This window comes from Triturus cristatus, chromosome 4_1 (assembly GCF_964204655.1).
Source record: "Triturus cristatus chromosome 4_1, aTriCri1.1, whole genome shotgun sequence".
NCBI classification, from domain to species: domain Eukaryota; kingdom Metazoa; phylum Chordata; class Amphibia; order Caudata; family Salamandridae; genus Triturus; species Triturus cristatus.
Genome location: NC_140585.1, coordinates 185039446 through 185111534, shown reverse-complemented (window position 1 = coordinate 185111534; position 72089 = coordinate 185039446).

The following is a 72089-nucleotide window of genomic DNA, read 5'->3' as shown; positions in this document are numbered from 1 at the left end:
ACTTAGTGCAGAGCACTTTTAAAAATTGAAATTGAGGACGGATGTCCAAATTTTGGACTGATGGATGCACTCTTGAAGTGCTCAGCTGCGATGAGGTGGAAGGCGCAGGAGCAGGAGTGTCTCTCATCCGTCGGCATTCTTCTCATGCAAGATTGTTTGGATGATGGGTCCTTAGGTGCTTCATCATACTAGCCGTGCCGCACGAGTATTTCTTGTTAGGATCCCCTCACTACAGCACTCTTTTGCAAATCTTGCATGTGACCAAGGTGGCATTGGTCTTATTCTGCCCCTCGGGAAAAGTACAAAATTTCCACACCACTGAAGAAAAACGTTCTTTGTGTGGAGCCTCCTCCAAAAATTCATCCTCAGATGTATGAGGAGATGCAGGTGATGCCTGCTGCCCTGAAGCCATTTTTAGTTGAAAAAAGTTAGAGCTAAGTGTAAACTTAGTCTAAAAAAATCTTCTTCTCTGCAAGAGATGCTCCTCCAAAGAAGGTCAAAGAAGAATGATTGAATTGGGTGGGGTCTTTCAATAGTTAGAAGAGGAAGTGTAATGAACCAATCAAATCTCTTTTTTTGCAGGTCACATGGGATCCGCGCACCCTGCGCATAGGCAGCACGCACCCAGCGCGCATCCACAAAATTGAATTAAAAAAAATTATAGGATTAGATGTAAAAATATATTAGTTTTACGACTAGTTTAGAGTTTGTCTTCAATTAATATTCACATGCAATACATATATATATGTTTTTTTAAATGTTAAATATATTGCGGGATCCCCGCACCTACCGCGTCATAGACGCAGATGACGCATCGCAGAAGCATGTAAACGTTGCGTTACGTACATCGAACGTGTCACGTATAGGCATTGCTATCGCGCACTAAACACGTACCCAATGCATATAGTGCGCGGATACTAATGAGTAGGGATCGAGAACAGTGCACATAGGGTGTGCGGATCCAAAAAACATGTTTTGAACATATAGTTAAAGAAATATTTTTAAAAATATGTTTGAAAAACCCAAAAAAACAAATAATATTTTTTAATTTTTAAAAGAATTAATAAAAAAAAATGGTGATAAAAAAGAATTTCAAAAAAACATAATTAATGAAATTGACACACTGAATTTGAAAAATATAGAAATCCAATGAAAATCATTAAACATGATATCTTTAGAGATAAGTTATAGATAGGAATTAGCATTTAAAAAACCTTTGAAATTCACTGAAAAAACCATAGGTTTCATGCACGTTATAGTTAGGAATTGGCATTTAAAAAACCTTTGAAATTCACTGAAAAAACCAAAGGTTTCAGGGGTGTTATATTTAGGAATTGGCATTTAGAAAACCTTAGAAATTCACTAAAAAAACCATAGGTTTCAGGGGTGTTATAGTTAGCTGGACATTTCCCTCGTACAAAACCCTAGAAATTCCCCTGTTAAGTTCAGCTAACTATAACTCGCGTCCCGCAATGCACTGCTGATGACGTCACATATTACATCACTCATGACATGGTCAGTGACATCACTCATGACATCACTCATGACATCTCAAATGACATCACTGATGATGTCATCCATGTGATAAATTAGTGCATCTTCTCACACCCTAATATAACCTTTGATACACCGACTCAAAATTTCAGACGGCCATTTTGAAAACCATAGATACTCCAATACCAATAACTACATACCCACTCATTGACTCTTAGGCCTACATACACCTCCAGTCATTCACCTGTACAGTCACTCATGCTTACAGTCACTCAGTACAGGACAATCATATGCATTTATACACCTATATAGACACTCACACACCGCCAATCATCCATTGAGGTACTGACACACCTAGTCAGTCATGCAAATAATTAATTAGAGTCCAATTTACTCACCTATACAGTTAAATACACTCAAGTTCACTTACTCATAAAAATACTAACAAATTCTGATGCTCTTATACAATTACTGATACAAGCACACACTCATTCATACAGCCACTCCCAAAATCACACACTCTCACATATAAATAGTTATATACTGTTACACACATTTCTCCCAAAGTTCCCCAGATATGAGGCCGCACTCCTTGGCAGGTAGGTGTCACCACTTTTATTGCAAAAACGGATTGCTTCTCACCCCCAATGTTGCCCCCTGGCCTGACGCGTTTCAGGGAATCCTTCCCTTTCCTCAGAGGCCAAACACGGACATCCAGTGTGCTGCTACAAACTCCCCTGCTTGCTTCCTTTTAAATGGCCTCAGGTGTGCCACTTCAGAGATCCGATATTTCAACATTGCCTGCTGGGATTTGTAGTCAATTGCACCAATCACGACCCTCCAGTGGGTTGGGTGCTCGTGTCATTTTTCAAGGGCCAATCATAGCTCTCCATTGAGCCTGGGTGGGACTCAGTCCGTTTTAAATCCCAATACCCGCCACGCCGATCACGGAGACATAATTCCTCCGCGCAGACCCTTCAACCAGTGCATGGGCGGTGCGTCGCCTCCACGGCCTGGAAGCGCCGCGTGTGAATTTCTCCCAAAGTTCCCCAGATATGAGGCCGCACTCCTTGGCAGGTAGGTGTCACCACTTTTATTGCAAAAACGGATTGCTTCTCACCCCCAATGTTGCCCCCTGGCCTGACGCGTTTCAGGGAATCCTTCCCTTTCCTCAGAGGCCAAACACGGACATCCAGTGTGCTGCTACAAACTCCCCTGCTTGCTTCCTTTTAAATGGCCTCAGGTGTGCCACTTCAGAGATCCGATTTTTCAACATTGCCTGCTGGGATTTGTAGTCAATTGCACCAATCACGACCCTCCAGTGGGTTGGGTGCTCGTGTCATTTTTCAAGGGCCAATCATAGCTCTCCATTGAGCCTGGGTGGGACTCAGTCCGTTTTAAATCCCAATACCTGCCACGCCGATCACGGAGACATAATTCCTCCGCGCAGACCCTTCAACCAGTGCATGGGCGGTGCGTCGCCTCCATGGCCTGGAAGCGCCGCGTGTGAATTTCTCCCAAAGTTCCCCAAATATGAGGCTGCACTCCTTGGCAGGTAGGTGTCACCACTTTTATTGCAAAAACGGATTGCTTCTCACCCCCAATGTTGCCCCCTGGCCTGACGCGTTTCAGGGAATCCTTCCCTTTCCTCAGAGGCCAAACACGGACATCCAGTGTGCTGCTACAAACTCCCCTGCTTGCTTCCTTTTAAATGGCCTCAGGTGTGCCACTTCAGAGATCCGATTTTTCAACATTGCCTGCTGGGATTTGTAGTCAATTGCACCAATCACGACCCTCCAGTGGGTTGGGTGCTCGTGTCATTTTTCAAGGGCCAATCATAGCTCTCCATTGAGCCTGGGTGGGACTCAGTCCGTTTTAAATCCCAATACCTGCCACACCGATCACGGAGACATAATTCCTCCACGCAGACCCTTCAACCAGTGCATGGGCGGTGCGTCGCCTCCACGGCCTGGAAGCGCCGCATGTGAATTTCTCCCAAAGTTCCCCAGATATGAGGCCGCACTCCTTGGCAGGTAGGTGTCACCACTTTTATTGCAAAAACGGATTGCTTCTCACCCCCAATGTTGCCCCCTGGCCTGACGCGTTTCAGGGAATCCTTCCCTTTCCTCAGAGGCCAAACACGGACATCCAGTGTGCTGCTACAAACTCCCCTGCTTGCTTCCTTTTAAATGGCCTCAGGTGTGCCACTTCAGAGATCCGATTTTTCAACATTGCTTGCTGGGATTTGTAGTCAATTGCACCAATCACGACCCTCCAGTGGGTTGGGTGCTTGTGTCATTTTTCAAGGGCCAATCATAGCTCTCCCTTGAGCCTGGGTGGGACACACATATACACTGTGTTTCACATATGTAGTTACTGACACATGTACAACTGAGATATACCTTCAATCACTAACACACCCTTACATACAGTCACCCAACCATACAGCCCATCACAGATGCACTCTTAAAACCATGCACCCACTGAATCACCCACTCACACATCTATGCACAGCGTCACACACACCCTATCCACACAAACACTCAGGCACCCATACAGACAATCAGACAACCAATCAATAACCCATATAGACACTCATATAGCTATTCACAAAACCATGCAGCCACTTATACACCAACACACAGACACATACAGACATTCACACAGTTTAGTCACTAGTCTGCAGTAAGATACATGTAATGACTCACTTATAGAGTCAGTTACGCACCTAGAAAATCACCCATTCACACACATAAACCCACTCATTCTTCCATAGGCCTTTCACTAAAAATATATAAAACATATTTAAACTTTTCAGAAAAACACACATTCACTGGATGATGTCATCAGTGATGTCATCAGTGATGTCATTTGAGATGTCATCAGTGATGTCATCAGTGATGTCACTGACCATGTCATGAGTGATGTAATATGTGACGTCATCAGCAGTGCATTGCGGGGGCGCGAGTTAAAGTTAGCTGAACTAACTATAACAATGGAATTTCTAGGGTTTTGTACGAGGGAAATGTCCAGCTAACTATAACACCCCTGAAACCTATGGTTTTTTAGTGAATATATATATTTATATATATATATATATATATATATGTATATATATATATATATATATATATATATATATTCACTGAAAAAACAATAGGTTTCACACACGTTATAGTAACGAATTAGCATTTAAAAAACCTTGCAAATTCACTTAACCCCTTCGACGCGCATGACGGAGCGGTTCCGTCATGCACGTCAGTTGCGCTGTGCGCATGACGGAACCGCTCCGCGTGGTATCGCCTCATTGCATGCTGGTTAGTGCAGTTCAAACAGGTAAGTGCAGTGTTCATCCTTTAGTGGGCTCCATGCCTCAGCGTAAATTAACAGCTTTTAGTATCCTTTGGTAGGTAGGGACTTCTGGCATTGTGCGCTTTCTTTCGCATTAGAACATTGTGCCTCATGGAAGGGAAACATTGTCCTCCACAGCCTTTCACACAATCGTAAAATGGTGCACCTCCTGTTTCCGCGGCCCGGGCAGCCGCGTGTATTATTTTCCAACCAAACGCCCTTGCGCTCAGGAATGCACTCGACAATGCTCTATCAGTGATTGCCTCGATGCAGCACACATTTCCTCCGTCCATCAATTATAACCATGCCCGACGCGTTTCGAGGCCAGCGCCTCTTAATCATGGGCTTCACACAGAGGCATAGAAAATCTCACCTGTTTGTTTAGTCAATTTATTACGCAAATCCGCCTATAGTGGGCGTCATGCACGTCAGTTGCGCTGTGCGCATGACGGAACCGCTCCGCGTGGTATCGCCTCATCGGTTACGCAGCTTCAATGCGCAGAGACGAACACGGACCCAAAGTATATATATACATATATATATATACTTTGCTATTGATCAAGTCCCCAAGGATCAAAGAGGGGGCGACAGAGAAAGTAAATTAAGGAAATTGGAGTCAAAATATATACTCATGTTTAATACGAAAAGTCCTCACGGTATGAATGTTGAAGAAGATCTACATGTACATTTGAAATAGAGGTATCTTTATCAATTAGTGTTGGTTTTAATTATTTTTGTCATTTTAACTTATATCAAGTCACAAATGATTGTTTTTTCTATTTGTTTTTATTTGTAAAAATATTGTCATAAGGAGTGTTCTTTGACATTGATAGAACCGTGATAAAACGTTTTTTAAGGATCTTTTGCAAATACTGTATTGCACTAGCACTTTATTGTGATAAGATTGCGGTTTTTGCACATAATGAGGCTCTTGCACTTTATTATAGCATTGTTCGCATACAGTTATGTACTGCATTACGCACTAGCACTTTATCATCGTAAAATTAGATCCTAGCATTATCTCTGCAAAACTATGTTCTATAAAGACATTATTATATGTCTTTTTATTCTCTCTTTTACCTTTTTCTATCAACAGCGGATTGAAATGAAATAATCGCCCTGGATTGTTTGAAACAAAAAGATTGAAAGATGGATAAGAATTATTTGACAATGATTTTTATAATAACTTGTTGCATGGAATGATAAGGACTACATGTTACCAAACAATGATTTAGAGCTTTCTAATTTTGTATCAAATAATGTCAAAATTTTCTCTGATGATTCGATTAAATTGTAAATATATGAGATAATATGTATCTTTTTAAATCTAATCCATTTTTGACTAGAGTGAATAGACGTTAAGAGATTATGTGGCACTATGTCAAGATAACATATCATTGAGGCGCAAAACGGTTGAAAAAAACATGTATTAGTCTGTTTACCATGTTTAGTGAGGAACTAATCATGTGACTTTCTGTCTTGGTTTTAAAAGAAACTGATTTGTCCCGAAACGCGTTACGCGAAGAATAAATACCTAAGCCGGATGGTTATAAGCATCTCCAGTGTCGGTGTCTGATTTTGATAAGAAGTCGGATTTGGTTGGAATATATATATATATATATATATATATATATGTAATTGCGTTTTTTGCATTTCCCCTTTTTGTATTTCTGCATTTTGTTTGATGCGGTCGATACGGCCGTTTATTTCGAAATGCTTCTATTACAGATTCATGTTCAATAACAAGGCTAAAATGGCCGCTGTGGTAACATTGCCTTTATGCAATTACAACGGAAAGTCCTCTGTCTATTTTGCTAGCCAGCCCTGTAGTCCAATGAGTTAGCTTGTTATTTAAAGGTGTTTAATGAGTAAACAAACTAACACTGACGAAGGCCAGGGTTCTGGAACACGTGTTAGCTTTCACGGAAACTACTCAATAAATGGATTTTTGATTGAGCCAGGAGTGCGCTGCACGTTGTCTTTGCTGTCGTGGTTAGGAGGGGCAAGGAATACTCGAGGGAAACGAGAGAATATATATATATTTATATATATATATATATATATATATATATTCAATGAAAAAACCAAAGGTTTCACACATGTTATAGTTAGCTGGACATTTCACTCGTAAAAAAACAATGAAATTCCCCCGTTATGGTTAGTTCAGCTAACTATAACTCGCGCGCCCGCAATGCACTACTGATGACGTCACATATTACATCACTCATTACATGGTCACTGACATCACTCATGACATTACTGATGACATCTCAAATGACATCACTGATGACATCACTGATGACATCATCCTTGTGATAGAGTGGCAGACCTCCTCTTCCCCTAATATAACCTTTGATACACACATTCAAAAATAGAGACTAAAATTTTCAAAACAATGGACATACCAATACCAGTTACAAGAACCTCTTAAGTAATTCTAAGAACCACATACACATCCACTCATTCACCAACAGTCCTATACAGTCACTCATACATACACTCACTCATCATATGTACTCATACACCTATACATCCTGTTACACAATGCCACTCATCCATAGAGTTACTAACACATACTCACTCATGCTAATAAAGAAACAAACATACATTTATTAGCTTATACAGTTATACACACACCACCACACTTACTTCTACGGAAACTTACACATACTTAGTCTTATAAACAATCACTTATAAAAACACATACTTATTCATACAGGAACTCTTTCAATCTCTCACTCTCACATATACTCACTTATATACACCAATAGTCACATATACTAGTTTAATAGATATGTAGTTACTCATAAAGACACTATTGAGACAGTCATTCACTCACTAACACACCCATACACACACTCATCCACCCATACAGTCCTGCACACATGCTGTCTTCAACACATACAAAGAGTGAATCACTCATTCATGCACCTATGCACTACATAATACCCCCCACCGAACCATACAGACACTCAGACTGATACTCAAAAAACCAACTAATAACCTATATAGACACCCATGAAGCTACTCACCAACCCATGCAGCCACTTATACACAAATTGAGAGACTGATACAGATATTTTCATATTTAAACATTACTCAGTAAGCCATGTATTCACTATGATACACCTAATCAGTCAGTTACACAATAAATTTTTCAAAAACAAAGCATCCATTTAGACACTTATATACCCATTTATTCTTCCATTGACCTTGAGATATCCATATATAAAACATATTTAATTTTCAGAAAAACACACATTCACTGGATGATGTCATCAGTGATGTCATCAGTGATGTCATTTGAGATGTCATCAGTGATGTCATGAGTGATGTCAGTGACCATGTCATGAGTGATGTAATATGTGACGTCATCAGTAGTGCATTGCGGGCGCGCGAGTTATAGTTAGCTGAACTAACTATAACGGGGGAATTTCATTGGTTTTTTACGAGTGAAATGTCCAGCTAACTATAACATGTGTGAAACCTTTGGTTTTTTCATTGAATTTTTAAGGTTTTTTAAATGCTAATTCCTAACTATAACGTGTGTGAAACCCATGGTTTTTTCAGTGAATTTGCAAGGTTTTTTAAATGCTAATTCCTAACTATAACGTGTGTGAAACCCATGGTTTTTTCAGTGAATTTGCAAGGTTTTTTAATTGCTAATTCTTTTTTTTTTTAAATTTTTTTAACATATTTTTATTTTAATTTCATATCCTTTTTTAAAGACTATAGTTAAATTTTAAAAATTCTACAATATATTTTTTTTTTTACCATTTTTTTAAACTAAACAGGTAAGATTTATTAGTATAACATAGTGGGTTTTTTTTCCCCCTTTTTTTTTTTTTTTAATATTTTTTTAACGTGCGCGTACGGTAAGCGCACGTCTTGCTTTCATAACGTTAGATTTCTACGCTGTTTGCGTTCATTTACGCAATTTGCATAGACGTACGTCACGCGCGCTCAGCGCGTAACGCGTACGCTGCACGCGCATGCTACGCGGAAGTGAAGGGGCGTGCCTGTTTTGCGCATGCGCGCGTGCGCGTGTCTTTTATACGCGCATGCGTACTTTTAAAGTAAGCGCTCCGTAAGCGTAACGTACGCGCACGGTGGGTCATGTGATCATGAAACACAACTTTTGATTGGTTGAAACTACTTTCAGTTCTAGAACTCTCCTACACCACACCCATTCCCCTCATTTCTGCTTGTGATCCCTTAGGAGAAGGAGCTGAGTTGTCTTTGTGATACGATGGCAGAACAGCAGAACTCTTCTGAGAGTGAGGCTAGCAGCACTACCTTGAGGCAGAGAAGGAGGAAACAAAAGAGCTCTTTCATATGGGAGTATTTTTCTTTTCCAGAGAGCAAGAAAAAGGTAAATGCACCCTTAGTGACTTGTAAGCTTTGTGGCCGTGTACTTTCAAGAGGGAATACCAACAAGAAGTATTTCTTCGGGAATCACACCATGTTGAGACACCTTCAAGATGTACACGGTAGGACATTTGCTCGACATACTGAAGGTAACCCTTCAGTAAGTCAACTAAGCACATCCACAGCAGCTCAGCCTGGTCCATCATCTGCAGGGCCGAGTCCATCTTCGGCAGGTCAGCTGAGCCCTTCATCTGTGGGGGGAGCATCTCCTTTTTCTCGTCCTCTGGAAATCAACCATCGGTTTGCGAGGGTTTTAGTTCGGTGCGCCACTTGTCATGATCTAATTGCTCATAGGGAGACCAGTGTTGCCCTAGTGAACAATTTAATAGATCAGCACATTTGTCGTAACGACTAATATTCCCATTCTTTCTTTCCTCTGTCCCTGCATGAACACAACGGCTCTTTTAAGAGCCAACCTTACCTTTCAACTTTTTTATATATATTTTTTTAAACTTTTTTTTATTTTTTTTACCGTACGCGTACGGTACGCGTAATTTTTTTTTTTTTTTTTTTAAAACACTAAAAATCAATTATCACATTACAAGGTCCTTAAGAGACTACAATGAACAACTGAAAATGTGATTGTGGAGAAGTGGAAAAAAGGGACCATGAAATTTTTGACTTACCATACCCACTCAAAAAAATATTTATTAATTTAAATTTAATTTTAATTGCTTTAAAAATGGTTCAAGATTTCGAAAATGTTCTATCTCAATCTGAAAAAAAAGAAAAAAGTATTAATATTTAATAAAACATTTTATAATACAGTACACATATTTACATATTTTCCCAAAAAATGTTTTGCCTTTTTTTTGCTGTTTTCAGAATATATTGCATTTCACTATAAATTGTGAAAGCAATTGCATTCATCATTTAACAGCGGGCAAAAAAAAAATAACAATCACAAAGATTGTTTTAAAAAAGCCCAGAATCTCTTTTTACTTAAACATAACATTATAGAAATGCATAATATTCTTAAAAAATATCATCTAATATCAATACTTATTTCTTTAAAATACCGTCTGACATTTTTGTTTCAGAAGTATAATCACAAAAATATATCTCAAATAACTCCACAATTCATCTGGTTCCTTTTCCTTTAGGCCAAATAGTAATTTTAAAATTCTTTTTTGATTAAATTTCCAATGTTAATCTAATAAAATTCTAAACTTTAAATTGTACAGATCTCACCGATTCTCTGTAACATTTTGGTTTCCGAAAGATTTATTAATAATTAAATAAGTCCACAATACAATTGTTTACCTTTCCTCATGGCCAAATAGTAATTTTAAAAATCTTTTTTGAATAAATTTCCGATGGCAATCCAATAACATTCCAAAATTTAAATTGTGCAGATGTTACCGATTTTGTCAAAATTTTTGGTTTTCCAAAGTTTCATTAAAAATTTAAAAAGTCCACATTACAATTGGTTACCTTTCCATTAGGCCAAATGATAATTTGTAAAATCATTTTTTTTGAAAATTCCAATAGTAATCCAATAAAATGGTAAAATTGTTTTGTACAGATCTTGCCAAGTCTCTCTAAAATTTTGGTTTCAGGAAGATTAGATAGGAATTTGCTAAATCAAAAGGCAAACGTTGCTTGAAAATCAATTGGGAATCATTACACAGTGTCCAGCCTTTTTCACATTTAAGATAAACTGTGTAATGTCCAGAAGTAACAGTAGGTCCTTCATGGAAAATTATTGCAACTGTTACAAAAGTTTTTCCTGAAATTGATAATTGCTGTCCTGTAAACTTCTTTATTAAAGTATCCAATTTTGAACCATCAGCTTTACATCGTTGCATCATTAAAATTACATACTGTCCGTATTCCTTTAAAATTAACGTTGAAAACATGTCAGATTTACACTCACCGCATTCCATGCTATGATTAGCATCTTTAACTAATTTAGCAAAAGTGACTGTTTTACTTTCTGGCAATGTTAAATAAATAAACCTTTCAGAATCAACATTAGAGCCACATGTATTGTAACAGTTTTCACAACTATGTTCCCATTTATAAGAGACACCAAACATATTTTGAATGGGAACCCCTTCTTCTTCCAGTACCTGAAGAAAAAACATCAAGAATTCTTGTGTGCAGCGTAGACTCCCGGCTCCGTGAACCTCCGCATCCCGCACGGATATCCTGCATGAGATCCTCAGCCTGCGCTACGCGCTCGTATTTGTGAATGAGAGTGGCAACCGACCGTGTGACTCCGAAGTTTCTGGCGGCGGTACCGCCGGAGAAATGTGCCTTTGAGATTTGCGGCCCGTGCAGCCCTGGAGCCAGGACCTCGAGTGGACGCCTTGGCCGGGTGGCAGTTCAACAACAGCGGCCTGTGGTGACTGGGTGGAGTCGGACCACCGGAGCGGTGCACACCTCGGCCTACCTGTCGCCGTGGTCGTTCCTACCGCTAAGCGTAGCGGACCGAGTGCATGCCCGGGGTGGCAATTCTGAGATTCTCCGGTGATTGCCCCTGCCTTTGACGGTGAGCTGCCCGGACGCCGCCCATAACTCGCCCTGACTCTTGCGGGCTGCTCCCGGATTTTCGCGGGCGCTGGTCCGTGGTGGGGACGACTGTTGCCCGTGACCACACAACGGATAAATAAATTTTTGCCTGCCCCCGGAACCCTGTTTCCAGCGACGTGGACCTTGAGGCGCTCGTCCCTGGGTCCCGGTCCCAATACGGGTCGGGCCTACCCGGCGGCCATCTTGTTATGATGAAGCCTACCATCCTGTCCACCGGGTCACAGCAGGATTGGGAGTGTGTGACTTTTGGGAGTGTGGCGGAGCGATCGCAGAGAGCTGTGCTGGGGTACGGCGACCTCCTCGAGGCTCTCGGTGCCCTTCATTCCACCTTGGTTCATGGCATCGGGGCCTTGGGGAGTAAGCTCGATGGTGTGGCATCAGCGTCGGGACGGTTGCGGCCTGCCTGTCCTCAGGTACACAGGGACTTCCCACACTGCACACAGGAGGACAATGTCGCGGCCACCCCTGAGATTAGTGAACAGCTGGAAACTCCGGACAGTATGCTTCCGTGTGATCGGCTGGCTGTGGGTCTGATCTGTTCCGGAGGTATTGGACCTGAGTGGGAGGTGGTGGCCTCGTCCCGTGCACGGCCTCCGGCGACCCAGGGAAAATTCAAGCAACGGTTGTCCACTTTGGCTGATTCCGCCTTCCTGTACCTTGTGTGCAGTGCAGATCCTGGGGCAACACTGGGAAAGACATCCCTCCATGATGCGGACTGTGTTGGTACTCAGAGACTTCCACCCCACCTGTGTGCGTCGCTTCCCGGTCGTCTTTGGACACTCCTTTACATTGTAACATTGGACATGGCGCTGAGTCGAGGGGTATGCATGGGCAGATTTGCAAAGAGTGGTCAAGGATAAGGCTGATCCTTCAGGGGAGGTCATCTAGTACACGGGTGGGCTCAGGGGTTGCGTGCTCTCATGGCATAGCTATTAGTATAATTGGTGCATAATGCTCCCCATCTTTCTTTGACATGGTCGATTTTGTGCTGCTTCCTGTTTGCTTTGGGGAAAACTTACCGTGCGGGAGGGAGAAGCCGGGGGCATGTTTTGAAGGCCCTCCTCCAGTTTATTAATACTCTCTCTACCCCCCCATCTGGTGGGGTTCTTTTCTTACTCCCTTTTCTCTGTTCTTCTATATTTCGGGTCTAGTTCCAGGGCGACAGGCACACTGCTGGGGGGGGGGGCCGTACTCATCTGCAGAGGTGCAGGGTGGGGGGTTGGGGAAGGGGATTCTTTAGTCTTTACCCTTTTTTTCCATGGCCTCCTTTTTCTTCTCTGATTCTTCTTTGTTTTTCTTTTCTGGGATCAGCGTGGTACAACTCCTTGGTTGTGAATCACTGCTTTTTCATGTGTGCCACAATTTCCGGGGTGTTTTCTGGGTTTTAGGGCATGGGACTGCAGGCGCAACTGGTCATGATACTTCTCTACATCCTGCACTTCCTGTTTTAGCGCCATTGACTCGATAGATTGCCGTTTATTGTTTACGTTTGTTATTCTGCCTGCCATTTTTCGCTGCTGGGAAATTGTTTGGCACCTGATCCTTTCGTCTTTCCCTATTATAAAATAAAAGCCTTCTTAATCCTGGTGTCCTACTTGCGCCGTTCACTGGCCGAGAATATATGAGCATGGAGATTCTGCTCCCCGAGGTTCTGCCTGTGTTAACATTGGATCTTTGTTGCTTTGACTGCTTAGCGGCCGGCCCCGGGGGGTTGTAGGCCCATACTTGTTATTGGTTGAAATGCTAATAAAGGTTTTTCAAAAAAAAAAAAAAAAAGAATTCTTGTGCGTCTTGCTGTACATTTTGAGAAAACTGTGTTCGTCCTGAACATACATCTAAAAGTTTTCTAATTTCAGTAGCACTTTCTATTTGAGTTTTATCATTACTCAGCTTTTGAAAAAGGAGACTCAACTCAGAACAGAATCTTTTTCTCTGATTTACTATTATCTGCTCTTGCACACTTTCCAGATAAAATGCAACATTCAGCACTACATTAGCGTAGCAGTTGACACCAGAGCTATTTTCAAAATGACATCCTACAACCTCTTCTTCATTTTCCTTTTTCTTTTTGCTTGCAATTACATCACTCCTCTTTTTTTTCCTCCTCTCTACATCTTCATTACAGATATTCTCATTTCTCCTTTTACGAGAAACTACACGTTTCTCCAACACAGGATACTGACCTAAATGAGAAGCATAGGTTCTTCTTAATCTATTATACTCCTTTACACAATTTGTATCAGCACTAACTTTTGAGTCATCAAAGTCTATCATGAATAAACCAGATAATGTTTTCACTCGTGACAAAGCTACATAAGCCATACCTTCTTTGAACACAGTTGAACCAATGTTCACAAAAGCACAATCTACAGTCAATCCTTGAGACTTGTGAATAGTTACAGCATATGCTAGAGAAAACGGAAACTGCTTCCTACGTACATATAAGTCTTTCACAAGCATGAAACGAACTGAACAACGACAAATGTCTTTAACTTCTTCTATCTGATCAAATTTTATTTTTAAACATTCAATTCCATCTTTTTTCTGATAATTAATAAAACCCACAACTCTTCCCATAGCTCCATTAACTAAACCTTTTTCAACATCCAAATTTCTCCTTAAAAATACTCTACAGTTCATGCAAACATATAGATTTTTTTCTAATCCAGCTGTTTTGGAAATGTTCTTCTCTAGTGAATCCAATTTATTTTTCAGTGTGCCTGTTAATGTGATAGTAATTATTCCATCCTCAATTTTGTCCACTGCTTCCAATTTCCTGATATCTTCCTTTTCCAATTTTAAAAGCTCCTCATTGAATATTGAGCATTCACGTAGAGTTGGCATTAAGCAGATGACACTTTTCTTTTCTGCAATGTTCTTGTATATCTTCTCTGCAACTATTTCTTCCTTTGGAAATAAATTATGTAGCAGCCGACTCTGTAATGCTTTTTTGCCAACTTCTGTGAGTAGTCCAATCCTGATATCTTTCAGAATACTTCCATATTCTTCATCGTTTGCTTGCCTCATATTAGTAGTAAGTTCCTTGTACTCAAAGAAGGACCAAATATTTGCATTACCGATGCTTCCCAATGACTTCTTTGTGTCTTCATGGGTCACAGTATTAAACACTGGTTGTCCTTTAACTGGAGTAAGTTGTAGAAGATCCCCAAAAACGATGACATGTTTTCCACCAAATAACACGTCATAGTCTGTCCTTAGAATTTGCTGCATTCTTAAATGCACAAAGGCAAGCATTAAGTTTGATACCATGCTCACCTCATCAATAATGAGAACTAGCATCTTCTTCAATACTCTTGAAACTTCCAAGCATGCTTCTCCAGTTAGCTTGTTGTATTGTATTTTGTTCTCATGCTCCACTGGTAACATTAGCAAACGATGTAAGGTGATTCCTTTTATGTTATATGCTGCTAACCCAGTTGGAGCAGTAACCACACAAGACAAAGTAGAATCCGTTTTTTGCTGTAGGTAGCTTCTGATGACTTTTATTAGGAAACTTTTTCCAGTTCCAGCTTGTCCGCTTACATACATCCTGATTGGATGAAATGATGTGCATGAGCACTCTTTTTTTTCATGTAGAAATCCGTGATCAATTTTGCTTCTGATCTCTTCATAAATTTGTTGCTGCTCTTCATTCAGTTGTCTTTCCAAATTTTGTAAGTCTATAAATTCATCTTGAGCTTGATTCATAGCCGTTTCCACTTCATGCATGGCTATTGATGCTTCATTTTCAACGATTGGTTGTCCTAGGGGATCTTGACTGAGTGTTCCTGAACTTTGGCTGTCTTGAGAACTGTCTCTAGCTACTTCTGCTGCAAATGTAGTTTCCTGTTCAATTTCTTCATTTAACATTTGCAGATAAGTTGTGAATGTACTGCATTGTATGCTGTCTTTGCAAGCATTAAATGAATCTTCATAGCTTTGAAATTCTCCCAGTAGTTCATCCTCTGTACGCCATGGTTTAAACAGCTGTAAAAGAGCCAAGTAGTAAAATTCCTTTTTGTCAGTAGTGTCGCAACTCAGCTTCCTGTGATTTATCAAACTTCCTTTTGTTTGCTTCACCAAACATCCTTCCTCACCAATGACTTTATATTTTCCATTGTTGATGTATTCTGCGGCTTTCCGTGAATAAATGTAGTTCTGCAGCACTTCATAGAGACACATGTTCTCCAGATGATGACTTCTCTTGGGATAATATGTGTCCAACATGTTTGATTTCAAAATATCTGTACTTTCTGGGTCATTCTCAGCCAAATATTCAATTTCTCCAACAGATTTCAGTACCCGATTTCTCATTGCTGCAAGGCCTAAACTTGCCCAAATTATTCTTCTTGATTTCGAGTAGAGACTTGCAGAAGATAACCTATCTGAACATTCGTAGGATCCAATTTCTCGATGCGATAACATCTTTAAACTGAAACTGTACAGCTTCTTACTGACAGTCTTCTCGTGAGTAATCTCTTCCCACATTTCTTTCAATTCAGTTTTTTCAGATTTAGTAATGTAAGACGTTACATATCGAGCAACAGCAATGGAATTGTCAGCTACATACTGTATATCCATGTTAGCATTCCACATGGATAAAATGACTGGGTTGTAGTCATTTATATTTTTTTATTCTTCTTTTCTTTTTAGGTTGTAGGTATTCTTAGGTGATTTTCTTGTGATAGTATGTCTCACAGATGACATAAAACTGTTTACTCTTCCATTTGAAAGAACTGGTCTAGGAAATCCAAATCGACATTTAGTGTAGTATTTATCTTTGCTCTTGTATTTCCGTCGACAGTATTTTCCACACCGATGACTTTGGAAACGTAAAACTTGCTCCTTTAACTTTTTCTCTTCTGTGCTTTTTGGTATAGCACATGTTGCATATTCTTCAATGTAAGATAACACTGCTTCATCAGTATCTGTTCCAAACTTTGGGGCATCCTTGATCCACAACAGCATATGAATATGAGGAGCACCTCTTGCCTGGTACTCTTTTCTCCAAAAGAAATCCACTACTTCTCCAAGGGGTGGATTTTTTTTATTGCAGATGAAGGACATCATAGCCTCAAATCTATGATTGAAAAATCTGCAAACATTAACCGGATCCAATGAGCACAGTTCTCCTGCTGTCTTGTATTCGATGTTTTTAATGTTTGAATTTGCCTCTCGTAGAAAATCCAGTAAATCATCCCAAGCATACTCAGCACAGCTTAGGGTAAGGAACCATGTTGGTGTTCCTAAATTCCGTAACATGCATTTTAATTCACCATGGCGTCGGTACCAATATTCATTTGTCCCACGCTGACAAGCCATCAGATTGATCAGTTGTGTTTCCAAATGATCATCTCGGTGTTGCACTTTCTCCATAAAATCCTTAGCAGACACATTTTGTAAATGTACTCCACTTTTTAAAATGTGATTTACTGCATAAGATAGTGCAGACAAGTCGCTTTCAAATAAAAGATGGAACAAATAAGGAATACTTTGTCGAAATCTGGGATCTTCTGCATATAGTCATGTAGTCCGATACTCAGAAGCTGGAATCTGTTCTGGACGTTCATCGTATCGTCCTCCTTTTCCTTTAGGAAACAGCTGGGGAAAACATCGAGCTTCCAAGCTCTCCTCCCATACACTCGTGGGAGTTCCTTTTGCTTTCCTCATCTGAAACAGATCAATATTGTCTCCCATAACTTCTTTTGAATGTAGAGGATGTATGCTAAAATGTTCATAAATTTCTTCTTCCTTTGACTTGTCCACTTTTTCAATTTGTCCAGTTGGTGTTTCTGTGTCTTCTTGTAAATCTTCTTCTTCTTCTTCTATATAAATTGATTCATACCATTTGTTATTCCTTTTCAAATACAAATTTGCTCTTTGTACTTTCCGTACATCTACCAGCTCCTGCCAAATCTTCTTATTCTTTGTAGGTACACCATTAACCAGAATAACTAATGGTTCAGTTTCCAAAGTATCTGCATCAATAGTTTCCATATTTGTTTTCAAATCCAAGGGCAAATACACCACTCTACCTTTTAAACCTCTCAGTAAATCTGAAGGAGGTAATTTACCAGTTTTGGGCTCCATACGTACTATGGTCTGGAACGGATGAACACATTGAATAAGTATAGACTCATATGTATTTAATTCAGAAAGTTCGGCAGGAATAGCATCCAATTCTAAATTATTATGTACAGCTCTGGTTGGCATTCTATTTTCCTCTAACTTGTTGTAACAGTATTTACAAATACGCTGATCTTCACCCAATTCAAAACAATTTTCAAGAAATATATATGTGGCAAAATCCTTCCACTCATAATTATCTTCATTTTCACTCTTTCTGTAGAGATCAACATTCCTAGTTTGTTTTCTATAATGAGTTCTGCGGCAACAAATACAAGTTATATTTGGTCTTTCATTAGAGATTATTGCAAATTTTGTAATGTGATCATTAAATGTTTTACTTACAGAGGGTTCTACATTCTCTTCCACTTCTTCCTCATTTACTGTGTCCTTTTCTGCACTGTCTTGTTCAGGACCAAAGTAACAAAACTGAATTTCATCAACAACCTTCTCTACATCTGATACCGATCCACGGAACAGAGCCCTATTCAATTCATCTAACTTTATTGCTGGACTTTTAGCAAAATACAACCGTCTCACAAACTTTCTCATTTCAGTATGATGAACAGCCAGCATCCTAAAATGATGGAAAACACTATTACACACTTTTCTAGATAGACAAGCCAGAGAATGACCCTGCAAACCAGTATTCTCTCTCACTCTGCATGGATCTAGACTTTGAAGCACCTTAATCTTCTGTTTTATACTTTTTTTTACTATATTCTCTTAGAAACTCACGAAATTTATCAATAGATTCCTGACGCACAGTGCAAATACTACTACAATTCCAAGTGTACACTGGGGCTTTAGGACGTCTCCCCATAGCCTCATCCGCCATCACTTGTACCTCATCTCTTGGAACCATTATCTCCTTCTCCATTATGCAACCATTTTTCACTTCATAAGCACGACCTCTGGTGTCAACTGCATGCAGCAAACTATTACTTTGAAAATAACTCTCTTCATTAAAAAAAGGTTCACTACTTGAACTATGCATCCATTTTCCTAAAAACACTTTACAAAAGTTTGTTCTTTTCACTACTCTTTTCCTTTTGCTTTGTGATTTCAGTACATTAACCATTTTATCTAATGTACGCATCCTATTCAAAATTAAAATGAATAGTTTCCTTTTTAATTCTAATGCCTTTGCTGCAATGGCTTCAATTTCTTTTTTTCTCTTGTAATATTTTGCCTTTTTCTTATATTTCTTCACATCCTTTATCAAATTGGACATAACTCTTCTCTGAAACATTTTTCTACGTATCTCTTTAAACGCTGTTTTTCTGTTTAAGTTAATCTTTGTTATTGCAGAAGGTATATTTGCATTAACTAAATTCTCAATGTTTTCCTGTTCTTTTCTATTGAAAACATTCTTTCCAGTACAGACATTTTGTACATTTTTCCTTTTTTTGAAGATGTTCTTTAAAAAATCTTTTGTCTGCTTACCAGAAGACTTTCTCTTTTTCCCAACATGAGCATCTCCAACTAACTTAGGTCCTCCAGTTGTCTTCAAATATAGTTTTTTTTGTGGTTTTTCGTTACTCTGGATTTTGTAGGCATCTTAAATTTTGTTCACTGCACTTCAGCAATACCTGAAAAAAACTAAAAAAAATTCCTTTTTTATATTTAAATATATTACTACATTTTTTATGATCTTTTCAAATCTTAAAATACTAAGTACCCCTTTCCTAGAAGTGAAAATCACAATAACACATTCACAAATTAAATATCTAATAACAATTCCTGTGTGCACACAGAGTCATGCTTTGAAATTAGGCAAAAAACGAAATTTCTTTGCCAATTGGAAAGCACACATTCTACTACTTTTTTGGCAAGTAATAAGTACTTTTACAGTCTGACACATTTTGAATCCACTTTTCAGATTCTGATAAAAGCACATGTCCAAACTGCTTTTTGAGACCAGCACCATGTGTAACCTGGGTGACTGACTACACTCCAGCATGGGCAACCAGCCTTAGTGATGCTAAATGTATTTGCATTACTAAGTGCAACCTCAAACCCCACTCGGTTGTGAATACTGTGCATGATTCCACAGGATAAGCAGCTGGGTGTGTGCTAAGAGTCTGCTTCTGCATAAAAAAATAGCTCCCCCTTTCCATCTAATGCAAATGTAAAATCACCAGAGCAATACCAAACAGATTTCTGAGACCAGCAACATGTGTAACCTGGGTGACTGACTACACTCCAGCAAGGGCAACCAGCCTTACTGATGCTCAATGTATTTGCATTACTGACTGCAACCTCAAACCCTAAAAGTATTCCTCATTTATACCACTACACCTTAATTTATGGTGAAAACATAGTCCATATTATTTTACATGTTTTTATTTGCATTATTAAGTGCAACCTCAAACCCCACTCAGTTATGAATACTGTGCATAATTCCACAGGATAAGCAGCTGGGTGTGTGCTAAAAGTCTGCTTCTGCATAAAAAAATAGCTCCCCCTTTCCTACTAATGCAACTGTAAAATTACCAGAGTAGTACGCAATAAATCTCTGCCTGTAATTCCTCTTTGCACACAGAGTCATGTTTTCATATTAGTCTGAAAACGTAATTTCTTTGCCAATTTGAAACCACACTTACTACTCTTTTTTTTGGCAAGTGATAAATACTTTTACAGTCTGACACATTTTAAATCCACTTTTCAGATTCTTAAAAAAGCACATGTCCAGACTGCTTTTTCAGACCAGCAACATGTGTAACCTGGGTAACTGACTACACTCCAGCAAGGGCAACCAGCCTTAGTGATGCTGAATGTATTTGCATTACTGACTGCAATCTCAAACCCCACTCGGTTGTGAATACTGTGCATGATTCCACAGGATAAGCAGCTGGCTGTGTGCTAAGAGTCTGCTTCTGCACAAAAAATAGCTCCCCCTTTACATCTAATGCAAATGTAAAATCACCAGAGCAATACGCAATAAATCTCTGCCTGTAATTCCTCTTTGCACACAGAGTCATGTTTTCATATTAGTCAAAAAACAACATTTCTTTGCCAATTTGAAAGCACACTTACTACTCTTTTTGTTGGCAAATGATAAGTACTTTTACAGTCTGACACATTATGAATCCACTTTTTAGATTTTTAAAAAAGCACATGTCCAAACAACATTTTCAGACCAGCAACATGTGTAACCTGGGTGACTGAGTACACTCCAGCAAGGGCAACCAGCCTTAGTGAAGCTGAATGTATTTGCATTACTGACTGCAACCTCAAACCCCACTCGGTTGTGAATACTGTGCATGATTCCATAGGATAAGCAGCTGGTTGTGTGCTAAGAGTCTGCTTCTGCATAAAAAAATAACACCCCCTTCCCATCTAATGCAAATGTAAAATCACCAGAGCAATACCAAACAGCTTTCTGAGACCAACAACATGTGTAGCCTGGGTGACTGACTACACTCTAGCAAGGGCAACCAGCCTTAGTGATGCTGAATGTATTTGCATTACTAAGTGCAACCTCAAACCCCACTCGGTTGTGAATACTGTGCATGATTCCACAGGATAAGCAGCTGGGAGTGTGCTAAAAGTCTGCTTCTGCATAAAAAAAAAGCTCCCCCTTAACATCTAATGCAAATGTTAAATCACCAGAGCATAACGCAATAAATCTCTGCCTGTAATTCCTCTTTGCACACAGAGTCATGATTTCATATTAGTCTGAAAACGTAATTTCTTTGCCAATTTGAAACCACACTTACTACTCTTTTTTTTGGCAAGTGATAAATACTTTTGCAGTCTGACACATTTTAAATCCACTTTTCAGATTCTTAAAAAAGCACATGTCCAAACTGCTTTTTCAGACCAGCAACATGTGTAACCTGGGTGACTGACTACACTCCAGCAAGGGCAACCAGCCTTAGTGATGCTGAATGTATTTGCATTAGTAAGTGCAACCTCAAACCCCACTTGGTTGTGAATACTGTGCATGATTCCACAAGATAAGCAGCTGGGTGTGTGCTAAGAGTCTGCTTCTGCATAAAAAAAATGCTCCCCCTTTACATCTAATGCAAATGTAAAATCACCAGAGCACTACGCAATAAATCTCTGCCTATAATTCCTATTTGCACACAGAGTCATGTTTTCATATTAGTCTGAAAACGTAATTTCTTTGCCAATTTGAAACCACACTTACTACTCTTTTTTTAGGCAAGTGATAAATACTTTTACAGTCTGACACATTTTAAATCCACTTTTCAGATTCTTAAAAAAGCACATGTCCAAACAACATTTTCAGACCAGCAACATGTGTAACCTGGGTGACTGACTACACTCCAGCAAGGGCAACCAGCCTTAGTGATGCTGAATGTATTTGCATTACTGACTGAAACCTCAAACCCCACTCGGTTGTGATTACTATGCATGATTCCACAGGATATGCAGCTGGCTGTGTGCTAAGAGTCTGCTTCTGCAGAAAAAAATACCTCCCCCTTTCCATCTAATGCAAATGTAAAATCACCAGAGCAATACGCAATAAATCTCTGCCTGTAATTCCTATTTGCACATAGAGTCATGTTGTCATATTAGTCAAAAAACAAAATTTCTTTGCCAATTTCAAAGCACACTTACTACTCTTTTTTTTGGCAAGTGATAAGTACTTTTACAGTCTAACACATTATGAATCCACTTTTCAGATTCTTAAAAAAGCACATGTCCAAACAACATTTTCAGACCAGCAACATGTGGTACCTGGGTGACTGACTACACTCCAGCAAGGGCAACCAGCCTTAGTGATGCTGAATGTATTTGCATTACTGACTGAAACCTCAAACCCCACTCGGTTGTGAATACTATGCATGATTCCACAGGATATGCAGCTGGCTGTGTGCTAAGAGTCTGCTTCTGCAGAAAAAAATACCTCCCCCTTTCCATCTAATGCAAATGTAAAATCACCAGAGCAATACCAAACAGCTTTCTGAGACCAACAACATGTGTAGCCTGGGTGACTGACTACACTCCAGCAAGGGCAACCAGCCTTACTGATGCTGAATGTATTTGCATTACTGAGTGCAACCTCAAACCCTTAAAGTATTCCTTATTTATACCAGTACACCTTAATTTATCGTGAAAACATAGTCCATATTATTTTACATGTTCCTCACATTTAAATTTCTCCCAAAACAGAAAATGATAAACACAACTTCAACAAAAGGAATTCCAATTCTATTATTAATTTCTTAATTTACAATATACATCCCCTCTCAAACTCTAAACTCACCTTTAAAATGAGTTAGTTGTGAAAGAAATGTGGCACTCAAACAGCAGATTATCAGAGCCAGGATCTCTGTTCTGTACACCTCTCTCCTCTCAGCAGAACCAGATAATGGCAAACTTTCCCTCTCTTTTTCCACACATATACATGTAAGTTTCAAATCTCAGTGCTTCCCCCTTTTTTTCAAATGTAATCACACATTTCTATTGGTTGAAAACCAACCCTTTTCCATAAGTACCCTTCCCCCAACTTGACTTCTGCCTAGTACCCTTCCCCCAACTTGACTTCTGCCTGCTACCATAGCAACAGCTCTTGAAACACTGCTGTGCAGAGTTAGGTCAGAAGTTCACCAAACAATGTTTCATTTCCAAAGAGCAGGAGTGCTTGACTTTTCAAACCTAACAGCAAATCCATAGTACTGTTCTTTGGTAACACATTTTTCTGTACCAATACAAAACATGCTTCTATAAATTTACACATACATCCTAGTTTTTATTCTAGAATGGTATGAAACAGCCAATCAGTTTAAAAAAAAAAATATGTATGCCTCCATTTCCAAACTGTCTTTCATTTCTTTTAACCATTCTACTGAATTACACCTCCTGAGTGCATCCATATCTCCTTGAAAGATGTTCACAGTGTGGATTGTAGGTCACAGCTATGTCTTCTGGAGTAAAAAGTATGCAGAGAAAACAGATATGGTGAGAGACCTTGCTTTGCCAAATGTAGACATTAAATGGATTGGTCAGAGAGGGTTAAAGTGGCACCAATTGATGCCATTGGTGAAATCCTTCATGCAAATCCAACACCCTGACCTCATAATAGTGCACTGTGGTGGCAATGACCTAGGCACTTTGACTGGGGTAGGTCTGGAAATGCTTATGAAGGAGACCTTTGCACAACTGTTTTCACTTTTCCCTAAAACTGCCTTTGTGTTTTCTAACATATGCCAAAGGCAAAAATGGAACTGGTCCAATCATTTCTGTCCACAGATTGACAAAGCAAGAAAGCACATCAACAAATCTGTTTCTGCTTTCCTCCGAGACTATGGTATGGGTTCCATTTACCACAACAACTTGCGTTACGACATGCAAGACATTTATAGAGGAGATGGTGTGCACTTCAATGATGAAGGGAACAGAGTCTTCCTCTTGAACCTTAGACTCTGCTCTGCATCGGTACTTACTTGTAGGTACCAATAAAAAATCACTTCATAAACACAACGGCTCTTTTTAGAGCCCCCTAATATCTAAACACTTAAATCTGCATTTCATTTCTTTTTTTCTTTTTTTTTTACCGTACGCGTACGGTGAGCTTACCGTACGCGTACCCCGCGATTTTTTTTAAAATCAATAAATGTTTTTTTTGTACTTTTCTGTCCTTCTTTGACCCCCTTTTAAATGTTATGGGGTCTGTAACTCTATTCCTTGCCCCCTTTTCAAGTTATCACCCTTTTTTTCCTGAGTGAAACACACAAAATGGCGGCCGCCGCTTCCTGGTTTCGACCGATTCGAATGTTTACTAAGATCTAAGAGCCAATCAGAATCGCGCTTGAGCACGTCACCGTACGCGTACGATAAGCGCACCGTAAGCGCACCGTAAGCTGGCTCAGATATATATATTGATTTAAAGGCTATTTTCTCAGAATCTACTGAACAGATTTACACCAAACCTACAAAAGGCACTTCCTTGACCTGAGGACTACCTCTCTGCCAAATTTCAAGTAATTCTGTTCAGCCATTCGGGCTGTAGCTCTGTCTAAAGGTCCTATGGAAAAATGCATGGGAAAAACGTGTTTTGGGACCCCCCTTTTATCTCAGTCCCCGCTTGACGAATCCCCCCGAGACCTTCAGGGTAGGAGCGGAGCTCAACGCCCCACCTATTTTGAAAATTTCGCGAGGATTCGTCAACCGGCGCCAAAGTTATTCAAAATAGAATGTTGCGGATTTCCTATGGTAAGAGGGTCCTAACTATAACTACCTAGGGCGACCGCCAGTAGGTAATATATATATATGTATATATATATATATATATATATATATATATATATATATATATATATTTCTCCAAGCGTTTCTTTGTCAGGGACATAAAACGTGGCGCACACACTTCGATAATCTTTTCAAATTTCTTTATTCCGCTCCAAAGGCAGACAAACGCGTTTCGGCCATGCTGGCCTTCGTCAATGTCAATGCACGCAATGTTTGCACCGGATAAATAATCATTGTTTAACCCACGTCATCTCAGACTGAAATAGAAAGAGGACTGTAACATTCAGAAAGACTCCTTCACAGCCGATCTAAGCAGTTGCCATTTTAAGCTAGTAAGGAAATGCTATATCATCCTATAGCTGAGTTCCGCCAAAGTGCACATACATAATTAACAAACATATTGTTTTCAATTTTTTTGCCAGGATTATTCATAAATTCATTAGAATAACCTCTCATCACAGATTACGCCCTGAATGAGCTTTTAAACATATATGTGTAATTATAATTACAGTGAACATTTCATTCATGTTTTTTATGGCTGTTCTTTAGGCAACTCAATTGGCCCTCCTTCATGATATTACACCCAAATTGGCTGGGAACATGTTACATTTAATCCATGAGATTTTGCCCTGAATGGGCATACATTATTGCAGTCTCACTATTCCTATTAGTCATTCTGTGGGTTAGACCTGATAGCAATTAAAAACAATCAAATTCTTTACAAAATATGACCTTTCTGGGAGGGAAAAGCTTTCATCAAAATATATTTAAATATATGAAGTTTGTCACAACAGTATTGCCATCAATTCATTTGAGATACTCTGTTTTTACCACAACACATGCAATTATGATTCTTTTCTTATAGTAATTTCATTTTTTCTCATTTTTTCACCATAGATTTTTCAGTTTTTCACTCTTATACCTTCCGTATATTCATGTTTCCTTTATGAGATATTATTGCATTTTCTTATGTCACAGTTATATATATATATATATATATATATATATATATATATATATATATATATATATATGTATATATATAATCTACTGGCGGTCGCCAGTAGATAGTTATAATTAGGACTGTGTTTCCATAGGAAATCCTCAACATTCTATTTGGAATAACTTTGGCGCCGGTTGACGAATCCTCGCGAAATTTTCAAAATAGGTGGGGCGCTCTGCTCCGCTCCTACCCTGAAAGTCTCGGGGGGATTCGTCAAGCGGGGACTGAGAAAAAAGGGGGGTCCCAAAACGCGTTTTCCCCATGCAATTTTCCATAGGGACCTTTAGTCCAAGGTACAGCCCGAACGGCTGAACAGAATTACTTGAAATTTGGCAAAGAGGTAGTCCTCAGGTCAGGCATGTGCCTTTTGCATATATGGTGTCAATCTGTTCAGTAGTTCCTAAGAAAATCAAAAGTAAAATCACATACATATCTGGGCGGAGCTAAACCACACATCTCATCGTGAGATCTGATTGGCTGTCAGTACTTCATCCGAGAAGTGTTGGCAGCCATCTTGGGACCAATATACATGATAGCACCTCATTAAAAAGCATTGCAGTTAATAGAAGGTTTTAAGACTTTAGTTACATTATAAATCATTTGTTGATGGTACCATACTCATTTTAGGAATTGTGGTGTGTTCTAAGGTGATTTTACCATGTGAAAAAGCCTTCTGCTGTGATATCACGAACCATGTTTGAGAGAAAACTATTTTCTCATGCTTTTCCACAGAGGTTTGGAAGGTGATCTATAAGCTAAACTGAGAGCATATTTTCTGTAAATTCACATTATCTTTCTCAGTCATGTAAGAATGAAGTCTGACATTCTCAGTAAAACATGTACATCCAACAAGGGCAGAGACTGTCAGTTGATTCCTTTGTGTTCTACTGCAGCTTCCCAGAGTGCTCTAAAGAACAACTAGAGCGCTAACAGTCCTACTTATGACAAACATATGGCACACCTGAAGCCATCTTGATTGGAATAATGTGGTAACACTTAAAACATTTAATTTGCAAAGGAACAAAATGAGGGGGTTCATTTTGCCATAAAAATTATGATTAGTGCTGCAGAAAGAAAAATTAGGGCACATTTTGACTTCTGAAATCCTCTTTTATTTCATTAAAAAATTCTGACATGCAGACTGAAACATGCACTTTGAATACCAGCAGCAGACTTGCCTGGTGAGCAGTAGCTTTACTACAGTGATCCAATGATCAACTAGAGTGCTAACATTCAGAATTTATGGAAAATGTGTGACACATCTGAATGCCTTCTTGATGGAACTCGTTTAAGTTAAAGCAATTCTGTTTGTAATTAGTTGTCTTTTAAGCTTTGCTTGTATTAGTGTTTTTCAAACTTTCATGTACATAACATGCATATGTATGCATATCTGTATATGTATGCATGCATTTATTTTTGTATTTATATAGATATGCAGATTATATATATGTTTTTATATGTATGTATATATATACACATACATATATAAATGCATATGCATGGTATGTACATGCATATATATATGTGCATATGTGTGCGTGTAGAGAGAGGTAGAGAGAGGTAGAGGTGTAGATGTAGAGAGGTAGAGGTAGAGAGGTAGTGGTAGAGAGGTAGAAAGTGGTAGAGAGAGAGGTAGAGAGAGGTAGAGATGTAGAGAGGTAGAGAGTGAGTAATAGAGAGTAGAGAGTGAGTAGTAGAGAGTAGTAGAGAGAGTAGCATAGAGTGAGTACTAGAGAGTAGTAGAGTGAGTAGTAGAGAGTGAGTAGTAGAAAGTGAGTAGTAGAGAGTAGTAGAGAGTGAGTAGTAGAGAGTGAGTAGTAGAGAGTAGTAGAGTGTAGTATAGAGCGAGTAGTAGAGAGTATAGAAAGTGAGTAGTAGAGAGTGAGTAGTAGAGAGTAGTAGAGAGTGAGTAGTAGAGGGTGAGTAGTAGAGAGAGAGTAGTAGAAAGTAGTAGAGTGAGTAGTAGAGTGAGTAGTAGAGAGTAGTAGAGAGAGTAGTAGAGAGTGAGTAGTAGAGAGTAGTAGAGAGTGAGTAGAAGACAGTGAGTAGAAGAGTGAGTAGTAGAGTGAGTAGTAAAAAGTGAGTAGTAGAGAGTAGTAGAGAGAGAGTGGTAGAGAGTGAGTACTAGAGAGTAGTAGAGAGAGAATAGAAGAGAGTAGTAGAAAGTGAGTAGTAGAGAGTGAGTAGTAGAGAGAGTAGTAGAGAGTGAGTAGTAGAGAGAGTAGTAGAGAGTGAGTAGTAGAGTAGTAGAGATTGAGTGGTAGAGAGTAGTAGAGTGAGTGGTAGAGAGTACTAGAGAGTGAGTAGTAGAGAGTGAGTAGTAGAGAGTAGTGGAAAAGTAGAGAGAGAGTAGTAGAGAGTGAGTAGTAGAGTGAGTAGTAGAACATAGTAGACAGTGAGTAGAGTGAGTAGTAGAGAGTAGTAGAGAGCGAGTAGTAGAGAGCAAGTAGTAGAGAATGTGTAGTAGAGAGTGAGTAGTAGAGAGGGAGATGTAGAGAGATTAGTAGAGAGTGAGAAGTAGAGAGAGTAGTAGAGAGTAGTAGAAGAGTAGAGAGTCAGTAGTATAGTGAGTAGTAGAGAGTAGTTGAAAGCAAGTAGTAGAAAGTGAGTAGTGGACAGTGAGTAGTAGTGAGTAGTAGAGAGTGAGTAGTAGAGAGTGAGTAGTAGAGAGTAGTAGAGAGAGTAGTAGAGTGAGTGGTAGAGAGTAGTAGAGTGGTGAGTAGTAGAGAGTAAGTAGTAGCGAGACAGTAGTAGAGAGTGAGTAGTAGGTTAGTAGAAAGTGAGTGGTAGAGAGAAGTAGAGAGTAGTAGAGTGAGTAGTAGAGAGTAGTAGAGGGTGAGTAGTAGAGAGAGTAGTAGAGAGAATAGTAGAGAGTATTATAGAGTGAGTAGTAGAGAGTGAGTACTAGAGAGAGTAGTAGACAGTAGTAGAGTAGTAGAGAGTGAGTAGTAGAGAGCAAGTAGCAGAGAGTGTGTAGTGGAGAGTGAGTAGTAGAGAGTAGTAGAGAGTGAGTAGTAGAGAGTGAATAGTAGAGAGTGAATAGTAGAGAGAGAGTGGTAGAGAGTGAGTAATAGAGAGTAGTAGAGTGAGTAGTAGAGAGTGAGTAGTAAGATGGCATAGTAGAGAGTAGTAGAGAGTGAGTAGTAGAGTAGTAGAGAGTGAGTGGTAGAGAGTAGTAGAGAGTAGTAGAGAGTGAGTAGTAGTGAGTAGTAGTAGAGAGTAGTAGAGCATAGTAGAGAGTATTAGAGAGTGAGTAGTAGAGAGTGAGTAGTAGAGTGTTGTAGCGAGTGAGTAGTAGAGAGTGAATAGTAGAGAGTAGTAGAGAATGAGTAGCAGAGAGAGAGTAGTAGAGAGTAGTAGAGAGTGAGTAGTAGAGACTGAGTAGTAGAGAGTAATAGAGTGAGTAGTAGAGAGTGAGTAGTAGAGAGTGAGTAGTAGAGAGAGAGTAGTAGAAAGTACTAGAGAGTGAGTAGTAGAGTAGTAGAGAGTAGTCAGTGTCACTCAGTCTGTCAGTGTCAGTCAATCAGTGTCAGTCAGTGTCAGTCAGTCAGTGTCAGTCAATCAGTGTCAGTCAGTTTCAATCAGTGTCAGTCAGTGTAAGTCAGTCAGTGTCAGTCAATCAGTGTCAGTCAGTGTCAGTCAATCAGTGTCAGTCAGTGTCAGTCAGTGTCAGTCAGTTTCAGTCAGTCAGTGTCAGTCAGTCAGTGTCAGCTAGAGCAGCTCTGCTGACCTGGTTCTCTGGCTCTAAATCAGCTCTGCTGACCTGGTTCTCTCACTCTAAAACAACTCTGCTGACCTGGTTTCTCTGGCTCTACAGCAGCTCTGCTGACCTGGTTCTCTGGCTCTAGAGCAGCTCTGCTGACATGGTTCTCTGGCTCTAGAGCAGCTCTGCTGACCTGGTTCTCTGGCTCTAAAGCAGCTCTGCTAACCTGGTTCTCTGGCTATAAAGCAGCTCTGTTGACCTGGTTCTCTGGCTCTAGAGCCGCTCTGCTGACCTGGTTCTCCCCCTCTAAAGCAGCTCTGCTGACCTGGTGTCTCTGGCTCTACAGCAGGTCTGCTGACCTGGTTCTCTGGCCCTAGAGAAGCTCTGCTGATCTAGTTCTTAGGCTCTAGAGCAACTCTGCTGACCTGGTTCTCTGGCTCTACAACAGCTCTGCTGACCTGGTTCTCTGGCTGTAGAGCAGCTCTGCTGACCTTATCCCTTGGCTCTAAAGCAGCTCTGCTGACCTGGTTCTCTCCCTCTAAAGCAGCTCTGCTGACCTGGTTCTCTGGCTCTAAAGCACCTCTGCTGACCTGGTTCTATGGCTCTAAAGCAGCTCTGCTGATCTGGTTCTCTGGCTCTAAAGCAGCTCTGCTGACCTGGTTCTCTGCCTCTAGAGCAGCAAAGCTGACCTGGTTCTATGGCTCTAAAGCAGCTCTGTTGACCTGTTCTTCTGGCTCCAGAGCAGCTCTGCTGACCTGGTTCTCTCCCTCTTAAGCTGCTCTGCTGACCTGGTTCTCTGCCTCTAGAGCAGCTCTGCTGACCTGGTTCTCTGGCTCTTAAGCAGCTCTGCTGACCTGGTTCTATGGCTCTAAAGCAGCTCTGCTGACCTGGTTCTCTGGCTCTAGAGCAGCTCTGCTGACCTGGTTCTCTGACTCTAGAGCAGCAAAGCTGACCTGGTTCTATGGCTCTAAAGCAGCTCTGTTGACCTAGTTTTCTGGCTCCAGAACAGCTCTGCTGACCTGGTTCTCTGGCTCTACAGCAGCTCTGCTGACCTGGTTTCTCTGGCTCTACAGCAGCTCTGCTGACCTGGTTCTCAGGCTCTAGAGCAGCTCTGCTGACCTGCCTCTTACGCTCTAGCAAAAAGAACTATTGATGGACATAATGCAGAACAATGTCATACATTCAACCTAGTAGAGAGATCTGGGCCTAAATCCATAGTTTTTTTGCTCACCATGCCATTCCAGTTTGGACCCAGCCATATGCAAATCAGTCTTGACCCTCTGCCCAATAGGAACAGTCCAGCCCGAACTGCCAGGCCAGGTCCGCCCTGAACTGGAAACAAGCATCCTAGGACCGGTTTCAGGGTTTCACCCCTCTTCAGCCAGGATAGCATGATTCCAGAGGCATAGAGAGCACGGGACTCACGTCTGAGCATACCCGTCCCACTCGGAGTGACAAATGCAAAGCTGACCTGGTTCTATGGCTCTAAAGCAGCTCTGTTGACCTAGTTTTCTGGCTCCAGAACAGCTCTGCTGACCTGGTTCTCTGGCTCTACAGCAGCTCTGCTGACCTGGTTTCTCTGGCTCTACAGCAGCTCTGCTGACCTGGTTCTCAGGCTCTAGAGCAGCTCTGCTGACCTGCCTCTTACGCTCTAGCAAAAAGAACTATTGATGGACAGAATGCAGAACAATGTCATACATTCACCCCAGTACAGAGATCTGGGCCTAAATCTATCGTTTTTTTGCTCACCATGCCATTCCAGTTTGGACACAGCCATATGGAAACCGGTCCCAGGATGCTTGTTTCCGGTCCAGGGAAGACATGGCTTGGCAGTTCAGGCTGGACTGTTCCCATGAGGCACAGGGTCAGACGGATTTGCATATGGCCATGACTGAATTGAGGTGGCGGAGTGAGGTAAAGAATGATGATGGATTAAACCCAAATCAGTTGACTGGGGGTGAGTGCTTGCAATGTTCAACACTCTGTCCATCATCCCTTTTGGTTTTGCTTTGTTCGCTCTAAATTGGCAGGGTATGCCCAGACGTGGGTCCCTTGCTCACTTTGCCACTGGATTCAAGCTAGCCTGGCTGATGACGGCTGATTAGCCAGAAACCGGTCCCAGGATGCTTCTTTCCGGTCCAGGGAAGACATGGCTTGGCAGTTCAGGCTGGACTGTTCTCATGAGGCACAGGGTCAGACTGATTTGCATATGGCCATGTCTGAACTGGGATGGCGGAGTGAGCTAAAGAATGATGATGGATTAAACCCAGATCAGTTGACTGGGGGTGAGTGCATGCAATGTTCAATTCTCCGTCCATCATCCCCTTTGGTTTTGCTTTATTTGCCCTAAGTTGGCAGGGTATGCCCAGACGTGGGTCCCTTGCTCACTTTGCCACTGGATTCAAGCTAGGCTGGCTGATGACAGCTGATTAGCCAGTAACCGGTCCCAGGATGATTGTTTCCGGTCCAGGAAAGACATGGCTTGGCAGTTCGGGCTGGACTGTTCCCATGAGGCACAGGGTCAGACTGATTTGCATATGGCCATGTCTGAACTGGGGTGGCGGAGTGAGCTAAAGAATGATGATGGATTAAACCCAGATCAGTTGACTGGGGGTGAGTGCTTGCAATGTTCAACACTCCGTCCAGCATCCCCTTTGGTTTTGCTCAGTTTGCCCTAAGTTGGCAGGGTATGCCCAGACGTGGGTCCCTTGCTCACTTTGCCACTGGATTCAAGCTAGCCTGGCTAATGACAGCTGATTAGCCAGAAACCGGTCCCAGGATGCGTGTTTCCGGTCCAGGGAAGACATGGCTTTGCAGTTGAGGCTGGACTGTTCCCATGAGGCACAGGGTCAGACTGATTTACATATGGCCATGTCTGAACTGGGGTGGCGGAGTGAGCTAAAGAATGATGATGGATTAAACCCAGATCAGTTGACTGGGGCTGAGTACTTGCAAGGTTCTCTGGCTCTACAATGGCTCTGCTGACCTGGTTTCTCTGGCTCTACAGCAGCTCTGCTGACCTGGTTCTCGACGCTCACGATGCATGCACACGACTTCGCGAAAATATATTTAAAAATAATATAAGTACGAATATATTATTTTTGTGAATATCTTAGATAATCTCTTGCCCTAATATGTATATTAAAGACACATACATATCATTTTGGAACATAACATTTTTTTGCGGGAGTCGCGCACCCAATGCGCCCCAGCACGTACATGACGTCACGCGGGACCCGCCACCGCGCAAGCATCTCCTACTGTAATGCGCATGTGTCGCAAATGCACGGGAGCAGGAGTCGCAAACTGGTTGTCAGGATGGGTCAGTTAAGTGCTAGAGCCCGCTCTGTAGGCAGAAGAAGTCTTCGTTACCTGTGTGCCAGGATGCGTAGATCCATTCCAGTCAAGTAAGTGGCATTGTGGCTTCGGTTGGATGCCGTGCTCAAATCGCGGAATTTCAAGATGGCCGCCGCTAAGGAGTAAGTGGTTGGCGGTCTAGTGTTTTGCAGCTTTTCTCTCTGCAGCTGTAAAGCTCACGCTCCATATTAGCGCGGCGCACTTCAACCGTTTTTCTGAGGAGAACAGGCAGCTTTGTTCCCGCTGCCAATTTTCCGGAGCTTCGAGTAGTTTTGGCAATTTTAGACATTTTGTTATTTATCGTAACTACATAGAATAGAGAACGAACTCCAGAGCAGTCTTCGAGTGATGTCTGAGAAGAATTCGTTGGAGCGTCAGTCAAGTCCCACTTCAGAAGTCGTCCATGTAACTTGGTGAGAGGTATAAGGAGGGTTCCTGAACACCAAGTAAGTTCTGAATTTATTCGAGAAATTGTCTTTGAGAACGCCCCAATCAAAGGAACTTAAAATATAATTGGGGCATTCAGTTTGGAAACGAGTATCTTCAAATCCGAAATACAAGCATCATTACAATCTTTATGTAGGTATGGTTATATATATATATATATTACCTACTGGCGGTCGCCAGTAGGTAGTTATAGTTAGGACCCCTTTTCCATAGGAAATCCGCAACATTCTATTTTGAATAACTTTGGCGCCGGTCGATGAATCCTCGCGAATTTCTCAAAATAGGTGGGGCGCTACGCTCCGCTCCTACCCTGAAAGTCTCGGGGGGATTCGTCAAGCGGGGGCTGAGATAAAAGGGGGGTCCCAAAACGCGTTTTTCCCATGCATTTTTCCATAGGACCTTTAGAACGAGCTACAGCCCGAACGGCTGAACAGAATTACTAGAAATTTGGCAGAGAGGTAGCCATAAGTAGGCCTGGGCGGTAAATTCCGTTCCGTTCGCGGAATTTGCGGAATTTGGGTAATTTCGCGTTCCGCGGAGAACGCAAAATTGTCCAAAAATCTGCGTTCCGCGACTTCGCGAAATTTTTTGCTTGTTCGCGTTCTCAATATGCGTGTTCGCGAGATATTTCACCCCGAGCACGCAAACAGCGATCGCGAACAGGAAAAAAGTATCGCGAACAAGCAATTCCGCGTGTTCGCGGAATTTCTGCGTGTTCGCGGAGATTTTTTACTGTTTCGCGGAGATTTACGTAACGCGATTACGCAAATTCCGCCCACCCCTAGCCATAAGGTCAAGGAAGTGCCTTTTGCAGGTCTGGTGTAAATCTGTTCAGTATTTCCTGAGTAAATAGCATTTAAAAGCATATATATATGTGGGCGGAGCCTAACCACACATCTCATCCTGAGATCTGATTGGCTGTCAGCACTTCATCTCAGAAGTGTTGGCAGCCATCTTGGGACAAATATACATGATAGCACCTCATTAAAAAGCATTGCAGTTAATAGAAGGTTTTAAGACTTTAGTTACATTATAAATCATTTGTTGATGGTACCATACTCATTTTAGGAATTGTGGTATGTTCTAAGGTGATTTCACCATGTGAAAAAGCCTTCTGCTGGGATATCATGATTGAGAGAAAAATATTTTCTCATGCTTTTACCACAGAGGTTTGGAAGGTGATCTATAGGCTAAACTGAGAGCTTATTTTTTGTAAATTCACATTATCTTTCTCAGTCATGTGAGAATGAAGTCTGATATTCTCAGTAAAACATGTACATCCAACAAGGGCAGAGACTGTCAGTTGATTCCTTTGTGTTCTACTGCAGCTTCCCAGAGTGTTCCAAAGAACTACTAGAGAGCTAACAGTCCTACTTATGATAAACGTATGGCACACCTGAAGCCATCTTGCTTGGATTAAAGTGGTAACTCTTAAAACATTTAATTTAAAAAGGAACAAAATGAGGGGGTTCATTTTTCCATAAAAAGTATGATTAGTGCTGCAGAAAGAAAAATTAGGGCACATTTTGAGTGACTTCTCAAATCCTCTTCTATTTCATTAAAAAATTCTGACATGCAGACTGAAACATGCACTTTCAATACCAGCAGCAGTTTTCCCTGGTGAGCAGTAGCTTTACTACAGTGATCTAATGAGCAAAAAGAGTGCTAACATTCTGAATTTATGGCAAATGTGTGACACATCTGAATGCCTTCTTGATGGAATCAAAGTAAAAAACTGAAAGTATTTCCTACTGAGGAGACTGCAGTAAATGAGGAAATTAGGAAACTTCATAACAAATAAGTCTCCCAAGATGGCCACCAGAGACAAAAGAGCCCAAATGTAGCCCAAATATCACCCAGATGTAGCCCAAGTATAGCCCAATGACAGAATGTCCCAGAATGTTCTTAAAAACAACTAGAGCGCTTACTGTCTTCATTATGACAAAAGTATGGCACACCTGAAGCCATCTTGATTGGAATAAACTGGTAACACTTAAAACATTTAATTTAAAAAGGAACAAAATGAGGAGGTTCATTTTGCCATAGAAATTATGATTAATACTGAAGAAAGAAAATGAGGGCACATTTTGAGTGACTTCTCAAATCCTCTTCTATTTCATTAAAAAATTCTGACATGCAGACTGAAACATGCACTTTTAATACCAGGAGCAGACTTCCATGGTGGAGTAGTTTTACTACAGTGATCTAATGAGCAACTAGAGTGCTAACATTCAGAATTTATGGCAAATGTGTGACATATCTGAATACCTTCATGATGGAATCAAAGTAAAAAACTGAAAGCATTTCCTACTGAGGAGACTGCAGTACATGAGGAAATTAGGAAACTTCATAACAAATAAATCTCCCAAGATGGCCACCGGAGACAAAAGAGCCCAAATGTAGCCCAAAATCAACCAGATGTAGCCCAAATATAGCCCAATGACAGAAGTGTGCAAAACACTTATTATTTTGTGTTTTTGCAGTGTTATATAGTGCAGACTTGTCAGGTATTGGAGTGCTTTACATGAGCATTGGTTACATCACACAAGAACAAATTCATTTTGGTTGTAGACATGGGGAGACTAAGTGATTTGACCAGAATCACAGAATGTCGAGCTGAAGCAGAAACTTCAACCTGGTTCCCCAGTTGCAAAGTCTGCAGTTCTGGAAGTAACACCACATCCTCTCCCCTAAGTGCAACATTTAATCAAGTGGTCAACTGGATAAAAAAACATAAAGATAACAAATAATTTAAAAGTGCTTTGTCGCTATTTGAAAACTCAGAAAATATGTCCTTATTTTAGTCTTTTAGAGCACTAACCATAATTTTGATGCCAATAAGACCCTCTCATATATGTAATTTCTAAAGGAAATGCTCTAGGTATTACAGTTTTGATTACATCAAGATGATGTCAGGCGTTCCACACTTTTGTAATAAATATAGAATGTTAGCAATCTAGTTGTTCATTAGGATACTGTTGAGAGGCAGAGGCCAGGGGCACGGACTCTGAAAATTGAAGGCAGGTAGGAGGGTGCAAAGGCAACAATTTAACCACACTGAGCAGGCAGGAAGGGCCGTGGAAGCACAACAGACTATGGAGGGCAGTGGAAAGGGGGGCAGGGGCAACAAACCAACAATACAGGACTTGCAAGAGAGGCTGTTGGAGGGAAGATCTATTACGGGTCAAGGAAGCTAGGGGCGGTCCCCAGATCCCCGGGAGCCACCACAGAACTGAGCAGGAGAGTGAGTCAGGGACAAAAGGGGCACCTTAATTTGAGCCGGGGTGCCTAGGAACGCTTGCTCCAAAAATGAAGAAAACAGACATATGAGACATGGAATTGGAGGCAGAATACAATGGCAGTTTAATGAGAAGATGCAACTTCAAAGAAACCGCAGAATAGAGACATAAAGTACAAAAAACAGAATCCAGATAATCATACAGCTGTCATAATATTCTCTGTATCTCAATTAATGTACTGACAGAGAGAGAGAGAAAACACATCTATAAATGCATCATGAGAAACAAGTTACACCAAGGAAAATGTTACCTAGGAACACTCACGTTTACTCTTAGAGCAAGCATTCCTGCAATTACAATACAAAATCTTTTAAATGCAAAAGTAAAGAGAACAATGGTTAAACATAACATGACATTTCATATAGGTAAAATAGAATAAGATACTTCAAGCAAAGCAGAGCAAGACATTTTAAGCAAAGGAAGACAAGAGCTCCCAGCTCTTGGGGAAAACCTGCACTGCCTGTTAACCTACATACAGACGGCGAGGTAGTCCGTCGATATCTGTGGGTGCTCCCTTTTTGTATCATTTTGTGGGCTCCTTTGCACGCTACATCTACCTACGTATGCTACCCAAAAGCTTCGACTGCAGATTTTACCAGACATTTCGTCATTTACCCACTTAATGCTGACAATGGACTGGGTGAAAAGGTCAGTCTCTCAGGCCAATCGCTTATCGTAAGTTCCATAGAGCAAGCAGAAAATAATGGGTATTGTACGGGAATTCAATATATTCATGTATAAAATCTCCTCAGTTCTCCTAACTTGACGCTCTGCGGTTGCCACTTCCTTAAAAGCGGGAAACCTGCCCAGGAAGCAAGTACCAGTCCAGGATGCAGCCTACTGTATGTCGACAGCTTCAGGGGGATGTTGAACTTTGATACCGAGCACGGAGCACTCGGGTAGGGTGGGGGCTACTAGTTTGGATCAGAAGGCCTCGCAGACCTGCCTTCAGACTGCTATACACTAAAATTGCAGAGCTATGGTCAATTTAACAAAGAGGCCTACATATTGAACAGAAGGGCCTACACAGGGGTTTTATGCTGGCTGAGTGGTAAGGATGTCTCAGGATAATTATATAGCAATACAGGACCCGCTGGTCAATTTAATACGGCCTACAAATGCAGCTGGCAGGGCAAGGACAAGGGTCCCATACTTCAGGTGTGGACAGAACGGGCCAGGGGCCCCCTGTGATACAAAATCTACCCTCCTTCAAGGCTGTGGCAATGTAATAGACCATTGTGGGCAGAAGGAAGAGGCAATGGTAGTACAACCATACATGCCAACAGACCCGATTCAGCCAGGAAACGTCCAATGTTTTTAAGCTCAAATGGGCTTTATTTGATCTGTCTCCTGTCTACATTATCCTCTTTTTCAATGTAACTCAAAGGGGAAAATCAATACCCCAGTTTTTTTTCAAAATCTCCCTCTTACCAAGTTCAAAATGTTCGCAAGTATGGTACATTGGATCATGGAAGGAAATGGGATAGGGACATGGACTTGGATAACAGAGGACAGGAGGGACATGGAGAGGTGCACCAAACTGACCCTGCAGGGCAGGCATCAGGGTTTGCAGCAGCACAATACACCACACAGGGCATGCAGGACGGGAGTGCAGCACAACAATCCATAGAAAGCAAGAGGGAGGGGACAGGACCATGCACATGGACAACAGAGAACAGAGGGGCAAGAGGCAATGGTAGCTAGCTGACCATAATGGACAGACAGGAGAGAAAGCTGCAGCATAACAGACCATAAAGGGCAGGAGGGACGGATCAGGGGCATTACAATGGAACAGACAAGCCAGGAGGGAGGGAGTAGGGCTGGGGGCAAGGGGGCAGGGCAGGAGCAGCAAGATAGCCATGGAGGTCAGGCAGGATGGGCACTAGAAGCAAGACACACCATGAAGAGCAACAGTGAGACTGTGATGGCATACACACAGACCATGGAGGGAAGGTGGGAGGGGGTCAGGGGCAGCTAACTGACCACACAGGGAAGGTGGGAGGGGCCATGGCAGCACAGAAGACCATGCATGGCAAGTGGGAGGGTTAGTGGCAGCACAATGGCTATGGTGGGCAAGAAGGAGGGTGGAGGGGCATGCACAAAGGACAATGGAGGATAGAAGGGAGGGTCAGGACCTGTGCACAGACAAGAAAGTTCAGGGGAAGGGACCTCACAACAGACCACACGGGGCAGGCAGGAGGAGCAGTTGCAGCACAACAGACCAGGGAGGGCAGAAGGGTGTGGCAGTACAATGGACCATGTAGGACAGGAGGAAGAGGATAGGGGCATGGCATGTGGACAGGCAGGGTGGAGGTGGCAGGGACAGGTTACAGTCATCTGACAATGCTAGGCAGGTGGGAGGGGAATGGCAGCTCAACAGAACACTCAGAGTAGATAGGAGTGGCAGGTCCATGGGACATGGTGGGCAAAAAGGATGGAGCAGGGGCATGCACAAAGACATCGGAGGGCAGGGGGAAGGAGAATAGGGGCAGCAAGCTAAGCACAGAGTTTAAGCAGGAGGTCAATGATGGGGCATAGAATTGGGCAATGGAGGGCAGGAGGACTGGACTGGTACATCATACTAAATTGAGGGCAGTGGCAGCACATCAGACCATGCATGGCAGGAGGGAGGAGGCTAGTCCATGGATTCACACAACAGAGGATAGGGAGGAAGGGGATGGGGCAGCAAGCTAACTGTTCAGAGAAGGCGGGTATTAGGAACTTTATTGTTTTTAAAACATTGTGTCTGTGCGAACTACTTAAAATATGAACAAGTATGCAGCATAATCTCACTTTTATTCAGGAAGAAGAGGACGTTTGTGACTGTGACTCCGGGCTCACTTGGCAGAAACACCCCCTGACCCTCCACCCCCTATCGCAAAATGTAATGCCCGTGAAAAGGGTAGGTGAACACAGTGTTATATAGAACATAGTCCTGAGAGCACGATTGAAAATGAAAACTAGATATAGTGTATGGTATAAACTATGCACCAAAAAGTGTGATATAAGATGAACCGGGCGTGAAATATAATTTGCAATACATTGTGCGCAATGACAGATTCATTGGAGAGCGCGAGATAGCACAGGCACTAGCGCGTGCTATGCGATATGCGCCTTGGAGTGTAATATGCACAGGGCAGTGTTGTGTAACCTAACTAGTCTCTAAAGTTGTAATATAAAATATGTGCTGGGGAGTGTAACGTTGCATATGCACTGTGACAAATATATGGATCCCAGATTGTAATATGTATGGCATAGCACTGTGCGTTATAACATAGGCATCGAGAAAGGCACGTTAGATGGGGCAATATAACCCGTGCGAAGACAAGTGTGGCATGACATATTCACGGGGTGGTGTTACAGTGCACATGGGCTAGAGAGTGTCATAGCATATGCACTAGCTAGTGGAATACAACACAGAGGTGTGTGGCACTCGGCAGGCAATGGTGGGTGTAACACAGCATTGGGCTCTGTCAGGAGCACGCTGTGACTCTCAAGTGATGTTCGTCCCCTTTCCAGAGAGTAAAATAAAAAGTATTACACATCCGGCAGTGGATGTGTGTTTTATTAACCGTGAGGGGGGTTTCTTGCATAGTTTTGGTCGAATTTTTGTCGAATCCCCTTTGAATGGCTTGGTGTGCATGTGTATTAAATGTGCCCGTCAATAGCTACCCATGTTTGTATAAATAAACGACACGGGTGTCTACCAGGATTAGGCACGGTAGGGCATCAGACATGTCAGAGCTTCACTAGTGGTGTAAATACATTCCACGTGGATTCATTGCATGCATAGTCGCCTTTTAATGAATATCACGCAAATCATCATGGTGATAGGTACGTACGGTTTGTCCAGCATGTCCTAGGTGTGTCTATAAATATATATTTTTTAAAAATAATAAAAAACAGTGGCCGGCCCTGGGGATTGGGGTCAAAAAAATATAATTAGGAGACTGGCCCTGGGGGATGGGGTCATCAGGGCCAATAAATTAGAATAAGAAGGGGAACCAAACAGCCCCCCTTCTTAAAAAAATAAAATAAATAAAAGACTGGCATCGTGCCGGAGGCCATGCCCCCTCCGTGCAGCACTCTGCAAACGCGCCCCCAACAGGCATCTCCAGTATGCGCCAGGGAGCTGCGCTGCAGCCAGGTTTTTACACCTCTCTGCAACGCAGCTCTGTGGCGCTTACTGGAGGTACCTAGTGGTCTAGTTTGACCCTAGGGACCCTTAGGATTCAGGGGGACTCTCAACTTAGAACAGCCACAGGGCGCGTTTACACAGTGGTGAAGGGAGGGGACGGGGCCTGAGGTGACGTGTGCAAACACGCACTATGGCATGTTTTAAATTGGGGATATAATTTCCCTTCAATACTGAGGGCCCCTGGGGGCTAACTAGCCCACCAAGTGCTTCCAGTAAGCGCCACTGAGCTGCATTGCAGAGAGGTGGTCCAGGCCGTGCCACTTTTTACACCTCTCTGCAATGCAGCTCTGTGGCACTTACTGGAGGTACCTAGTGGGCTAGTTGGACCCTAGGGACCCTCAGGATTCAAATGAACTTAATCTCCCAACTAAAAATGGACACAGGGCGTGTTTACACAGTGGTGAAGGGAGGGGACGGGGCCTGAGTTAATGTGTGCAAAAACGCCCTGTGGCCTGTTTTAAGAGGTAGATTTAATCCCCATGCCCTATTATACACTAGGGGCTTACAGAGGAGGTCATGCTAATCACAGGGGGACCCCAACGCACAATGTTCCCTAGTGTATGTAGGTGTTTTCACTGTATTCTAAGTGTCTTTTAACATAGCACTGGCTCTAGGACTGGTTAGTCAGACTCAGTTACCACCAGTATCCGTCTGAAAAAGTTGAGGGTACAGGATGATTTTGCAACAAGGCTCCTTTCTGCTCTTCTTTTTGTTCTTTCTGCACGTTATCCTTCTTCCTGCACTTATCTTCGTATTTGAGGACTTCTGTTGCTTCTTTCTGCACTTCTTTTGTTTCTTTCTGTGCATTTTTTCTTATTTCTTCACATGTCCTATCTCTGTAGGCATAGTTAGAAATTAGCATTTAAAAAACCTTTGAAATTCACTGAAAAAACCATGGGTTTCACACACGTTATAGTTAGGAATTAGCATTTAAAAAACCTTAGAAATTCAATGAAAAAACCAAAGGTTTCACACATGTTATAGTTAGCTGGACATTTCACTCGTAAAAAACCAATGAAATTCCCACGTTATAGTTAGTTCAGCTAACTATAACTCGCGCGCCCGCAATGCACTACTGATGACGTCACATATTACATCACTCATGACATGGTCACTGACATCACTCATGACATCACTGATGACATCTCAAATGACATCACTGATGACATCATCCAGTGATTGTGTGTTTTTATGAAAATTATATATTTTTTATATTTATGTATATCTCAAGGTCAAAGGAAGAATAAATGGGTATATAAGTGTCTAAATGGATACTTTTTTTTGGAATTTTTTTTGTGTAACTGACTGTTTAAGTGTATCATAGTGAATACATGGCTTACTGAGTAATCTTTAAATATTTAAATATCTGTATCAGTTTCTTACTTTGTGTATAAGTGGCTGCATGGGTTGGTGAGTAGCTACATGAGTGTCTATATAGGTTATTAGTTGGTTTTTTATCACTATGAGTGTCTGAGTTTCTGTATGGTTCGGTGGGGGGTATTACTTAGTGCATAGGTGCATGAATGAGTGACTCACTGTTTGTATGTGTTGAATACAGCATGTGTGCAGGACTGTATGGGTGGATGAGTGTGTGCATGGGTGTGTTAGTGAGTGAATGACTGTCTCAATAGTGTCTTTATGAGTAACTACATATGATTTAAACTAGTATATATGACTATTGGTGTATATAAGTGAGTATATGTGAGAGTGAGAGATTGGAAGAGTTCCTGTATGAATAAGTATGTGTTTCTATAAGTGATTGTTTAAAAGAGTAAGTATATGTAAGTTTCTGTAGAAGTAAGTGTGGTGGTGTGTGTATAACTGTATATGCAAGTAAATGGATGATTGATTCTTTATTAGCATGAGTGACTATGTGTGTGAGTTACTCTATGGATGAGTGGCATTGTGTAACGGGATGTACAGGTGTATGAGTACATATGATGAGTGAGTACATGTATGAGTGACTGTAGAGGACTGTTGGTGAATTACTGTATGTGTATGTGGTTCTTAGAATTACTGAATAGGTTGTTGTAACTGATATTGATATGTTCATTATTTTGAACATTTTAGTTTCTATTTTTGAATGTGTGTTTCAATGGTTATATTAGGGGGAGAGGAGGTCTGCCACTCTATCACAAGGATGATGTCATCAGTGATGTCATCAGTGATGTCATTTGAGATGTCATCAGTGATGTCATGAGTGATGTCAGTGACCATGTCATGAGTGATGTAATATGTGACGTCATCAGTAGTGCATTGCGGGCGCGCGAGTTATAGTTAGCTGAACTAACTATAACGGGGGAATTTCAATGGTTTTTTACGAGTGAAATGTCCAGCTAACTATAACATGTGTGAAACCTTTGGTTTTTTCATTGAATTTCTAAGGTTTTTTAAATGCTAATTCCTAACTATAACGTGTGTGAAACCCATGGTTTTTTCAGTGAATATATATATATATATATATATATATATATATATATATATGTATAGATATAATAGTACTTACCAACTGAATTGAAGAAAGGTTCTCTCAAAGAAGGAACAGACAATAAAAGAGACTAACTCATATGAGGAGATAGTTCATCCAGTTTGTTAATTCTAATTGGAACCCTTAATAAAGAAAGAAAATAGAAGGGCTTCGCAAACTGGTATATACAGGTAACGGAGAATTCAGGTAGAGGAAAGATGCATAAGAAAACACTCTATTGTAAAGTTTAATTACTCACCAGAATTTTATGTTGCAGGAGATTACTGAATCGCACACAACACATCTCCATACAAGACACATAAGAGAGCAGCAAGGCACTGCGGATAAACAGGTATTTACGGAGAGTACTGTAAGGATAGTTAAGTTGAGTAGAAGTGGATGTTATAATCTGCCTTTGGTTTTAGTTCTTCCAGAAGATTCAGAACAAGGCCAGTCCATCAGAAGTGAAGCAGTGCAGTCTCTCTTTTCTCTTCCAACTCCCCTTTCCCCCTCTCTACTTCTTGTGAATATATATTCATGGTAGTGGGGTAGGGGTGAGGAATTTTGATTTTCGATCACGATCGAATCGACCCGCCATTTTGTGACCCGCCGCCATTTTGTGTTGCCATCACTCAGGCAGCACGGCGAACAAAGTCTATTCTGCTTTTTCTGCAAACCGGTGTCGAAATACGTTCTCTGCCTCTATTTACAAAGCTGGTGTTAGAACTAGCCGAGTACACTAATCCCTGTCTGGCTTTCCTAATCCCCGTCTCAACTATCTGTTGGTTCACACTATTATTTCCTGACCTTATCTTATCGTCTGGCCTTCACTGTCTCCTACTAGCATTCTCTCATTTCACAACTGTCCTCCAACACACACAAACGTGTCTCGCCACCTGCAAGTTAGCTATGAGTCTGTTCATAAATTAGATTGAGGGAGGGGTGACAAACATAGTTGGAGGAGAGGTCTCTTCGAGTCATCCGACACTTCTGTTTTCAAACCTTTCCTTTTGGTTCTATCTTGTTTTCCAACTTTTCTTATTGGCTCTTTCTTGTATGCTCTGGGAGTGCTTTTGGTCAATGTATCTGAACCTTATATAGTATAAAACCCTGTGCGACACAGAGTGAAGTGGCAGTCTCCTGAGAACCTACTTTGTGTACTTCTAGGATAACTGTACTAGCTGCAGCTAAATAAATCTGATCTTCTAACGCCGTCAGAGTGTCCCGTGTCTCTGTGTAGCTGAGCAGGAGAACTCCGGAGACTTGGGCGTACCCTGCGCTGCCAGACCCAAAAGGTTCTGGTTCTTCAACTGGCGCCCATCGTGGGGCGGCTTCAGTGGTATCGGTTCTGCCTGAAGGTCGTGTGGAACCCCGCATGAAAATTCCGGAGGGTTCGCGAGCCACATTAAGCGACCCCTGTATGTCGAAAGTGGTCCAAAGGTCCTTTGCAGCGCGGTTACTCCTTCCTGACGGCTACTGACGACCGCTGCCCTGACTGCCGCCCTGCTTTGGCCCTTCCTTTGATGATGTATGGTAAGGCGAGACGATAGACGGGCCTCTGTTGGTGGGAGAAGATGTCCTTAGTTAAGTATCTTTGTGGGTCGCACCCACAATTTTGGTTCTTTGTTTTTCTTTGGTTCTTAGATTTGTCTATTGCAATAAACAAAGCCGAGGGTAAGTGCATTTGTGCTGCGTAAACTGAGTTTTACTCCCTTGAAGTTTGTGAACAGTCCGGAGACATCTCGAGAGGCCTGGTCTGACTAAGTTTGGAAGAATATGTTGTCTTGGTTGTAATAGGGATTCCCGACTTGAGGACTCTTGTCCGATTCCTTCGGTTGGAACTCCCACAAATGAGCTCTATTCAAAACATGGTATTGGCCCCATTGCCTTTAACGAGACATGGACCCGATACACAAAGAAAGATGGAGTTCTAAAATGGCCAGAAAATGGTAGCTTTGATCCTGATGTGTTAGATAATTTGGAAGCAGTTATATTCAAAAGAAAAGCCCGGCCGGCAATGTTTGACTCTCTCCGCCTTTGGCGTAAGGAAGCCAAACAGAAAGAAATTAAACAAGCAAAACGAGATAGGAAAGCACAGGGTATGACAATTATACAGGCTGCCCAACAGTTTAAAGATGATTAAATTAACAATGCGACTGAAATTTCAGAAAGACAGCATCTTATGGTGATAGATAAATGTTATCCGGTGTTGCCTGTTTCTCCTTCTGAAAATAAGAAAGATATAGAAGAAGATCCCCTAATGTCCCACCTATTAAGGTTGCCTCCGCCCTATGCACAAAGTGCCAATGCACCTCAGCCTTTACAGCATGTCCAGTCGCCAGTGGTACCTCCAACTTTTCCGGCTCTTCCGCATTTGCCTCCTTCAGTATTACCGCCACCGCCGGTGTTACCATTAACTTTAACTTCTCTGCCCTCATCTCCTGATCTTAGATCTCCTCCTGCAATTACCAGTTCTTCTTCTGTCAGTTCTCCTAATACTCTGTCTCCAATTCTCATGTCTAATTCTCCGTCTGTGCGCAAGCGTCTCACAGACACTGTTACTGGTATTCTATCTCCTTTCTTTGAAGCTTAAAACGTGTCTCCGGCTTTTGCTCGAAGACAATCCCGTAGTCAGTTCCCAGATTTTGAAGAACGAGAGAAGTTGGACTCTCTTGCACGAAAATGGATCAAGAAGGGTCCACAATACAGTGTGCTTGATATTATGCCTACCTTCTCGCAATAGAATGCGCCTACGCAAAGATATGTTTTTTTGTAATGTGCGACACTCTCATTAAAGAATGGGAAGATGTGAGTTCGAGTCCGATCCCACAAGATCTGTTAAATGTTCAGACTGATTTTGATAAAGGGCTTATTGTGGGATCTAAGGTTGAGAAAGCTGTAAGGACACTTATTTCTTATAGGTCCTTGTTATTCTCTCAGATTTTCCTTGATTCTGATCCGTCGGTTAAACTGACATTGAAAAACTATCCCATGAGAGAGGTTCCTCCAGTATGGAAGGAAGAGGTTGCAGCAGTAGGTGCTAATCCAGCTATTCCTGCTCATTTCCAACGTATATGGGTGCATGTCCCTTGGAAGAGATCTGAAGTCTTGGCTCTTAAGCAGACTCTACCAGATCCTCGTAAAAACCGTGCAGGTTATTATAAAGAATTATCACAGACAGTTGATGCTTGCATCATGAACTTAGCAGATATTGATATGCTAATGGGAAATGTAGTCCCACAGACAATATGGGCTAAGATTCGTAGAGAGGATCATGCGCAGGAACTAGGTGCTACTTGGGATGTTATAACTACTACAGATAGAGATCAAGTGGGTGGTGCAAAACCCGAAGCTTTGATTTCGGAACTCCCTGGTAGGATTATTACATTAATGAAAACTATGATGCCTGCATTGAGAGTTAATTGGGATAAGTTAGCAGCATGCAAACAAAAGAAAGATGAAAGTGTCTCTGATTTCTTTACTCGTTTCGAAGAGACATTTATTGACCACAGTGGCTAAGACATGGCTACAGAGGGTGGACAGCGATTGTTTGTGGACAAATTTGTATTCAATTTGCTTCCCGAGCTGTCACACAAATTAAAAGATTCAAAAAGTTCATGGGCTGTTTCTTCTTCTGCCCAGATATTGGCTACTGTGCAATATTATGAGAATAGGGACAAAGAAGAAAAAGAAAAGCAAGAGAAAAAGACGAAAGAATTAAAAACGAAGGTTCTCTTGCAACAAGCCTACCCTCCACGTTATGTTCAGCCTCAGTTTCAACAGCCTCCACAGTTTCAGAGGTTGTATCAAAAACCTGAATCATATATTCCGCGACCTTTGTTAGGTCCTAATCAATGTGCCTATTGTAGAGAGGAAGGTCATTTTAAGAATAGTTGTCCGGTTTTATTGCAATGCAACGGAGCGTTATCTGCTCCACGAGGTCGTGCTGGCCTTCAGTCAGCAAACAGAGGTAGAGGTCGAGGGGTATTGACTCAAGAACAGCGTGCCCTTCCTTCTCCCAATTCCATGAACTACTTTGATCAGCAAAATGAGAGGTCTACTCAGTATTACAATGAAGACCATTATGTTGATGGCGAAAATGAGAGTCTTCATGCTAACTAGGACAGCCATGGACAAAGTAAGGGAGTTGTGCCAATCCCAGTAGATCAAAATGGACCTTATGTTAACTTCACTACAATGGGTGTTTCAGAGCCATTTCTTCTAGATACTGGGGCGATGAGAAGTTCTATCATTCATTCCAAACTCCCTGGAGCACCTTTGTCCGGCTTAACGAATGTTTCTGTAGGATTTTCAGGCGCCCCTGTTCGCAACCCAGTTTCTTGCCCCTTGCCTATTTCAGTTGGCCCTTATGATTTGGAAGCTCCACTTCTGTTGACGAATGGTTGCGGTGAGAATCTGTTGGGTTTAGACCTATTGAAAAGAATGCATATATTGTTCTCCTTCTGGTGTACATCTCACTTTAGGTCAGAAACTGACTTCTCCAATGTATTTGTCCAAAGATCAGTTTCCACCTGAATTACTTTCTCTTCCAGCAGCGCTTTGGGCCACGGGTCCAAACGATGTGGGTTGTCTTGAGATTCCACCTTATGTTGTCACTCTCAAGCCTAATGTTGAATTACCGCGTACCCCGCAGTACAAAATTTCCACTGAAGGTGAAAAAGCGCTTTTGGAAATTATTCATGATTTGATCCAGAAAGGTGTGGTTGAAGAAACAAGAGGTAACACATGCAATAGTCCTATTCTTCCTGTTCTCAAACGCACTGATCCTTCTCAACCACCTGTATATCGTTTCGTAATTGATCTGCGGGAGGTAAACAAAATTGTTGTCCCACAATTTCCTGTTGTTCCAGATAACTTGGTTCTCTGTTATCGATCTAAAGAATGCCTTCTTTAGTATTCCCATTGCAGAAGAGATTAGGGACATTTTTGGCTTCTCTCTTGGAGGCCGAAGCTTCCGGTTTAAGCGCGCACCTCAAGGCTATTGTGAAAGTCCCTCTATTTACAGCCAAGCTTTAAAATGTCATCTCGATACTTTTCATTTGCCGTCTGGTGCTGCTCTTATCCAGTATATGGATGACTTGTTAGTCACCGCTGATTCAAAAGATATCTGCAAAGATGTCACTGTTGCATTGTTACGCCATTTGTTTAAACTGAATCACAAGGTTTCACCTTCCAAATTACAATATGTCTGTTGAGAGGTTATCTATTTGGGTTATCTCCTATGAAAGGAGGGACGGCGACTAACACCAGAATGAATTCAGGCGATTACGCAAATGTCTGTGCCATCCACACAAAGGGAGGTACGTGCCTTTCTAGGTATTACTTCTTATTGTAGACAGTGGATCCCTAACTTCTCTCTAATAGCCAAACCTTTGTTGGCACTCACTTTAAAAGATACACCTCAGCCCCTTCCTTGGACTGATGAGTGCCAAAAGAGTTTCACTGATTTGCGTACCACTCTGTGTTCTGCTCCTGTACTAGGCACCCCTGATTACACTAAGCCTTTTACGCTCTATGTTCATGAGAGGGAAGGTTGTGCATTGTCAGTTTTAACACAGCGATTTGGAGACAAACAGCGGCCATGTGCCTATTTTTCCGCTACGTTAGACCCAGTAGCTAAAGCATTGCCCAGTTGCCTCAAAGCGACAGCAGCAGCAGCAATCTCTATTCGACAGTCTGCTGGAGTGGTGTTGGATAACACTCTCATTGTCATGGTGCCACATGAAGTGGATACTTTACTAAACAGAACGAAAACGCAGCATCTTACGAGTGCACGTCTAACTGGATACGAGCTGACGCTGTTGGCTAGTCACGTACACATCAAACGATGTAATACACTGAATCCAGCTACTCTGTTGCCCCTTCCAGATGAGAAAAGTGTTGAGGAGCAACATGATTGTTTCTTCCGTACTAAGGAAGAGACAAAAGGAAGAATTGACTTGAAAGGTACACCGTTAGAGAATCCGGATGGAACTCTATGGGTAGATGGATCTTGTTTCAAAATGCCTAATGGAGATACAGTTTCAGCCTATGCTGTAACTATTTTACATACCGTTGTGGAAACAGCACGTATTAGACACAATTCAGCGTGAGCAGCAGAATTGATAGCATTAACAAGAGCTTGTGTATTGTCGAAAGGGAAAAGAGTGAACATATACACTGACAGCCAATACGCTTTTGGTGTAGCGTTCAACTTTGGGCGTCTCTGGAAGGAAAGGGGTTTTCTCACTTCACATGGCACCAAAATACAACATGGTCAGTTAGTAACTGATCTCCTCGAATCACTTGCCTTACCCACCCAAATAGCGATCGTGAAGTGTAGTGCACACAAAAAGATTACAGATGATGTTGGTCGAGGAAATGCATTTTCAGATGGAATAGCGAAAAAGACAGCAAGAGATTCTACAAGTCGAATGTATGTGGCAGGTCCTGCGAATTGGGTCAGAGAGAGAGGAATGTATGAGAATACAGTGGAAAGTGTAAAAGCGATTCAGAAAGAGGCTTCAGTGAGGGATATAAGCAAGTGGAAAGAAAGTACAGGAATGTTAGATGAGATGGGTTGTTGGGTGGAATTATCTGAACATCAACGTTGGCTGTTACCAGATGCCTATGTACTCCCAGTGGTTACTATGGCACATGGTCCAGCTCACTTAAGTGTGAAAGGTATATGCAAGCTTCTGGCTCCAGTGTGGCAAAATGAAGGTATCCCAAAATATGCAGACAATGTAGTGAAGCACTGTATTGTTTGTTTGATGTACAGCCCGGGAAAGGGAACCCCAACTCCAGCAGGTCACTTTGCCCCTCCAACATATCCATTTGAGGTGTTGCAGATCGATTATATTCACATGGAACGATGCAACAACCTCAAATATGTTCTGGTGGTAGTATGCGCCTTTTCAAGATGGATAGAAGCATATCCTTTAAAAGATAACACAGCCTTATCCACAGCTAAAATCCTTCTAAAAGAATTCTTTCCCAGGTTTGGTTTGCCGCGCATTGTCTGGAGTGACAACGGGAGCGAATTTGTTGGCCAAGTTATGCAGAAAGTTTGTGCGGGTCTTGGTATCAAGCAAAAGTTTCATGCGGCAAATCATCCCCAGTCAGCGGGTTTAGTAGAATGTTACAACGGAACCTTGAAGTTAAAACTAGCAAAGGTTCAAGCGAGTACAGGACTCAATTGGCCCGATGTTTTGCCATTAGCCTTGCTATCCACCAGAACTGCAGTACACTCTTGTTTGGGACTTAGCCCTTACGAAGTGTTTTTGGTCGTCCGGCTAACGTATGGGGAGTCCCTCGCCCTGAGAAATACTCAGACTTGCCATATCCAATGTTGATTGACTATCTGCATGATCTTACGACTAAATTGCGTGTTCTCCATCAACAGGTTCAGAGTGCTTTGCCGAAGGCTTACACAGACCCTGGTCACTCCATCCGACCAGGTGACTGGATTTGCGTAAAAAACTTCCAGAGGACAAGGAATTTGGAACCCAGATGGCGAGAGCCCCAAATGGTCCTTCTCACCACGAGAACAGCAGTTAAAGTCGAAGGAAAGAAAAATTGGATTCACGGTGTGCATTGTAAGAAAGTGCCTTTTCCTTTGCCCTACGATCAATGGGTACGCAGGGGTATTGGTGACTGTGAAAGTGAAAAAGTTCCATGATTCGTACCCTTCAGCGATGCACACCTGAATGGGACACTGTCTGAGAAAGAGGACGACGACATTTTGCAGGAAGCAATTCCATCACATCGTTGCTTGGATATGACTAATCCACGAACATTGTTCCAAGACCAGAGTGTTCCGGGGAAGGAACGATACGACTTGAGACCTAGACCAACGAACACTTAAAATTTCTCTCTTGTGTAGTATTCTGTCCCAGATGCAGGGTCACGGTAGGAGTCTGGATCACGACCTGAGTAGTGGCAATAGGCCTGCAGGACCGTAGTGTCATAGGACGGCAAACAATCGTGATTTAGCGATCGAGGAAGATTGCCGTGAGCATCCATTAGAAAGATGGAAACTACACTAGGTAATAGAGAGAGAAAAGATGAAATGAAAAAAGTATCCTGTAAAATAATGTACAGTCGTTTCAGCATAACTTTATGTGTCATTATATCATTGTGTATTACTTTGGCGTTTATTGGTTGGATAATTTATGCTTTGCAGCCAAAAGTTGTCTCCCCTTCTTCCTCTTTGTCTTCTTCTACTGTCTCTCCCCATCTCTTTCATACTCTTCCCCCACATGAACTCATTAGAAGAACTGAATATTATAACAATTCCTTTATCCAGCTATTATATCAGCACCAATTAGTAGTCAATACAACTGACTGTTGGGTGTGTGGACTTATGCCACACACCACAGAGAGAGGAATGCCATATTTAGTTCTCCCATTTTCTTATGAGGGTTCTGCTTGGGCTTACTTCGTCATCTTCTCCAATGCTTATCAAAGCAAATTCAGACGATCTGTTAGTTCACATGTTAGTGATCCGGATTTTAGTCATAGTTCTTTGATTAAGGGAATGGTAGCTATGGCTAAAATCATGGAAAACAGTAAAATCTCCATTGACGAAAGAAAGGCACTAACTGGAATGTCACCCAATATATGTCTAGTCTTAGTGATAAAGTTAAGAAAGGAAAGTCTTCACCGATTTGGACTATACCACATCAGGGCAACTTCTGCTTACAGATAAACGATCGCTCTTCTGACGCTATACAAAGGAATAACTGCTCCTACACGTACGTTTATTCCTCTCAGAACTCGCCTCCTCTAGTGCCGTCTCAGGGCACCTATTTCATCTGCTATAATAGAGCTTATACATGGTTACCAATGGGTTTCTCCGGTACTTGTTATATAGCCTTTCTTCTTCCCCCTACTTACACCGCTTCCGCAAACTATCATCGAGCCAGTGTGATGTGTGATGCTGCAGCACTTCCTCATAGTTCTGCACCTATACATTCACCATACGCTACTAATGCATTCATTCAGTCAATTATGTACTACACATACATTCATCTAAACGTTCACACACTAACAAAGAAATGTAGCTCTTTTTTTAAACCAGGAAAGTTAGTTCTTACAAGAACTTTTTTTTTCTTCTTTCTTCTTTTATATTTTTTGGGGGGTTTTCTAGACAATTTTAAATTTTTTGGGGTTTTTCTGCAAAAAAAAAAAAAAACCAGGAGGAACCAAACAATGAACTTCAGGGAACAATAAAAAAAAAAAAAAATAGCAAATGTGACTTTCTTGCCGGCGGCAGATCAGATCGATCGACTGCTCACCGTAGCACAACGTCGCATTGCACTTAGTGCAGAGCACTTTTAAAAATTGAAATTGAGGACGGATGTCCAAATTTTGGACTGATGGATGCACTCTTGAAGTGCTCAGCTGCGATGAGGTGGAAGGCGCAGGAGCAGGAGTGTCTCTCATCCGTCGGCATTCTTCTCATGCAAGATTGTTTGGATGATGGGTCCTTAGGTGCTTCATCATACTAGCCGTGCCGCACGAGTATTTCTTGTTAGGATCCCCTCACTACAGCACTCTTTTGCAAATCTTGCATGTGACCAAGGTGGCATTGGTCTTATTCTGCCCCTCGGGAAAAGTACAAATTTTCCACACCACTGAAGGAAAACGTTCTTTGTGTGGTGCCTCCTCCAAAAATTCATCCTCAGATGTATGAGGAGATGCAGGTGATGCCTGCTGCCCTGAAGCCATTTTTAGTTGAAAAAAGTTAGAGCTAAGTGTAAACTTAGTCTAAAAAAATCTTCTTCTCTGCAAGAGATGCTCCTCCAAAGAAGGTCAAAGAAGAATGATTGAATTGGGTGGGGTCTTTCAATAGTTAGAAGAGGAAGTGTAATGAACCAATCAAATCTCTTTTTTTGCAGGTCACATGGGATCCGCGCACCCTGCGCATAGGCAGCACGCACCCAGCGCGCATCCACAAAATTGAATTAAAAAAAATTATAGGATTAGATGTAAAAATATATTAGTTTTAAGACTAGTTTAGAGTTTGTCTTCAATTAATATTCACATGCATACATATATATATGTTTTTTTAAATGTTAAATACATTGCGGGATCCCCGCACCTACCGCGTCATAGACGCAGATGACGCATCGCAGAAGCATGTAAACGTTGCGTTACGTACATCGAACGGGTCGCGTATAGGCATTGCTATTGCGCACTAAACACGTACCCAATGCATATAGTGCGCGGATACTAATGAGTAGGGATCGAGAACGGTGCACATAGGGTGTGCGGATCCAAAAAACATGGAAAAAAATATATAAAATAAAGTTTTGAACATATAGTTAAAGAAACATTTTTAAAAATATGTTTGAAAAACCCAAAAAAACAAATAATATTTTTTAATTTTTAAAAGAATTAATAAAAAAAAAATGGTGATAAAAAAGAATTTCAAAAAAACATAATTAATTAAATTGACACACTGAATTTGAAAAATTTAGAAATCCAATGAAAATCATTAAACATGATTTCTTTAGAGATAAGTTATAGATAGGAATTAGCATTTAAAAAACCTTTGAAATTCACTGAAAAAACCATAGGTTTCATGCACGTTATAGTTAGGAATTGGCATTTAAAAAACCTTTGAAATTCACTGAAAAAACCAAAGGTTTCAGGGGTGTTATATTTAGGAATTGGCATTTAGAAAACCTTAGAAATTCACTAAAAAAAACATAGGTTTCAGGGGTGTTATAGTTAGCTGGACATTTCCCTCGTACAAAACCCTAGAAATTCCCCGGTTATAGTTAGTTCAGCTAACTATAACTCGCGCCCCGCAATGCACTGCTGATGACGTCACATATTACATCACTCATGACATGGTCAGTGACATCACTCATGACATCTCAAATGACATCACTGATGATGTCATCCATGTGATAAATTAGTGCATCTTCTCACACCCTAATTTAACCTTTGATACACCGACTCAAAATTTCAGACGGCCATTTTGAAAACAATAGATACTCCAATACCAATAACTACATACCCACTCATTGACTCTTAGGCCTACATACACCTCCAGTCACTCACCTGTACAGTCACTCATGCTTACAGTCACTAAGTACAGGACAATCATATGCATTTATACACCTATATAGACACTCACACACCGCCAATCATCCATTGAAGTACTGACACACCTAGTCAGTCATGCAAATAATTAATTACAGTCCAATTTACTCACCTATACAGTTAAATACACTCAAGTTCACTTACTCATAAAAATACTAACAAATTCTGATGCTCTTATACAATTACTGATACAAGCACACACTCATTCATACAGCCACTCCCAAAATCACACACTCTCACATATCAATAGTTATATACTGTTACACACATTTCTCCCAAAGTTCCCCAGATATGAGGCCGCACTCCTTGGCAGGTAGGTGTCACCACTTTTATTGCAAAAACGGATTGCTTCTCACCCCCAATGTTGCCCCCTGGCCTGATGCGTTTCAGGGAATCCTTCCCTTTCCTCAGAGGCCAAATACGGACATCCAGTGTGCTGCTACAAACTCCCCTGCTTGCTTCCTTTTAAATGGCCTCAGGTGTGCCACTTCAGAGATCCGATTTTTCAACATTGCCTGCTGGGATTTGTAGTCAATTGCACCAATCACGACCCTCCAGTGGGTTGGGTGCTCGTGTCATTTTTCAAGGGCCAATCATAGCTCTCCATTGAGCCTGGGTGGGACTCAGTCCGTTTTAAATCCCAATACCTGCCACGCCGATCACGGAGACATAATTCCTCCGCGCAGACCCTTCAACCAGTGCATGGGCGGTGCGTCGCCTCCACGGCCTGGAAGCGCCGCGTGTGAATTTCTCCCAAAGTTCCCCAGATATGAGGCCGCACTCCTTGGCAGGTAGGTGTCACCACTTTTATTGCAAAAACGGATTGCTTCTCACCCCCAATGTTGCCCCCTGGCCTGACGCGTTTCAGGGAATCCTTTCCTTTCCTCAGAGGCCAAACACGGACATCCAGTGTGCTGCTACAAACTCCCCTGCTTGCTTCCTTTTAAATGGCCTCAGGTGTGCCACTTCAGAGATCTGATTTTTCAACATTGCCTGCTGGGATTTGTAGTCAATTGCCCCAATCACGACCCTCCAGTGGGTTGGGTGCTCGTGTCATTTTTCAAGGGCCAATCATAGCTCTCCATTGAGCCTGGGTGGGACACACATATACACTGTGTTTCACATATGTAGTTACTGACACATGTACAACTGAGATATACCTTCAATCACTAACACACCCTTACATACAGTCACCCAACCATACAGCCCATCACAGATGCACTCTTAAAACCACTCATATAGCTATTCACAAAACCATGCAGCCACTTATACACCAACACACCAACACACAGACACATACAGACATTCACACAGTTTAGTCACTAGTCTGCAGTAAGATACATGTAATGACTCACTTATAGAGTCAGTTACGCAACTAGAAAATCACCCATTCACACACATAAACCCACTCATTCTTCCATAGGCCTTTCACTAAAAATATATAAAACATATTTAAACTTTTCAGAAAAACACACATTCACTGGATGATGTCATCAGTGATGTCATCAGTGATGTCATTTGAGATGTCATCAGTGAAGTCATCAGTGATGTCACTGACCATGTCATGAGTGATGTAATATGTGACGTCATCAGCAGTGCATTGCGGGGGCGCGAGTTAAAGTTAGCTGAACTAACTATAACAATGGAATTTCTAGGGTTTTGTACGAGGGAAATGTCCAGCTAACTATAACACCCCTGAAACCTATGGTTTTTTAGTGAATATATATATTTATATATATATATATATATATATTCACTGAAAAAACCATAGGTTTCACACACGTTATAGTTACGAATTAGCATTTAAAAAACCTTGCAAATTCACTTAACCCCTTCGACGCGCATGACGGAGCGGTTCCGTCATGCACGTCAGTTGCGCTGTGCGCATGACGGAACCGCTCCGTCATGGCCCCGCCCGCGCTCAAAACCTTCAGCGTGGAATCGCCTCATCGGTTACGCAGCTTCAATGCGCAGAGACGAACACGGACCCAAAGTATATATATACATATATATATATACTTTGCTATTGATCAAGTCCCCAAGGATCAAAGAGGGGGCGACAGAGAAAGTAAATTAAGGAAATTGGAGTCAAAATATATACTCATGTTTAATACGAAAAGTCCTCACGGTATGAATGTTGAAGAAGATCTACATGTACATTTGAAATAGAGGTATCTTTATCAATTAGTGTTGGTTTTAATTATTTTTGTCATTTTAACTTATATCAAGTCACAAATGATTGTTTTTTCTATTTGTTTTTATTTGTAAAAATATTGTCATAAGGAGTGTTCTTTGACATTGATAGAACCGTGATAAAACGTTTTTTAAGGATCTTTTGCAAATACTGTATTGCACTAGCACTTTATTGTGATAAGATTGCGGTTTTTGCACATAATGAGGCTCTTGCACTTTATTATAGCATTGTTCGCATACAGTTATGTACTGCATTACGCACTAGCACTTTATCATCGTAAAATTAGATCCTAGCATTATCTCTGCAAAACTATGTTCTATAAAGACATTATTATATGTCTTTTTATTCTCTCTTTTACCTTTTTCTATCAACAGCGGATTGAAATGAAATAATCGCCCTGGATTGTTTGAAACAAAAAGATTGAAAGATGGATAAGAATTATTTGACAATGATTTTTATAATAACTTGTTGCATGGAATGATAAGGACTACATGTTACCAAACAATGATTTAGAGCTTTCTAATTTTGTATCAAATAATGTCAAAATTTTCTCTGATGATTCGATTAAATTGTAAATATATGAGATAATATGTATCTTTTTAAATCTAATCCATTTTTGACTAGAGTGAATAGACGTTAAGAGATTATGTGGCACTATGTCAAGATAACATATCATTGAGGCGCAAAACGGTTGAAAAAAACATGTATTAGTCTGTTTACCATGTTTAGTGAGGAACTAATCATGTGACTTTCTGTCTTGGTTTTAAAAGAAACTGATTTTTTCGCATGTGAGTGTGTGATCAAGGGAGTTGTCCCGAAACGCGTTACGCGAAGAATAAATACCTAAGCCGGATGGTTATAAGCATCTCCAGTGTCGGTGTCTGATTTTGATAAGAAGTCGGATTTGGTTGGAATATATATATATATATATATATATATATATATATATATGTAATTGCGTTTTTTGCATTTCCCCTTTTTGTATTTCTGCATTTTGTTTGATGCGGTCGATACGGCCGTTTATTTCGAAATGCTTCTATTACAGATTCATGTTCAATAACAAGGCTAAAATGGCCGCTGTGGTAACATTGACTTTCTGCAATTACAACGGAAAGTCCTCTGTCTATTTTGCTAGCCAGCCCTGTGGTCCAATGAGTTAGCTTGTTATTTAAAGGTGTTTAATGAGTAAACAAACTAACACTGACGAAGGCCAGGGTGCTGGAACACGTGTTAGCTTTCACGGAAACTACTCAATAAATGGATTTTTGATTGAGCCAGGAGTGCGCTGCACGTTGTCTTTGTTGTCGTGGTTAGGAGGGGCAAGGAATACTCGAGGGAAACGAGAGAATATATATATATTTATATATATTTATATATATATATATATATATATATATATATATATATATATATATATTCACTGAAAAAACCATAGGTTTCACACATGTTATAGTTAGCGGAAATTTTACTGATAAAAAACCAATGAAATTCCCCCGTTATAGTTAGTGCAGGCAACTATAACTCACGCGACCGCAATCCTCTGCTGATGCTAATACTGTATTTAGACACTTATTTGCCCATGTCTTCTTCCATACATTTTTAGCTATACATATATTACAAATATTTTTTTTTCATAAAGACACATATGTCATCAGCAGAAGATTGCGGTCGCGTGAGTTATAGTTGCCTGCACTAACTATAACGGGGGAATTTCATTGGTTTTTTATCAGTAAAATTTCCGCTAACTATAACATGTGTGAAACCTATGGTTTTTTTCAGTGAATTTGCAAGGTTTTTTAAATGCTAATTCCTAACTATAACGTGTGTGAAACCTATGGCTTTTTCAGTGAATTTGTACGGTTTTTTAAATGCTAAGTTACTTTATGCCATTCGTGGCGTTCGCGCCCACTTAACGCAGTTCGTTCCGTGCGCGCACCGTGCGCTTCGCGCACCGTGCGCGCACAGTGAGCACGCGGTGCGCTTCGCGCACCGCGCGCCCACTTTACGCAGTTAGTGCCGTGCACGCACGGTGGGCACGCGGTGCGATGACAAAGCAAGAAAGCACGTCAACAAATCTGTTTCTGCTTTCCTCCGTGACTATGGTATGGGTGCCATTTACCACAACAACTTGCGTTATGACATGCAAGACATTTATAGAGGAGATGGTGTGCACTTCAATGATGAAGGGAACAGAGTCTTCCTCTTGAACCTTAGACTCTGCATCGGTACTTACTTGTAGGTACCACTAAAAAATCATTTCATAAACACAACGGCTCTTTTTAGAGCCCCCTAATATCTAAACACTTAAATCTGATTTTCATTTTTTTTTTTTTTTTTTTTCTACCGTACGCTTACCGTAAGCTTACCGTACACGTACCCCGTGATTTTTTTTAAAATCAATAAATGTTTTTTTTGTACTTTTCTGTCCTTCTTTGACCCCCTTACAAATGTTAGGGGGTCTGTAACTCTCCTCATTGCCCCCTTTCCTTGTTTTCACTCTTTTTTTTCAGAGTGAAATACACAAAATGGCGGCCGCCGCTTCCTGGTTTCGGCCGATTCGAATGTTTACTAAGATCTAAGAGCCAATCAGAATCGCGCTCGCGCACGCCACCGTACGCTTACCGTAAGCGTACGGTAAGCGTACCGTAAGCGGGCTCAGATATATATATTGATTTAAAGGCTATTTTCTCAGAATCTACTGAACAGATTTACACCAAACCTACAAAAGGCACTTCCTTGACCTAGGGACTACCTCTCTGCCAAATTTTGAGTAATTCTGTTCAGCCGTTCGGGCTGTAGCTCGTTCTAAAGGTCCTATGGAAAAATGCATGGGAAAAACGCGTTTTGGGACCCCCCTTTTATCTCAGCCCCCGCTTGACGGATCCCCCCGAGACTTTCAGGGTAGGAGCGGAGCGTAGCGCCCCACCTATTTTGAGAAATTCGCGAGGATTCGTCGACCGGCGCCAAAGTTATTCAAAATAGAATGTTGAGGTTTTCCTATGGAAACGTGGTCCTAACTATAACTACCTACTGGCGACCGCCAGTAGGTAATATATATATATGTATATATATATATATTCAATGAAAAAACCAATACCAGTTACAAGAACCACTTAAGTAATTCTAAGAACCACATACACATACACTCATTCACCAACAGTCCTATACAGTCACTCATACATACACTCACTCATCATATGTACTCATACACCTATACATCCTGTTACACAATGCCACTCATCCATAGAGTTACTCACACATACTCACTCATGCTAATAAAGAAACAAACATACATTTATTAGCTTATACAGTTATACACACACCACCACACTTACTTCTACGGAAACCTACACATACTTAGTCTTATAAACAATCACTTATAGAAACACATACTTATTCATACAGGAACTCTTTCAATCTCTCACTCTCACATATACTCACTTATATACACCAATAGTCACATATACTAGTTTAATAGATATGTAGTTACTCATAAAGACACTATTGAGACAGTCATTCACTCACTAACACACCCATACACACACTCATCCACCCATACAGTCCTGCACACATGCTGTCTTCAACACATACAAAGAGTGAATCACTCATTCATGCACCTATGCACTACATAATACCCCCCACCGAACCATACAGACACTCAGACTGATACTCAAAAAAACAACTAATAACCTATATAGACACCCATGAAGCTACTCACCAACCCATGCAGCCACTTATACACAAAGTGAGAGACTGATACAGATATTTTCATATTTAAACATTACTCAGTAAGCCATGTATTCACTATGATACACTTAATCAGTCAGTTACACAATAAATTTTTCAAAAACAAAGCATCCATTTAGACACTTATATACCCATTTATTCTTCCATTGACCTTGAGATATACATATATAAAACATATTTAATTTTCAGAAAAACACACATTCACTGGATGATGTCATCAGTGATGTCATCAGTGATGTCATTTGAGATGTCATCAGTGATGTCATGAGTGATGTCAGTGACCATGTCATGAGTGATGTAATATGTGACGTCATCAGTAGTGCATTGCGGGCGCGCGAGTTATAGTTAGCTGAACTAACTATAACGGGGGAATTTCATTGGTTTTTTACGAGTGAAATGTCCAGCTAACTATAACATGTGTGAAACCTTTGGTTTTTTCATTGAATTTTTAAGGTTTTTTTAAATGCTAATTCGTAACTATAACGTGTGTTAAACCCATGGTTTTTTCAGTGAATTTGCAAGGTTTTTTAAATGCTAATTCCTAACTATAACTTGTGTGAAACCCATGGTTTTTTCAGTGAATTTGCAAGGTTTTTTAATTGCTAATTCATTTTTTTTTCTTTTTTTTTTTTTCAATTTTTTTAACATATTTTTATTTTAATTTAATATCCTTTTTTAAAGACTATGGTTAAATTTTAAAAATTCTACAATATATATTTTTTTTTAACCATTTTTTTAAACTAAACAGGTAAGATTTATTAGTATAACATAGTGGTTTTTTTTTCCCCTTTTTTTTTTTTAATTATTTTTTTAACGTGCGCGTACGGTAAGCGCACGTCTTGCTTTCATAACATTAGATTTCTACGCTGTTTGCGTTCATTTACGCAATTTGCGTAGACGTACGTCACGCGCGCGCAGCGCATAACGCGTACGCTGCACGCGCATGTTACGCGGAAGTGAAGGGGCGTGCCTGTTTTGCGCATGCGCGCGTGCGCGTGTCTTTTTTACGCGCATGCGTACTTTTACCGTAAGCGCTCCGTAAGCGTAACGTACGCACACGGTGGGTCATGTGATCATGAAACACAACTTTTGATTGGTTGAAACTACTTTCAGTTCTAGAACTCTCCTACACCACACCCATTCCCCTCATTTCTGCTTGTGATCCCTTAGGAGAAGGAGCTGAGTTGTCTTTGTGATACGATGGCAGAACAGCAAAATTCTTCTGAGAGTGAGGCTAGCAGCACTACCTTGAGGCAGAGAAGGAGGAAACAAAAGAGCTCTTTCATATGGGAGTATTTTTCTTTTCCAGAGGGCAAGAAAAAGGTAAATGCACCCTTAGTGACTTGTAAGCTTTGTGGCCGTGTACTTTCAAGAGGGAATCCCAACAAGAAGTATTCCTTCGGGAATCACACCATGTTGAGACACCTTCAAGATGTACACAGTAGGACATTTGCTCGACATACTGAAGGTAACCCTTCAGTAAGTCAACCAAGCACATCCACAGCAGCTCAGCCTGGTCCATCATCTGCAGGGCCGAGTCCATCTTCGGCAGGTCAGCTGAGCCCTTCATCTGTGGGGGGAGCATCTCCTTTTTCTCATCCTCTGGAAATCAACCATCGGTTTGCGAGGGTTTTAGTTCGGTGCGCCACTTGTCATGATCTAATTGCTCATAGGGAGACCAGTGTTGCCCTAGTGAACAATTTAATAGATCAGCACATTTGTCGTAACGACTAATATTCCCATTCTTTCTTTCCTCTGTCCCTGCATGAACACAACGGCTCTTTTAAGAGCCAACCTTACCTTTCAACTTTTTTATATATATTTTTTTAAACTTTTTTTTATTTTTTTTACCGTACGCGTACGGTACGCGTAATTTTTTTTTTTTTTTTAAAAAAAACACTAAAAATCAATTATCACATTACAAGGTCCTTGAGAGACTACAATGAAAAACTGAAAATGTGATTGTGGAGAAGTGGAAAAAAGGGACCATGAAATTTTTGACTTACCATACCCACTCAAAAAAATATTTATTAATTTAAATTTAATTTTAATTGCTTTAAAAATGGTTCAAGTTTTCGAAAATGTTCTATCTCAATCTGAAAAAAAAGAAAAAAGTATTAATATTTAATAAAACATTTTATAATACAGTACACATATTTACATATTTTCCCCCAAAATGTTTTGCCTTTTTTTTGCTGTTTTCAGAATATATTGCATTTCACTATAAATTGTGAAAGCAATTGCATTCATCATTTAACAGCGGGCAAAAAAAAATAACAATCTCAAAGATTGTTTTAAAAAAGCCCAGAATCTCTTTTTACTTAAACATAACATTATAGAAATGCATAATATTCTTAAAAAATATCATCTAATATCAATACTTATTTCTTTAAAATACCGTCTGACATTTTTGTTTCAGAAGAATAATCACAAAAATATATCTCAAATAACTCCACAATTCATCTGGTTCCTTTTCCTTTAGGCCAAATAGTAATTTTAAAATTCTTTTTTGATTAAATTTCCAATGTTAATCTTATAAAATTCTAAACTTTAAATTGTACAGATCTCACCGATTCTCTGTAACATTTTGGTTTCCGAAAGATTTATTAATAATTAAATAAGTCCACAATACAATTGTTTACCTTTCCTCATGGCCAAATATTAATTTAAAAAATCTTTTTTGAATAAATTTCCAATGGCAATCCAATAACATTCCAAAATTTAAATTGTGCAGATGTTACCGATTTTGTCAAAATTTTTGGTTTTCCAAAGTTTCATTAAAAATTTAAAAAGCCCACATTACAATTGGTTACCTTTCCATTAGGCCAAATGATAATTTGTAAAATCATTTTTTTTTACAATTCCAATGGTAATCCAATAAAATGGTAAAATTGTTTTGTACAGATCTTGCCAAGTCTCTCTAAAATTTTGGTTTCAGGAAGATTAGATAGGAATTTGCAAAATCAAAAGGCAAACGTTGCTTGAAAATCAATTGGGAATCATTACAGAGTGTCCAGCCTTTTTCACATTTAAGATAAACTGTGTAATGTCCAGAAGCAACAGTAGGTCCTTCATGGAAAATTATTGCAACTGTTACAAAAGTTTTTCCTGAAATTGATAATTGCTGTCCTGTAAACTTCTTTATTAAAGTATCCAATTTTGAACCATCAGCTTTACATCGTTGCATCATTAAAATTACATACTGTCCGTATTCCTTTAAAATTAACGTTGAAAACATGTCAGATTTACACTCACCGCATTCCATGCTATGATTAGCATCTTTAACTAATTTAGCAAAAGTGACTGTTTTACTTTCTGGCAATGTTAAATAAATAAACCTTTCAGAATAAACATTAGAGCCACATGTATTGTAACAGTTTTCACAACTATGTTCCCATTTATAAGAGACACCAAACATATTTTGAATGGGAACCCCTTCTTCTTCCAGTACCTGAAGAAAAAACATCAAGAATTCTTGTGCGTCTTGCTGTACATTTTGAGAAAACTGTGTTCGTCCTGAACATACATCTAAAAGTTTTCAGTAGCACTTTCTATTTGAGTTTTATCATTACTCAGCTTTTGAAAAAGGAGACTCAACTCAGAACAGAATCTTTTTCTCTGATTTACTATTATCTGCTCTTGCACACTTTCCAGATAAAATGCAACATTCAGCACTACATTAGCGTAGCAGTTGAAACCAGAGCTATTTTCAAAATGACATCCTACAACCTCTTCTTCATTTTCCTTTTTCTTTTTGCTTGCAATTACATCACTCCTCTTTTTTTTCCTCCTCTCTACATCTTCATTACAGATATTCTCATTTCTCCTTTTACGAGAAACTACACGTTTCTCCAACACAGGATACTGACCTAAATGAGGAGCATAGGTTCTTCTTAATCTATTATACTCCTTTACACAATTTGTATCAGCACTAACTTTTGAGTCATCAAAGTCTACCATGAATAAACCAGATAATGTTTTCACTCGTGACAAAGCTACATAAGCCATACCTTCTTTGAACACAGTTGAACCAATGTTCACAAAAGCACAATCTACAGTCAATCCTTGAGACTTGTGAATAGTTACAGCATATGCTAGAGAAAACGGAAACTGCTTCCTACGTACATATAAGTCTTTCACAAGCATGAAACGAACTGAACAACGACAAATGTCTTTAACTTCTTCTATCTGATCAAATTTTATTTTTAAACATTCAATTCCATCTTTTTTCTGATAATTAATAAAACCCACAACTCTTCCCATAGCTCCATTAACTAAACCTTTTTCAACATCCAAATTTCTCCTTAAAAATACTCGACAGTTCATGCAAACATATAGATTTTTTTCTAATCCAGCTGTTTTGGAAATGTTCTTCTCTAGTGAATCCAATTTATTTTTCAGTGTGCCTGTTAATGTGATAGTAATTATTCCATCCTCAATTTTGTACACTGCTTCCAATTTCCTGATATCTTCCTTTTCCAATTTTAAAAGCTCCTCATTGAATATTGAGCATTCACGTAGAGTTGGCATTAAGCAGATGACACTTTTCTTTTCTGCAATGTTCTTGTATATCTTCTCTGCAACTATTTCTTCCTTTGGAAATAAATTATGTAGCAGCCGACTCTGTAATGCTTTTTTGCCAACTTCTGTGAGTAGTCCAATCCTGATATCTTTCAGAATACTTCCATATTCTTCATCGTTTGCTTGCCTCATATTAGTAGTAAGTTCCTTGTACTCAAAGAAGGACCAAATATTTGCATTACCGATGCTTCCCAATGACTTCTTTGTGTCTTCATGGGTCACAGTATTAAACACTGGTTGTCCTTTAACTGGAGTAAGTTGTAGAAGATCCCCAAAAACTATGACATGTTTTCCACCAAATAACACGTCATAGTCTGTCCTTAGAATTTGCTGCATTCTTAAATGCACAAAGGCAAGCATTAAGTTTGATACCATGCTCACCTCATCAATAATGAGAACTAGCATCTTCTTCAATACTCTTGAAACTTCCAAGCATGCTTCTCCAGTTAGCTTGTTGTATTGTATTTTGTTCTCATGCTCCACTGGTAACATTAGCAAACGATGTAAGGTGATTCCTTTTATGTTATATGCTGCTAACCCAGTTGGAGCAGTAACCACACAAGACAAAGTAGAATCCGTTTTTTGCTGTAGATAGCTTCTGATGACTTTTATTAGGAAACTTTTTCCAGTTCCAGCTTGTCCGCTTACATACATCCTGATTGGATGAAATGATGTGCATGAGCACTCTTTTTTTTCATGTAGAAATCCGTGATCAATTTTGCTTCTGATCTCTTCATAAATTTGTTGCTGCTCTTCATTCAGTTGTCTTTCCAAATTTTGTAAGTCTATAAATTCATCTTGAGCTTGATTCATAGCCGTTTCCACTTCATTCATGGCTATTGATGCTTCATTTTCAACGATTGGTTGTCCTAGGGGATCTTGACTGAGTGTTCCTGAACTTTGGCTGTCTTGAGAACTGTCTCTAGCTACTTCTGCTGCAAATGTAGTTTCCTGTTCAATTTCTTCATTTAACATTTGCAGATAAGTTGTGAATGTACTGCATTGTATGCTGTCCTTGCAAGCATTAAATGAATCTTCATAGCTTTGAAATTCTCCCAGTAGTTCATCCTCTGTACGCCATGGTTTAAACAGCTGTAAAAGAGCCAAGTAGTAAAATTCCTTTTTGTCAGTAGTGTCGCAACTCAGCTTCCTGTGATTTATCAAACTTCCTTTTGTTTGCTTCACCAAACATCCTTCCTCACCAATGACTTTATATTTTCCATTGTTGATGTATTCTGCGGCTTTCCGTGAATAAATGTAGTTCTGCAGCACTTCATAGAGACACATGTTCTCCAGATGATGACTTCTCTTGGGATAATATGTGTCCAACATGTTTGATTTCAAAATATCTGTACTTTCTGGGTCATTCTCAGCCAAATATTCAATTTCTCCAACAGATTTCAGTACCCGATTTCTCATTGCTGCAAGGCCTAAACTTGCCCAAATTATTCTTCTTGATTTCGAGTAGAGACTTGCAGAAGATAACCTATCTGAACATTCGTAGGATCCAATTTCTCGATGCGATAACATCTTTAAACTGAAACTGTACAGCTTCTTACTGACAGTCTTCTCGTGAGTAATCTCTTCCCACATTTCTTTCAATTCAGTTTTTTCAGATTTAGTAATGTAAGACGTTACATATCGAGCAACAGCAATGGAATTGTCAGCTACATACTGTATATCCATGTTAGCATTCCACATGGATAAAATGACTGGGTTGTAGTCATTTATATTTTTTGATTCTTCTTTTCTTTTTAGGTTGTAGGTATTCTTAGGTGATTTTCTTGTGATAGTATGTCTCACAGATGACATAAAACTGTTTACTCTTCCATTTGAAAGAACAGGTCTAGGAAATCCAAATCGACATTTAGTGTAGTATTTATCTTTGCTCTTGTATTTCCGTCGACAGTATTTTCCACACCGATGACTTTGGAAACGTAAAACTTGCTCCTTTAACTTTTTCTCTTCTGTGCTTTTTGGTATAGCATATGTTGCATATTCTTCAATGTAAGATAACACTGCTTCATCAGTATCTGTTCCAAACTTTGGGGCATCCTTGATCCACAACAGCATATGAATATGAGGAGCACCTCTTGCCTGGTACTCTTTTCTCCAAAAGAAATCCACTACTTCTCCAAGGGGTGGATTTTTTTTATTGCAGATGAAGGACATCATAGCCTCAAATCTATGATTGAAAAATCTGCAAACATTAACCGGATCCAATGAGCACAGTTCTCCTGCTGTCTTGTATTCGATGTTTTTAATGTTTGAATTTGCCTCTCGTAGAAAATCCAGTAAATCATCCCAAGCGTACTCAGCACAGCTTAGGGTAAGGAACCATGTTGGTGTTCCTAAATTCCGTAACATGCATTTTAATTCACCATGGCGTCGGTACCAATATTCATTTGTCCCACGCTGACAAGCCATCAGATTGATCAGTTGTGTTTCCAAATGATCATCTCGGTGTTGCACTTTCTCCATAAAATCCTTAGCAGACACATTTTGTAAATGTACTCCACTTTTTAAAATGTGATTTACTGCATAAGATAGTGCAGACAAGTCGCTTTCAAATAAAAGATGGAACAAATAAGGAATACTTTGTCGAAATCTGCGATCTTCTGCATATAGTCTTGTAGTCCGATACTCAGAAGCTGGAATCTGTTCTGGACGTTCATCGTATCGTCCTCCTTTTCCTTTAGGAAACAGCTGGGGAAAACATCGAGCTTCCAAGCTCTCCTCCCATACACTCGCGGGAGTTCCTTTTGCTTTCCTCATCTGAAACAGATCAATATTGTCTCCCATAACTTCTTTTGAATGTAGAGGATGTATGCTAAAATGTTCATAAATTTCTTCTTCCTTTGACTTGTCCACTTTTTCAATTTGTCCAGTTGGTGTTTCTGTGTCTTCTTGTAAATCTTCTTCTTCTTCTTCTATATAAATTGATTCATACCATTTGTTATTCCTTTTCAAATACAAATTTGCTCTTTGTACTTTCCGTACATCTACCAGCTCCTGCCAAATCTTCTTATTCTTTGTAGGTACACCATTAACCAGAATAACTAATGGTTCAGTTTCCAAAGTATCTGCATCAATAGTTTCCATATTTGTTTTCAAATCCAAGGGCAAATACACCACTCTACCTTTTAAACCTCTCAGTAAATCTGAAGGAGGTAATTTACCAGTTTTGGGCTCCATACGTACTATGGTCTGGAACGGATGAACACATTGAATAAGTATAGACTCATATGTATTTAATTCAGAAAGTTCGGCAGGAATAGCATCCAATTCTAAATTATTATGTACAGCTCTGGTTGGCATTCTATTTTCCTCTAACTTGTTGTAACAGTATTTACAAATACGCTGATCTTCACCCAATTCAAAACAATTTTCAAGAAATATATATGTGGCAAAATCCTTCCACTTATAATTATCTTCATTTTCACTCTTTCTGTAGAGATCAACATTCCTAGTTTGTTTTCTATAATGAGTTCTGCGGCAACAAATACAAGTTATATTTGGTCTTTCATTAGAGATTATTGCAAATTTTGTTATGTGATCATTAAATGTTTTACTTGCAGAGGGTTCTACATTCTCTTCCACTTCTTCCTCATTTACTGTGTCCTTTTCTGCACTGTCTTGTTCAGGACCAAAGTAACAAAACTGAATTTCATCAACAACCTTCTCTACATCTGATACCGATCCACGGAACAGAGCCCTATTCAATTCATCTAACTTTATTGCTGAACTTTTAGCAAAATACAACCGTCTCACAAACTTTCTCATTTCAGTATGATGAACAGCCAGCATCCTAAAATGATGGAAAACACTATTACACACTTTTCTAGATAGACAAGCCAGAGAATGACCCTGCAAACCAGTATTCTCTCTCACTCTGCATGGATCTAGACTTTGAAGCACCTTAATCTTCTGTTTTACACTTTTTTTTACTATATTCTCTTAGAAACTCACGAAATTTATCAATAGATTCCTGACGCACAGTGCAAATACTACTACAATTCCAAGTGTACACTGGGGCTTTAGGACGTCTCCCCATAGCCTCATCTGCCATCACTTGTACCTCATCTCTTGGAACCATTATCTCCTTCTCCATTATGCAACCATTTTTCACTTCATAAGCACGACCTCTGGTGTCAACTGCATGCAGCAAACTATTACTTTGAAAATAACTCTCTTCATTAAAAAAAGGTTCACTACTTGAACTATGCATCCATTTTCCTAAAAACACTTTACAAAAGTTTGTTCTTTTCACTACTCTTTTCCTTTTGCTTTGTGATTTCAGTACATTAACCATTTTATCTAATGTACGCATCCTATTCAAAATTAAAATGAATAGTTTCCTTTTTAATTCTAATGCCTTTGCTGCAATGGCTTCAATTTCTTTTTTTCTCTTGTAATATTTTGCCTTTTTCTTATATTTCTTCACATCCTTTATCAAATTGGACATAACTCTTCTCTGAAACATTTTTCTACGTATCTCTTTAAACGCTGTTTTTCTGTTTAAGTTAATCTTTGTTATTGCAGAAGGTATATTTGCATTAACTAAATTCTCAATTTTTTCCTGTTCTTTTCTATTGAAAACATTCTTTCCAGTACAGACATTTTGTACATTTTTCCTTTTTTTGAAGATGTTCTTTAAAAAATCTTTTGTCTGCTTACCAGAAGACTTTCTCTTTTTCCCAACATGAGCATCTCCAACTAACTTAGGTCCTCCAGTTGTCTTCAAATATAGTTTTTTTTTGTGGTTTTTCGTTACTCTGGATTTTGTAGGCATCTTAAATTTTGTTCACTGCACTTCAGCAATACCTGAAAAAAACTAAAAAAAAAATCCTTTTTTATATTTAAATATATTACTACATTTTTTATGATCTTTTCAAATCTTAAAATACTAAGTACCCCCTTTCCTAGAAGTGAAAATCACAATAACACATTCACAAATTAAATATATAAAAACAATTCCTGTGTGCACACAGAGTCATGCTTTGAAATTAGGCAAAAAACGAAATTTCTTTGCCAATTGGAAAGCACACATTCTACTACTTTTTTGGCAAGTAATAAGTACTTTTACAGTCTGACACATTTTGAATCCACTTTTCAGATTCTGATAAAAGCACATGTCCAAACTGCTTTTTGAGACCAGCACCATGTGTAACCTGGGTGACTGACTACACTCCAGCAAGGGCAACCAGCCTTAGTGATGCTAAATGTATTTGCATTACTAAGTGCAACCTCAAACCCCACTCGGTTGTGAATACTGTGCATGATTCCACAGGATAAGCAGCTGGGTGTGTGCTAAGAGTCTGCTTCTGCATAAAAAAATAGCTCCCCCTTTCCATCTAATGCAAATGTAAAATCACCAGAGCAATACGAAACAGATTTCTGAGACCAGCAACATGTGTAACCTGGGTGACTGACTACACTCCAGCAAGGGCAACCAGCCTTACTGATGCTCAATGTATTTGCATTACTGACTGCAACCTCAAACCCTAAAAGTATTCCTCATTTATACCACTACACCTTAATTTATGGTGAAAACATAGTCCATATTATTTTACATGTTTTTATTTGCATTATTAAGTGCAACCTCAAACCCCACTCAGTTATGAATACTGTGCATAATTCCACAGGATAAGCAGCTGGGTGTGTGCTAAAAGTCTGCTTCTGCATAAAAAAATAGCTCCCCCTTTCCTACTAATGCAACTGTAAAATTACCAGAGTAGTACGCAATAAATCTCTGCCTGTAATTCCTCTTTGCACACAGTCATGTTTTCATATTAGTCTGAAAACGTAATTTCTTTGCCAATTTGAAACCACACTTACTACTCTTTTTTTTGGCAAGTGATAAATACTTTTACAGTCTGACACATTTTAAATCCACTTTTCAGATTCTTAAAAAAGCACATGTCCAAACTGCTTTTTCAGACCAGCAACATGTGTAACCTGGGTAACTGACTACACTCCAGCAAGGGCAACCAGCCTTAGTGATGCTGAATGTATTTGCATTACTGACTGCAATCTCAAACCCCACTCGGTTGTGAATACTGTGCATGATTCCACAGGATAAGCAGCTGGCTGTGTGCTAAGAGTCTGCTTCTGCACAAAAAAATAGCTCCCCCTTTACATCTAATGCAAATGTAAAATCACCAGAGCAATACGCAATAAATCTCTGCCTGTAATTCCTCTTTGCACACAGAGTCATGTTTTCATATTAGTCAAAAAACAAAATTTCTTTGCCAATTTGAAAGCACACTTACTACTCTTTTTTTTGGCAAATGATAAGTACTTTTACAGTCTGACACATTATGAATCCACTTTTTAGATTTTTAAAAAAGCACATGTCCAAACAACATTTTCAGACCAGCAACATGTGTAACCTGGGTGACTGAGTACACTCCAGCAAGGGCAACCAGCCTTAGTGAAGCTGAATGTATTTGCATTACTGACTGCAACCTCAAACCCCACTCGGTTGTGAATACTGTGCATGATTCCATAGGATAAGCAGCTGGTTGTGTGCTAAGAGTCTGCTTCTGCATAAAAAAATAACACCCCCTTTCCATCTAATGCAAATGTAAAATCACCAGAGCAATACCAAACAGCTTTCTGAGACCAACAACATGTGTAGCCTGGGTGACTGACTACACTCCAGCAAGGGCAACCAGCCTTAGTGATGCTGAATGTATTTGCATTACTAAGTGCAACCTCAAACCCCACTTGGTTGTGAATACTGTGCATGATTCCACAAGATAAGCAGCTGGGTGTGTGCTAAGAGTCTGCTTCTGCATACAAAAAATGCTCCCCCTTC